The 72,089-nt window shown below is 34.4% G+C and overlaps 1 protein-coding gene and 2 pseudogenes across 1 annotated transcript; 2 read left to right on the plus strand and 1 right to left on the minus strand.

Annotated features, from left to right (window-relative positions):
* Nucleotides 1-16,561: 16,561 nt before the first annotated feature.
* Nucleotides 16,562-20,142, plus strand: LOC121253556 (annotated as a pseudogene).
* Nucleotides 20,143-45,960: 25,818 nt separating this feature from the next.
* LOC121251863 lies at nt 45,961-53,332 on the plus strand (annotated as a pseudogene).
* A 719-nt stretch (nt 53,333-54,051) lies between these two features.
* LOC121251860 (GDP-fucose transporter 1) lies at nt 54,052-55,942 on the minus strand. Its single transcript, XM_041151250.1, has one exon. The coding sequence runs from the start codon at nt 55,360-55,362 to the stop codon at nt 54,310-54,312; it is 1,053 nt and encodes a 350-aa protein (XP_041007184.1). The 5' UTR covers nt 55,363-55,942; the 3' UTR covers nt 54,052-54,309.
* Nucleotides 55,943-72,089: the final 16,147 nt, after the last annotated feature.

Genomic DNA, 72,089 nt, shown 5'->3' on the forward strand with positions numbered 1-72,089 from the left:
AAGGACCAAAAGACCTCACTGTTCTCAGACCCGTTTGAAACAGGATAAGTTGTTCTCCAACGACAACGATGATACGGCCAAGAATCAGAACATCTTGAAGTTGACTTATACGTTAAGAATCGCTTACCGGATGAACGACGGTCACCATGACAACCAAGCCATTCACCACTACAACCAAGCCCGATCAAATTATGCTCCGTGTGAGCAGCAAGCTATGGGGAATGGCTTCTAAGTCAAGCCTCGTAAGCAAAAAGGCAAGAACGAGTGAGGCATAATAAGTAAAAGGGCAAGAGTGAGAGCAAAGGGTTCGAGACCCCAACAATGGAGGATTGGCGGTTCCACCCTGTGGTGCCCAGGCTGCCACAACCAGCAGCAGCCTAAGAGCTGCCAGAAGACCAGTTGCCCACTAGGGTATGAAGGTTTTTTAGGAGTCATGAAAGATAGAAGAAAATGCAAAGGAACTTCGGAAGAAAAGAGAAGGAAAACAAAGGAACTGAGGAACTCAAAAGCAGCGGAACAAGAGTCACAGAGTAAAGGAGAAAAAGACGGAGTGAGTATAATGGGTTTCCTAACATGGATAAAAGTCCTTATATAAAAGGGGTTGACGTTTGGCCTCCCAAGGCGCCATAACTCCACGTATCACCACGTGTCCTTCTAGAGAACAAGAACCCCTTGATTATCGCAACTGATGTAGGGCATATCTACTGATCCGATGTGCAAAATTAATGGTTGTGAAAAACGAAGCCATGATGTAGAAATTGAAGGGGCACCATTTAATGTGGAAGCGTAACAGATGTTGTGTTGCCATGTATGCAAAATACGAGTAGTCATGCGGCAAGGTGGGCTGGGAACTTGACATGACATAAGGTCAAAGAAAATAAGAAGAATTCTATTCGGACCCATCCAGAGATAATTAACAAGGTAACTATAAGGGATTTATTCTCACTGCTTAAAGCCCACTGGGCCTCAAGCCATTACCCAGCCCAAGGGCGATGAATAATCAACAAGACAAATCAGTATTACAATCCGTGGCCACTTTCAAAACCCAGAGACTTGCACAGAGTGCAACAAAAATGTGGAGGGAGGAAGCCAGTATTAGAGACACGAACAAAAGGCAAAGCAGCTAGCGAGGTCGAAAGGTTGAACCGAATACCAACGAGGTGGGTCGAGAAACTTCGAAAGCACGGCCAGGCATGGCCACCCAAATAACAATTAAAGCGATGGCCGTATTCTAATAAACGACTATTCATAGAGGATAAGCAAGTGCAGTGTGACCGGCCAGCGAGGTAGGTATGAGCTTTACAGACCCCTTCACCATAATTCCTTAGGCCGGCCACCAAAAAAAAAAAAAAGTGGAAAAGAAGAAGAGGCAAAGGCGAGACATGAAGAACAACATATGTGTATTAGTCAGTATATATATATATATATACAAGCCGCTGGGCGACAAAGTGTGGATTCATATGTAAAAAAAAAAAGAGTATTACGAAACAATAAAATCTTTAAGTCTCGGCGCTAGGGGCACCAGTCTCAACGGCAGCAGAAGCAGAGTTGGCTGGCTTTACAAATACCAACGTAGGAACAATCGGACCAAGGAAAACATCGGGCATCTTTTTCCTTCTCAGGTCACGGTTGGTTTGAAAGGATGTCTCGCTGGTGGGGATATTGGCAAGCACAAGCCTCTGAAGGTACTTGTTAAAGGATCTTGAACGCAACTCCGAACTCTCCAGTAGGAATGCCCTCATTGATCTGCGGCCTTCAAAGAACCCACGTCCCCACGCTTCATCACGAAGGCTTGGGAACCACTTTAGCTGCCTTTGTAGGTAGAGGGTGACGTCCTAAAGACTTTCGTTTAGCTGCTCCAACCATTCATTTTCCTCCCGCGCTTGGGATAAGTCATCTCGAAGATTTTGGTTGAGCCGCTCCAATTGGGCTTTCTCCTCATCCCACTTCTGCTTGTGCTTCCACCGACGGCATTCCAGCTTCTTTGCTCTTTTGCGCCCATCCGATAGGTCAAGTCTTATCCTCTCAAGTTCGCGCTTCAACTGTTCCCTTTCCTCCTTTTCGTCCTGAGCACGGTCCAAGTTCTCTTGAACGGCTGCCTCATGATCATCCACAATGAAAGTAGCAAGCTGAGAAGTACCCTGAGAACATAAAGGAAAGACTAAGAAAAAGGGAAAGGAAAAGAGAAAAGAGAAAAGAGTAAAAGGCGAGAAAGAAATGGTTGAACCTTATGGAAGAAACCCGACAAGTACTCAACAACCCGACCAATGGCCTTCTCTCGGCTCCCCTCCATGACTAATTGGGACAAATAAGGCAGAGCTTATGCAAGGTCTAGGAATTCGGGAAATCACACAAAAACTTTCGGGAAGAGCAGACGGATCCCTGCTCAAACCCCAGGGCGAGGACCAATTGCGACATCCAGAAGAGAGTCACCCCCAGCTGGATACTCAGCCTGGGTGAGTGGTTTATCAGGCAGACCCTCGCCGACTATATCACCTATGGAACCACCACCCTTGGGGAACTCAGCTTGGACGAGTGGGTCGATGACTGGACTCCTCAAACCATCGCCAGCTAAGATATGTAGAAGGGAATCTCCCTCTCTAGAGGTGGAAGAATCTGCAGCGAGACTCTTCGAACCCCTGAGGACTTCAACGTCTGGAAGGGACTTACCTCCTGAATGATCCTCTATCTCTACGCGGTTGCTAGAAGTGGCTTCCGCCCCTTCATCAGCAGCCTCAAGAGAATGACTCCCGACGGCCGAATGAGATGAAGAAGGAAGAGAGATCCATGAAGAAGAATGATGTCCCTCATCAGGAGTGGTGGACGCAAACATACTTTGGAGGAGGATGTCCATCTCGACCTTGCCCCTGGGCGCCTCAGCAGCGACCATCAGTAAAGGCACAGCGGGAAGACTACTCGCTAGCTCACCCGCCACAACCGGTGCTGGAATCGCCACAGTAATGAGATGGTTGGCTTCCAAGGTAGCCAATCACGCAATAAGTGGTCCTTGACCCTGGAAAGAGGCCTATCATTGGCCCAAACACTCTCTCAGCAGATTTTCTTCCGAAGCGAAGAAACTTGGTGCTGCGCGACAATCGGCCTATCAGCAGAGGGAAGATGTCCCAGGGGAGGCAGAGAGCTCCTCGGAAAGGAGGATATCGAGGAAAACGCTCTTGGGATGTTTTTGCACCCATTCTCATACAATCACAATGTGCTACGTTTCATAAGGGGTGGTTGTTGTATGCACAATCTTGTCTTCCGGGACTTTTCTCCAATCTGTCTGTATAGGAAACTACCGACAGTTCACCTAGCCTACCAGAAACTCTCATTCTCGGCCACATACGAAAAAGAACTTGGGAGACCAATCCTTCACTTTGCAGTACCATGACTCCAAATTGACTAGAGCATCGGCTGCTTTGAAACTACATACATTTCCTTTTTGCCGTAGCACCTCGTGGGTAAGAAGAAACTCACGACTAGTAAGGTCCGCTTCGTTGGGGAAGATTCCAATAAATCCCGCTACCAGATAATGTTGTAGCACATTAACAATCTCTAGACATTCAGGTGCAGTTGGAAAGGGCCAAGTCAAGATGGTCTAGAAAGTCACGAAAGGGGCGAGAGAATGGCAGTCTCAAGTTGCATGTAAGCATGGAAGGGTGCAAGGCCACCTTAGTGGAATGGCCCTCTACATTGACAGCGCCTTCATCAGGGCCACGAACTTCGAAGGAAACGGAGTCTGGTGGTTGGTAGGTAAGGGCTGAGGAGGCCAGCGTTGGTTTGTTGGTAGTTGAGCGCCATCTACAGCCCAAAAACAATTGGCTCGGCCCTACCCGAGACTTTGGGTTGAACAAATATTTTAGATGCCATCACCACCAGCGCACGAAGTAGCAAAGAAGATTGGTCGGAGATAAGAAAATTTGAGAGACCTAAAAGGCGGGACAATCACAACACATTGAGCGGAAACCAAGTCCCTTTCCCACGTTTAATAAATAGAGGGTGATGGTTAGACTCTCATGCACCATGGCGATAGGGGTACTCACCGTTTCTGATTCTAGGAATGTGGTTTACAAAGCGATGCAAACATGAAAAGACTGCCTAGCATCCCTTCATTAATGAACTTGAAAAGATGTTATGAAAATGTGAGCCCATCAAGGAAGATAGGAACACTATCAGAGACGCCAATCAGCATAAGCCTCCTGGGAAAGCTTCTCTATACACAACCTGCATGAGAGATGGTGTTGTAAAAGATGAGACTCATCGATCAAAGGCTTCCTCGAGTAGTGTCCAGTTCTCGAGTGCCCACCTGCACAGCAGGCTTGATATACGAGGAGCCCTTGATCTACTAACAGAAAGGGAATGAACGGACCAGAAGAGAAATAGACTAAGAGAATGAAGACGGATAACCACGCCACATTAATAGCTCTACCACTCGGACAACACGCTATATTAATGATGTTGTTGCAGAGTCACGTCACATTTAAAGACTCTGACACAAGGAACAGTACGAGAGGCACGGACGTCAAGATAGTAGGCCCTATCTACTGCTCAAGTTTATAGTATAAATAGCAGATCTCATGTACAAGAATATCTCTCTTATTCCTAGATTCTCTCACTTATTTGTTACCTTGCAATAATATTTACTAACTTTGATATCAAATGTTACTCAGTCCCTAGGTTACCCTCTCAAAGCTGTTGTCTTTTCTATCTTGTACAAGACTCATTTTCAAATACTTGAATTATCAAAATTTAACCAAAAAATGTGAAAAGACGACATTAACAACATGAATAATTTCTCAAACTCAATTTCTTTCTTGCTTTAAGTCGAACCTCATAATCTCAAATTTCGTATCGTAATCCGTAACTCTTCTCTCTTCATTACTTTTTGTCCTCGTTTTTCAGTTCTTTTGACCAACTAAAATCATTTAATTAATCAATCACGTCACTTTGTTTCTAGAAATTTTAAACACTGAAGGACGTCATGGATACTATCGATTACACTAATTACTTTTCTAACTAGATATGAGCATTAGTATTAGTATTAGAATTGCAAAGTAAAATGTCCCTTTTTACTTTTTTTCTATCCATAATAATTTTATATTCCACGTTGAATTAGCCACATCACTAGTTATAATAATATAAAATATTATTTTTTTTTAAAATTTTTTATCTATACATTAATGTATATCTTTTATATTTTTTTGATCTCGTTTTTTATTTTACTTTTTATAGTTTTCAATAATCTACACATCAAAATACATAAAACCTATTATGAGAAGAGAGAAGAGAGTTTGAGTGTAATGAAAAGATCCGATAGGAAAAATAACATAAATTAATCAATTGGAGGGGCAACAGTAATCATACATATATGGCGATTTACTATAACATTTAAGGTAAATGCAAACCGTTTGTCTCTTCCAATAAAGACAACTTTAATAGATTATTAGTCAAATTTTATATTACAATGGCATTTGGCTAAGCAAATACCGTTACCTTTTATAAATCATACGCATTGGAATTAGTTTTTGAGTAATGCTAGATATTGGGGTGTACAAGGTTAGTGCACTCCTTTTAACAAAAAAAATTTACTATTAAAAAATAATTTTTTATATGAATCCCAATTTATCTTTTTTTTTTAAACAATATAAAAACTTACCTACTCTAAACTTATAAATATCATTTCTCATAACTTTTTTACTTGGATTCTCTTTTTCTGCACTTAAAAAGAAATCTTTGGAGAGCATTGGGATTACCACTTTACTACTGTTTTACTACCATTTTTTCTTTTCTTTTGCTATTTGAATCTGAATTAAAAAATTCTAGAACATGATCTTCTAGTATAATCTAAAGAAAATAAATTCAATAAATCAAAGTAATCATATAAATTAATTAAAAATGAATTCAATTTTATAAAAAGGGAGTCATAGAGCAAAGAATGTCAATTTTTATAAAATTAAATTTATTTTTAATTAAATTATATGATTATATTAATTGATTGGATTTATTTTCTTCTAGATTATGCAAGAATGTCGTATTCTAAAATTTTTAATCTAGATTAAAAAAGTAAAGAAAAAAATAGCTAAGTAATAAAATAATATTAAAAAAAGTATAAGGTTATCATTACCCAATTAAATGAACAAGTTGCACAAAAATAATAAAGATGTTAAACCGGATTATGTACATCATATAAGACCGTAAACGAAATGAGAGAATACTTTACAAAATCCAAAAAGTATCCAAATTTATATTTTTCAAGTAACAAGTGCATAATTTACGAAAGAATAATTCTATTATTTGTCTTTACACCTCGCATTATGCATAATGTTTTTTTCTTTTTATTTTTTTCTCTTAACAAGTATGTGATATAGAGATAATGAGTAGAAAAATTCAATTAATTAAATAAAAATAAAAAAATAAAAATAAAAGTACGTGTGGTGTATGATGATGTGTATCGAAGTCCTTTACAAAATTCATATGACAACAAGTATTATTTATTTTTATATAAAACTTGACAAGATTATAATTATTTATATTTCTTTCAATTTATAATTCTTTTTAATCAAAATCATCGTTTGGTCCCATGGATTTGTTCCTGACCATGCCGTACTTCAAAAACCCTCAAACAAATAAACGAAAAAGCCATAATTTAGCCCAACTTTAGGGTATGTTTGGTAATATTTTTTTATTTCATCTTATCTTTTTTCATCTCTTTTCATTTTATCTTATTCTCAAACATTATTCAAATATCAACATTTTCAAACTAATCATTATAACTTTCTCAAATTTTGAAAAAAAAAAAAATCAACTCTTTCAAATTTCAAAACGAATATATTATTAAAAAATTATATTCTAACAATATTTTAACTTTATAATATTTTTATTTAATTTTTTTTTCTCTTTTTCCAAAACGTTATAAAACATTTTAAATCAAATCATTTTACTACTATTTCCAAACTATTTTACTATTATTTAAAGATTTCTCATCTCATTTCATTCTCAAGCATCCCCTTAGTCTTATTATAAAGAAATATTTTAATTATAAAGAGATTTTACAAAAATAAATTCACAACCAAACATAATTTGATGTGGCACGTTAAATTGTAAAGATATTTTTATTGCAAAGTAGATAATGTATCATATGGGGCAATATCAACTTGTGAGTGTTACGTTTGTGAAATTTTTTGTGAATGTAACACTTCATATTAGTATAAAAATGCTTGGGTGCCCTCCAAATGTGCCCCAAAAATTTCTCTTAGTGTATCTATTTTTTTTTTTAATATTTATAAAAGTTATTACTAGTGAATTTGTTTGTATGTATATTTTTTAATTTTAGAAAATCAAAAAATCAAAATACACTAAGACTGGGGTGTGTTTAGTTATTGAAATCAACTTAACTCATCTCAAATCAATCATCGATGAAACTCATTACTTTTTCAACTTTCCATAAAAAAGATAAATCCATATCAACCTACTTCATACATTCAAATACATATCTCAACCTATTTATATTCAAATATATCTCAATAAGATCTATAAAATATTATTATTTATAGACTAATTCAAATCATCTAAGATTAACTCAATATCCAACACAGCGGTAAAGGTTCTAAAAAAAATCGGATATATTTAAAGGGAATTCTAGCAACACCCTAGTACATAATTTTCAAAGTCAAAGAAGTTTGCCAACATACAAAAATTCTATTTGCAACCGGGGTGGGGAACTCTCGCGCCATCGCGTCCGATGTGGCAAAATTGAAACTAGCCAATCCCCCCGATATGTTTCAAATGAAGACAAGTAGTAAGTTCGTTTTGGTCTTCGTCTTCTCCATCTCCACGAAGTGTTCTCTTCGTCTTTTTCGAGAGAACTCAAGAGGAAATTTGAAATTAAAACAGAGCTTGAGATTGAAAGTAGAGGAAGCCATAATGGTAGAGATTTGTACCTCGGTCCACGAAGAGTAAGCATCTTTACAAAGACCAAAACTCTTAAAAAGAGAGAAAAAAATCTAAAAATACTTTTTTTCGTCTCGGATTCATAGATATTACTCTTTTCTAAGCTCCTGTATTTAATATCAAGGATCAACTGCATAAAGAAGAAAAAGTTGCAGGTCAAAAAATGCAAAACTATCTCTTTTCTTTCCAAAGACTTGGCCTTTTTTAGGTCTCTCTCTTTCTCATGCGGACTTCAAGCACACTTTAAATCTAGTTCACGATTAGGGGTGTAATCGGTCCGGTCCGGTCTGGTTTTGAACAAAATTTAAGACCGAACCAGTATGTACTGGTTTTGTATTTTCTAAAACCGATTACGCACCGGTTACCCTCCTAAACCGGTACTTCTGGTTTTACCGGTTTCCGGTCCGGTTTTCCAGTTTTTTAAAAATGTAAATTTCATAGTTTGTCATTAAAAATTTATTTATAAAATAAAAAAACTGATTTAAAAAAATATGTTTTACAAACTGTTATTACAAAAAATCTGTTTTAACTTTAAATAAAAAAATCTGCTTTACTAAAAATTACTTCAATAAAAAATCTGTTTTACTACAAAAAATCTGTTTTACTATAAAAAATCTGTTTTACTAAAAAATCTGATTCACTCCAAAAAATTGCTTTACTAAAAAACTGGAAAAAAATCTGAAAAAAAACTGGAAAAAAACTGTTTTACAAACTTATAAATATAATTACTACAAAAATTGAAAAAAAAAAAATCTGCAATAAACTACCTTATCTACAATAAGTCCTTGCATGCTAAAGGAAATAACTTAGTACTTACACATATTTTTTAGTTAGAGCAATCATAAGAAATTCAAGAATGGACATCAACAAGCCTATTAGTATAGTTATATATTAGTATTAGTTATAAACTTTTAGTGATTTAATATAGCTATATTAGTATAAGTATAACTATAGTCTATAGTGATTTAGTATAACTATATTAGTATAAGTATAACTATAGTCTATAGTGATTTAGTATCACTATAGTCTATAGTGATTTAGTATAACTATATTAGTATAAGTATAACTATAGTCTATATTAAACTATTAGTATTAGACTATTAATTAAATAGTTATAGACTTATATATTAGTAAAGCTAAATAATATATTAGACTATATAATAGTATTAATATTAGACTATTAGTATAGTTATAAGTTATATATTAGTATTAGTTATAAACTATATATTTAATATTAGTATTAGTTATAAACTTTTAGTAAAATCTTTTAGTATTAATTATAAGTATAACTATAGTCTATATAGTCTATATTAGACTATTAGTATTATTTATAAACTTATATATTAGTATTAACATTTAATGTAATAATTTATAAATTATAATATGAAATTATTTCATATATGAATATATATAATTATATATATTATATATAAAAATTTCACATATAAATTTATAATTTTATATATTAATATATATATATATAAAATATATTGTATAAAACTTAATAACTTATATATAAAAATATTTTTTTTTGTATATTTTTTTATGAACCGGTCCGGTCCGGTTCCAAAAATCTTAAAACCGGAACTGGACCGGAACCGGCCAGTTTTAGGATTTTTGGAACCGGTCCCGGACTGGACCGGTTCAAAACCGGTAAAACCGATCCGGTCCGGTCCGGTCCGGACCGGTTTTTCGGTTTAAAATTACACCCCTATTCACGACCCACAAATTGAAAAATAAAAGAAGAAGAAAAGAAGCAACAGCCAAACATGAATTTAATAGTGTTTATTGGGGGAAGTATGATATAAATTACGGGTAGAGGTCACGGCAAAACCACAAGATGTCCAAACGGCATTTTGACCTTTGAGTGAGCCTTTTACACAGTCATCGTCACTACTGAGGGGAGTTGCAGCCTCAGAGACTTTTTGGTTTCGATTTCGACCCACACACGAAGACGCTCTCTGCTTTTGATTTCAAATACTCACGACGACGCATATCCCTCCTGCTTGTTTCATCCTTTTTTTTATTTTTTAAATATCGGCTGACGTGGCATAATCGATATCGCAGAGTTCCCACCCATGGTTGTCCCTAGAAGAATTGGCTAACATATGCGGTGGCCATAGCTGTTGACTTAAGGGTCCAGCGCATTGACTAATGCTAGTTTGCAAAAGGTCGTGACAAGTGTCCTAGTGTCCACGCCGGACATACCATATATTCAAAGTCTCAAATCGCACTCATTCTCTGTAAAGGAAAGGTTTGGATTAAAAAAAATCTTTTAACTCATTGTATCTTATTTAATTATTATAATTTTTTTAAATTTATATATAAAATATAATAAGTAATTCAACTTTTTTAAATATTAAAATAATAATAAAATAATATATTAATAATATTTTATTCAATTTTTAACTTTTATCTCAACTTATTTTAGAGCATCTGCATCTGAATGTCTAAATCATCAAATTCTCTAAATTTTAGTAAAAATATGAACTTTTTCATAAATAATTTGAATTTGAATAATAACTGAAAATTAATAAATAAAAAATAGCTGGATTGGTTGTTTATGATTGCGTCCCACAACACATGCGTTTGTCTCTAGCACCACCAGATGTCAAAATATTTGGTTCTAGGCCACCCAAACTCACAAAATAGGGTTTTTTTCTTCAACATACTAGTATCTACTGGAGTTTTTCCATGAACAAGGTAAAGAGGGACATAGATCTTGGCATTTGACCTCCATCCCCCCTCCCGTTACTTTTTTTTTCCCCTAATAATGCAAAGACTCCTTTCCAAAATTTAGTCACTAAAATAAATTTGTACACAACTTCTGGATTCAATAACAAAATGAATTAACAAAATTGCATAGTTTCAACAGCCAATAGAGAGAAAAAGAAGCAGGTAAAGGGGTAGATTTCACATAGCCATGAAAGTGAGACAAGGAGCTTTGATACCAATTGATGAAACATTTAAAATAAAATCAAGTCGGTCTATTATCATAGCATGTTTTAACTGAATAGAAGAAAACATACCTCCTTCATGGTTAGAAAATGAGCTAGCCATCACTTTTGTATACCCCAAATAATATGGTATTTGTGTGTTGAGAATACTTTTATTCTTTGCCTTCTGTGACACAAATGGCTCTCATGGAGTCTAATGGGCCAATTCTATTTATGTAACACTCTCTTCTCGTAGAGATAGAGATGTCACGTGTTTTCATAGAAATATCCCGCCAAGAGATCTCATTTTTCTAATAAAATAAAAATTTACATTTATTTCATAAAAAGATTTATTTAATAAAAGCATGTCTCCAAACAATATTAAATAAAATAAATTGAATAAACTTTATGTCATAAAAAATAGTTTATTCTATAAAGTCTGGAATTTAATCAATTGCTCCATCTAAGCCTGGTCCGCCTGCTTGTTCTCATCATCATGCTTACCTGGGGTGGTTTAAAAACATAAAAGAAACTAAAATGAATCGATGACACCGTAAGAACCCATCGTAACGTAAACACACTTAACATAAGATTTTTTTCTATAAAATATTTTATGCTGTGAACTTAAAATCATGATTGTTCATGCTGATACTTATACTATGCATATGAATGATTTATCTAAATTAACTGACTGATCTGAATTATTTAGCTGTCAACACACTTAACTTTGTGTGCAAGGTTGTGCACTAACTTCTTTTGCTGCAATAAAAGAGGCCGATTGTACAGTACTCTGGCGTTCTACAATGGACAATACTTGAGTCCTTAGTTTGCACGCCCATCCTGTTTTTCCTAATAATCTAAGTCTTCTCATTTTAAATTCTAAAAAGAGTTAAATCTTTCGTGGACCTAAAGCATCATAAATCTATATAATATTAATTAAGCCCAACTAAATAATTAAAATAAGAGGTGGCTCACTTAAATATAACCCAATTAAAACAAGGCCCATGTGAGTCAGCCATCCCAAAAAGGATTATGGTCATTTTTGGTAAAAATATTAAAAAGTTGCTTTTACAGTAGGGTTACACGAAAAGCTTTTATCGGCAATTTTTGTAAATATTAAAAAACTAAAGTATAACTTACAGGCTAAAAAGTCGGAGAAGTTTGTATTCGCACCTCATTTTAATTTTTATCTTTAACTTATCTCACTTTTTATTTTGTAGAGAAACAAAGCCTCCTCTGGAGGTACGAAGAAAACTGAGAAGCGTAGGAATATGTGGGCGTAGAGAAGAGGTTTACAGAGAGAGAGAGAGAGATAAGTTTAGAGAGAGAGTGAACTGTCAACCTGAAAAAACCAGCGTGACGCGAGGTGGTAGGGTGCGCCTTGTCGGCTGTTTCTGTGGCTGCCCAGAGGTGATCTGACGTTCCTTGTGGTGGTCGACGATGGAGTAGCTGTATGTGTAGGGAATGTTGGCTTGAGGTGCAACCTGGCAGGGTTGAGGCAAGGAAAGACTACGGTGTTGTGTTTTCAATTTTGCAAAGGAGAAGGGATATAGATAGACGGGAGGAATGGTTGGACGTGTTCAACTCGAAATCGATCATCGGAGGATAAACCTTGGTCAGAGGCTAAGGTTCTAATAAGTGGAAGAAGTCTATACGAAGATCGGTAGTTTACTTCGATAGGGACTCCGTCAACGGGATAGGATTTGAATGAGGAACATTCCAATCCGAATTTTAGTACATTTATCAATTAATAATAATACTATTCGAAAATAAAATTTTTAATAAATAAAAAATCGCTAGACTAAAATCAAATTATTTTATTTATATATTTATTATTATTATTATTTGGTGATACCTATGTTAAAATATATATATATATATATATATATATATATATACACACACACTAGATGAAAGTAACATGCAATGCACGTTTGTTTAGTTTATATTTAATTTTTTTTGTTAAGAACTAATTTTTAATTAATAAGAACGTAATGTTTTTGGTTAATTAAATAATGATGTAATGTTTATGTAATTTATAAATAATTACACGCTGTGATATATTATAAAAGAAGAGCATTAATAGAAGCTATAACATGGTTTTATAAATAAACATCGCTCATAGTTTTATGAAAGTTGTTTGAGATAATTTTGATTCTAGGATGACAATCCAGCATTTTCCTCATCTTGCATTGCCTCAATTGAGAGGACATTAAAATGCCTATGTTTTTTCTTTTTCAGTTTCTCTGGATCTACATAAACTTGAATCTTCCAATTTTTTTTTGATAATTTCTCCATAACGCTTTTAATATGTTCCTACAAAATAAATTTTGAATAGCTTTACATAATTAATAAAAACCCAATTTCTTTTTTAATTAACTCATTATAACCAAACTCAATTTTTGAATAAAAATTTTAAAAGATACCTTTCCAGCATGTTCCATCAACTTAACTACTGAACAACTAAATGCCTCTTCTGCTACTTTACCAAACATAGTAGCAGCTAGCTTTCTAGTATTATCGTCCAGTTCAACATATGCACTAGCACTTTAAATGCATTGAATATATTATTTTCAATTTGAATAGTGTTAAATTCAAAATTAAATTAGATATCAATTACAAATAAAAATTGCAAGATACATACCGTGGTTTGCAGATCCCATGAGTTTGTTTTCAGCCCAACCCTCTCTTCCCCAAACGGCGCCGCTTTGGCTTTTTTTGTGTCTTTTTATTTTATTGGGCATGTATTTTTCGGATAGGGCTTGTTTTTAGTGGGTTTTCTCTATTTTGGGCCCAACCCGTTTGTCTTTGTGACGCCCAGCCCATGGGCATGTTTTCAGCCCAACCCTCTCTTCCTCAAACGTCGCCGTTTTGGCAACCCTTAGGGTTTTCTTCTTCTTTTCTTCTTCTCCTGCGCGCCACTGCCTTCCTTCTTCTTCCTCTTCTCAGTTTCCTCTATTTTTCTCCATTACACACCTTATCCGTGAGCCTCTTTGCTCGCCTCTCTCCGCCATTTCTCCTCCATGCCCAACGCTCCGCGGTGAGAACCATCATCTGCCCTCACCTCCATTTCTCCCCCATCCCATGATCTGTTTTTTGGCCGCAACCCGTGCCCTATTTTAATCCCAAACCATGAGCATAGATGAGCCTCCATGCTCGCCACTCTCTCTCTCTGTCGTTCCCTTAGTATTTCAGGTTCAAGCTTGTGAAAAACGCCCTTGTATTTCCATTTCTTTTTCCCTCTACTCGTGCGTTGAGAAGATTTTTCGGTTTCATCTTTCTTCATCTGCAAATCTGGTTGTGCCGCAGCTCTCCTCCTCCTTTTTCGTCTGGTAATAGCTGGCATTGTAATTGTCAATTGGAGAATTGTAATGTTAATTTGACGAGATTAATGTCTAATAGAGTAAATACAATGAATGACAGAATGTATGTGCATGCAAATGTATCGATAGGAATTGATAACAGATAAAAGTTTTGATGGACTTAAATACTTGGTTTAGGTTATTGTTAGAGGGAAGTAACTTCCATACGCCCGTTACATTCACAGTACATGGACGAATTTAGACAAACGATGTGCGTAAAACAACTAATAAATAATTGTTTTGAAATTATCAATCAAAATGCAGTATTTAATGAAGTTTAATTCAAATATGATGGTTGATCCATAGTAACTTCCATACACTCGTTACATTCACAATACTCGGACGGATTTAGATGAATGATGTTAACTTTATCGGAAAAACAACAAAAACTGTTAAAACAAGATTTGATGTTTGATAGCCACTTTATATATACAAAGATATATGGAGTAAGAGTTATGGCTTCCTCAAATGCTCACTAAATAGCCCAACCCATCATGAGCTCACATTGTAACTATGCTAGTCCACACATAAAAATACAACAACAAGCCTCTAGACGGTATTCCTTACAAATATGGAAGCTCCCACTCAAAGTCAAGCTTCTGCAACAATATTCATGAAATCTGCAGTATATGTCTACAATCTCATTGATTCAGCAAATCGATCACATTTATGTTAATTGTATCATTTGTTACATTGTATCGAAGAAGAAGATCACGTGGATCTCTCAAAATTGCATCTTTCTATTTTTCAGTGACTTGTACCATCTACATTATGAATACACAGTATACTTACTGGTTTGGTGTGTTAGCCAAAACCATGTCTCTACAATTTTGTTCTAAGTTTCACCTCGGAATTAAGAGCTTTGCTATTCAAAAATCCCGCACACCACAATTTTTTTTTTTTATTCTTCTTAAAACAATTAAATTATTCTACTCATCATCCATATACCACACATTTGGTAAAAGAAAAAAAAATTAAAAAAATAACAAAAAAGGTGACGTGTGGTGTGTGAGACTTGTGAATAAATTTTTTCTGGAATTAGAGAGCTTTTAAAACTTTTGCTAATAATTTGGAAATTCTTATAGTGTCAGACTAAAAGTAAAGGATAATGATAGTCTTACCACTCTTCTACTGCTCTTTTTATTATTTTGTTTTAAGTATTTTTTTAACATCCTTAATCATTAAGAAAAAATTAAAAAAATATACAATTTTACTAATAGTCACTTTCTTAACCACAAAGTAAAAAAAAAATTAAAAAAATAATAATAAAAAAATAATTATAAATGGGTGGCAGAAAGTAGTAAGCATATCATTATCTAAAAGTAAAACTAATATCGTCAAGGAATAATGATAACCTTACCACTCTTCTACTATCCTTCCACTACTCTTTTTAATTTTTTTTTTTTACTTAATGATTAAGAAAGTAACTATAAAATTGTATATTTTTTTTAAATTTTTTCTTAATGATTAAAGGTATTTAAAAAATACATAAAAGAAACAAAAAACAAATACACTAATAGTAGTAAAGTGGTGGTAAAAGGATTGTAAATCTACCATTATCCATATTGAAGAGGAATCTCTTACACCATTTCTAAACTCCGTTTAAATATAACTCCTTAATCTGTCTACTTTACAATCACGCATTTCAAATTATAAAAACTTATAATATACCCATTTTTCTAGTTAATTAAAATGATAACATTATCCCAAATTCTATAAATAAAGGACCACCCAAAGGGATGGGCCAACCCAAGCACGAGTTAAAATAAAATAATCAACATTGATAGTATTATTGTGATAGTAGTTCTAAATTATTTGATATAATCTTACGAGATGATTAAAGGATAATGAAAAACGATATTTAGCAATATTACATTTGGCAATTCATTTTATCAAATTGAATAATTTTTAATTTTTGAGGTATTTGTATTCTCTTGTATAAAAGTCATGAATAATGCTAGAGCTTTCGCTGCGGGCTCCCGTTGAGAGCTACCGTTGGGGTTCTAGTATGTGTTTTTATGTATTTTTTTAGTTATTTTTTTTATATAGATTTTTTTAATAATTTTTAATATTTAAAAAATAAAAAAATTCATAATATTATTAAAAAATACTTTCTTAATCACAAAGTAAAATAAAAGAATATTTTTTTTATGATTTTTTAGTTTACTTCATGATTAAAGAAATATTTTTTAATAATTTGTTTTTACTTTCTAATTAAGGAAGGGTTTTTAATAATATTTTAAATTTATTTTATTTTTTAAAAATATTTAAAGTATTAAAAAAATTTATATAAAAAATAACTTAAAAATAAAACACATGAAAATACACGCTTCCTCCACTGCCTCGGACCGCCCTTATTTACCGAAAATTCCCCCCCAAAATAAACCCACCTCCACCACCACCACCACCATTTCCACGATCTTCGCCACCGAGAACAGCAGCGTTAATGAAAACTCAACTCAGCCAGACCCATGTCTTGTTTCACTGGAAAACTGCTCCAACATGTCGGAGCTCAAGGTTATCCATGCCCAAATGCTCAGGACCGGCCTTTTCTTCGACGAATACAACGCCAGCAAAGTCGTTGCCTTTTGTGCTCTCCAAGACTCCGGAAGCCTCCGTTATGCCCGTCTGGCCTTTACCCAAATCCCCAAACCCACAACCTGTACGTGTAATTCCATTATCCGAGACTACACCAACAAGAACTCGCCCCGCCAGGCACTTCTATTTTACCAAGAAATGCTAACTAGAGGTCTGGCCCCTGATAGATTCACGTTCCCTTCTTTGTTCAAATCGTGTCAGGATTTGCTTGAGGGCGAACAGTTGCATTGTCATTCTACGAAGCTCGGTTTCGCTTCGGATTCTTATATTCAGAACACGTTGATGTATACGTACTCCTAATGCGGGTGCTTGGTTTCAGCTCGCAAGGTGTTTGAAAAAATGGTGGAGAAGAGTGTGGTGTCTTGGGTGACCATGATTAAAGGGTATGCGCTATGCGATCAACCAGATGAAGCTGTTAGGATTTTTGAGAGGATGGAATATGAGGGTGTGAAACCTAATGAGGTTACTCTGGTTAATCTGTTGAGTGCATGTGCTAGAGCGAGGGTTTTGGGAATGACGAGACGGGTGCACGAATACATTGATGAGAATGGTTTTGGTTACCACGAGGTCCTAATCACGGCTCTTTTGGATATTGCAAGTGTGGTTGTCTGTCTCTTGCTCGGGAATTATTTGGCAACATGCCCATAAAAAACTTGGTTTCTTGGAACATGGTCATCAATGGACATGTTGAGGATAGTGATTTCGAGGAGGCCTTATCACTCTTTAAAGAGATGCAACTGAGGGCCTCAAGGGCGATAAAGTGACTATGGTTAGCTTATTGATCGCTTGTACCCATTTGGGTGCTCTTGAGCTTGGTAAATGGCTGCATGCCTATATTGAAAAGGAGGTGGATGTTGCCTTAGGAACAGCACTTGTTGACATGTATGCGAAATATGGGAGCATAGCCATTGCAATTAGTGTATTCCAAGAACTGCCTGAGAAAGATGTTATGACTTGGACAGCCTTGATTGTCGGTCTTGCAATGTGTGGTCAAGGAGAGAAGGCATTGGTGTATTTCTCTGAGATGCAGATTGCAGGGGTGAAACCAGATGCAATTACCTTTGTAGGGGTCTTGGCAGCCTGTAGTCATACTGGATTTGTGGATGAAGGGATTTCAATGTCTAGACATTTGGCATTCAGCCTAGCATTGAACGCTACGGTTGTATGGTTCACACTTCACATATTAGGCGGAGCTGGCCGATTCTAATTTCGATATTGTATATATGTTATAAAAATATATATATTTATTAATATATTAATCATATATATTAATATAATTATAAAGTTATATAACTAGTATTTATATAATTAAATTCAATAATATTGTTACGAGTAAATAATGAGAGGTTTTGATAATGAATTGAGATGAAATAAGTTGAGATGAAAGTTGAAAGTTGAATTATTTATTAAATTTTTGTGTAAAAATTTAAAAAATTTATAATAATGAGATGAAATAATTTTCTTATATTTATTCATTTAAAATAGCCTATCCATTGCATATCTCCGTACAAGATCCCTTCGCCCCACTTACGGCTTTTTTATTTTTATTTTTATTTTTGAAAAGAACTTCGTCTGCTCTTATGTACTACAGTAGCTAGGGTGCTTGCTGCTTGTTCAAACGTTCTAGAACTTGGACATTTATGCTAAGAGTGGCATTACATCTATCGAAAAAATGTTTTGATGAGTGTATTTTTTTATGTATTTTTTAATCATCATAAATATTTTTAAAAGAATTAAAAATTCATAATATCATTAAAAAATACTTATTTACTTACTAAGTAAAAAAATAAAAAAAAAATTGTCTTGGGACACACTTTCGAGACCCAACTTTAGTAAATTTAGCATTTCTGTTATGGTAATGAAAAATATTGTTATTTATTTTAAAGTTTTATTATTTTATTAACCTTGTATTATATTTCAAAAAATTGTATTATTTTTTAAAGGGTGCGGCTACTATACCCCCCATTTTGACCGCTGGGCATACTGCCTAGCGTAAAAAATTTTTTTTTCTTTTTTTTTCACATTTTTTTAACATATTTAAATACATTTAAAAAATAAAAAAATACATCAATATACTTAAAATTACTTCCTTAATTATTAAGTAAAAAAAAATTTTGATTAGCGATTAAATAAAAGTATCAAGTTGTAAAAATAAAGTAAACTGTCAAGTTAGAAAGGTAAGATAGACTATCTCTTTTTTAAATATTTGAGTGTATCATGCATGTCCCATCCTTGGACTGGCAGAGAGGCAGAATGGGTATTAGATATCCAACCTTTTTTCATTTTTCCAAAGAGAAATCCAATGTTATCAGGTACGTACGTGCACATTTTCTTTGTCCACTCTGCTTTATATACGAGGCAACAGAGTCAGAGAAGAAAATGTCAAAATAACACTGAACTAATTACTTATAGTGCATTGGTAATGACCTAGCCATTTATTAATGTCTAAATTAAAAGCAAATGTGAGAAAAAATAGCTGTATTGGACTAGTTAAATTTTTCAAATTTGACATTTATGCTACAGTATATCTTAGCTTCTCTCCATGTCTGGTAAGGTACTATATACAGATCAAAATGTTATTTTATTATTTCTCTACCTGCCGCTTAATCTTTCCCTCGGTTTTGCTCTGTCTTCATCCCCAAAATCTTCTATTTCATTTTTCTTTTCTTTCTTTCTCCCGAAACTCCATTATCTTCTTCAACCCGCAAGCCATATTCTTCTTCTGCCCCATTCTTGTTGAGAGACGTCGCTCTTCCCTAGCCCGCAAGCGTCCCCTTCTCTCCAGTGATCGCCTTCTCCAGCGTTTGTCTTCGTCTTCGTTCTCTCTAACATAAGTCTCTCTTCCTCGCTCTTCTCTCTCTCTTCTTTGTGCATTCTCTGTGCCGTTGTTATGGATCGCTCCTCTCCCTCTTCTTCGATTCTCATTTTATCTTCATCGAGTGATTAAATCACTTCCTCTTTTACGTTGCAAGGACAAATAATTGTTAAATCGGCTTGGCTCCACGAATCGTCCAAAAGGTTCTTCAATTTCCTCCACGAATCGGCTTGACTCTACCCTATGCAGCATCTGCCACTACAAATCTGTCACTACCGTTGTGCAATTTGGGTAAATGCTTAGTTATTTATTTATTTATTTATTTGAGGATGATATGGTATGGTGTATTTATGTTGTATTAAATTTGCCACAGATTTGCTTGGTATTTTATTGGGCAACTATTGATATTGCGTTTGATTCTCTGAAATGCTATGGTGTATTGCATTTGATATTGGGTATTGATTCTCTACCATTTCTGTTTTGACATATTGTTTGTCTATTGTTTGTTGATTTTGGCATATTGTTTGTCCGTGAGGGTAATATTTGCTGCCAGTTTGATGGTTCAAAAAAAATTATCAAATATTATTAAAATATATAATACTTTATTATTATTTAAACTTTAAGATAACTAGTCTAATGTAGACTAATCTAACTAGAAGTCTATGTTATGACCAAAAGATAACATTTTAGTTAAATTTTGACCATGATTAGACCATTACTCTAAACTGTGCTATTTTGACCAGAAAACTTGATTAGACCATTATCAATACTCTAAACTGTGAACTTCATACCAGGTTTTGGCTCCTTAACTCGTTCATCATCATCCGATACTTCATTAGTTTCCTTGGCCTCTGCCTCTTTATTTACGTCCGACGAAGTTTCTGAAAATGAAAATGTATGTTTCGTATTAGAATTTATATTATAACACTGGATGTTTACTAATTGGGTTAAAAGTCTAATATTTTTTGTTAGGTGACAGCTCTTATTAGTCGTGTGTGATGTACCTCCAAAATTCTTTTCACTTTCAGCACCTATTGGCAATGGCACATATGATGATTCACTTGCTAGTTGGGGAGTCTTTTCAGATCTTGTTGACTCATCTAGATTACTCGATGGTGGCATCGATGGATGTTGTAATGAGGTACGGTGTTTAAATAAATTTAATGCATATAAGAAGAAAAAACTAAAAACGATTAAAAGGAGTATACCTGGTAGGTATGTTGAACTCGTGTGGACTCCTCTAGATTACTTGACGGAGGGTAGGACATCATTGGTCCAAAAGGTGGCATTGACAGAAACTGTAGTTAAGCATAGTGTTAGAACATCCTAAATGCATATAAGGGAAAAAAAAAACCTAAAAACGTTTAAAAATAATCTACCTGGCTATCCCAAGCGCATGTATATGGATTTGAATATGCATTTTGAGGCAAGATAAATGGTGGGTAGTACGAGTTTCCTGAACCATAATATTCCTATAATACACAAATAAAAAATACATTTAACTATGTATAAAAAATACATTTAACTAAATGGCAATATCGGACACATCGATATTTTCAAATGATTAATATGTTTCATACCTGAGTCAGTGAAATCGATGTAGAAGGCGTATGTGCCGTTTGATCTTCATCTTTGTCCATCCCGCTATTTCAACTTAGTTTTTAGGACAAAATTACTAAACAAAAAGACATAAATCATTCCACAATTGAGTACACTAAAAGCATAGTGGTTAAACATAGATCTTTAATTTAAATCTAAAATTTAAATACTTCAATTTAAAAGCATGGTAGTTTAATACTTTAAAAACATAAATCATTTCATAATTGAGTACGCTATTTCTCTCTTTTTCTCTTGTTTATTTTTTTTATTTATCAAATATTACAAACTTAAACTTCATTTTATAAATCCTAAAAATGAGGAGATAGGTGGTTTGGTAGATCCTGCATTTTGCATTCAATAACAAAAATTATGTTTATCGATACTTTCTGTCGAGTGCAATTCTATAAATCTCTCCACTTCATTCATGTTAACCGCCTCTTGAGCGATTCGTCACCATTTTGGATTAGTTTGACTTCTTTTTTTTTTTTTAAGTGATTAGTTTGACTATGTATTTATTTGTTTATTTTTATTATTATTATTATTATTTCTTTTTGTAGTTTGACTATTAAATGGATGGGTCTGCCACATTAAAAAAAAAAAAAAAAAAAAAAAAAAAATCAATCTAGATAAATGGCACCGTGCTCCAGAGAGAGACTGAAATCACGTGATTCACATCCATTCTTCGTATAATTCCTTATAATTTAGTTAAAATGTATATTTTTTAATTTATTTTTTAAATTTTATTCATCTTTTAAAAATTTTCTATATCTTTTCACGTTTCCTTTTTATATTTTATTAAAATAATATTTTTCTATTTTTTCTTTATTATTTATTTCTCTCGCTTCTATTTACAAATTTAACTATCTAATATTTTTTTCTTATATTTTGAACTATTATTCTAGTGAATATTTTAAACAAAAATTTTAATTTTTTTTGTGGATATGATAATATTTTTAAAATTAATTTTTTTTTTATATTTTTGTCATTAATTAAATTATTTTTAAAATTATTATTTAAAACTAAAATTATTAGAGAAAGTATAGATAATTGGAAAAAAAATTTATTTTATGTATTAAAATAAAATATTGATAAAAATGATATAGAAGATGAATAGTAAATCTATATATTTAGAAAATTACTATTCATCCTTTAAATTTTTTATTAAAATAGAGATTCAGATATAGGTTATATTTTGATTAACATCGTCAAATAAATCTTAAATTATAAGAAAAGTGGTGCTTTACGGCATCTAATGTGAATGCTCTCATCCGCAAAGAATGACATCCGCAAACTCAATTTTAGGGAATGTCACATCCGCAAAAAGTTTGCACGTGAAGGGTGAAAGTTCTCGAATCAAGGGAAGAAAGTGAAGAAGCTGGACCCCAACCCCACTCGTGGAAGAGGTTGAGTTTCAAGGTTCAGACTTGTATCAGCACTTTGAGCAACACCCTTCGTTAATTCGATAGCCTCGTATTTTTTTCCACTTCCGTTAAATCATTTAATGTTTGGTTTTGATAGTGAAATAAGATAAAATAATTTTAAATAAATTAAATAAAATATTATTAAAATATTTTTTTTAATATTATTATTATTTTAAAATTTAAAAAAATTAAATTATTTATTATATTTTATATAGAAATTTAAAAAAATTATAATAATAAAATTAGACGAAATAAACAGGACGAGAGTATTTACGCAAGAGGTCTAACGACTATTAGTTGATGAGTGCTAGGTAGTTATTTTTATTTTATTTTTTAATTCTAAGCTCTCTCTCTCGTCGAATTTCCACTATAAATTGTCGCGCTTCTTCTTCCAACCTTGTCTCGGTAGTGTTTGGTTCTCAAGGAAAAAAAAAAAAAAAACCTTTTCTCGGAAGAACTTTCTTTGATCCTTTTCCAATTCAATTCCCATGCCCTGCCTCATGCTCTGGTGTTTTGCGCAAATCGGATTCATCCCACACACTTGATTCGCAAATCGGATTCATCCGTGTTTTTTGCGCGTGTAGTCTGTATAGTTCCGGTCTCTCTCGCTTCTTCTTTCGGTCATTCGTCACCGGAATCTTCAACCGGATTAAGCCGGAGATTCGCGACGGGCAATATTTGCAAACCCTCAGAAGTCCCTGTGGTCTTGTCTGGGCAGCCAAATACTTTTTAAGGCCAGAACCATCGAAGTCTCGGCCTTGTCTCGGTAGTTTCTTTTATCGTTTTCCAATTCAATTCTTGAATCCTCTCGGTCTCTCTCTCTCAAGCATGCTCTGGTTTTCCTCTTCCTCTAACCTTTTGCAAAGCTCTGCAACGTTATCAATAATTATATATATTTTACCATTGATAAGTACGATCTCATTTTTTGTTTTGTAGTTGTTTGTTTTGTCGCGGATCCAATGGTGAGACATTTCTCGAGAAACACCAAACTCATGAACGATTCTGACGAACTACTGGAGGTTAATGTGACAGTGGATAGCATATTTCAAAGGGATGACGGATTTCTAGAAGTCCCACCCGGGGAGCACAGGTACATCTGCTACGCCGATTGGCGTATAGAATTTAATGGTGGGCGTCTAGTACAAGTGTCTTTTTCCATCGGAGACCGGCAGACGGAACCTATATTGACATCGCAGATAAGGGATCATGAGAAAATCAGATTCTTCAAACGCATGGACGGAACCATAGCCCACGATCTTATCAAGGGAAGTATGATCCAGATGAACGGGTAATTCCCTTTATTTTATAACTTGTTCAGATGGGACACCTAATAAAATTATCGGAGACGGAATTTTGATTGAGAGAGATGCTTTATTTTTCTCCATTTTCCTTTAATTGCTATACTTGCTCTGTTGTTATGTTTTGAGTTACAGGATAGTTATATCGATGAAAGGCGTGGTGAAAAAGGTCAAGTCATCGCTGATGTAGCATGTGTTATATGGCTCAGTTCTGGAGGAGTATTACTTGGGTGTTCAGTTCTGAGTTAGAGTGCAAGGGAGAAGAAAAGTTAAGGTGGGTTGGCGAAGAGAGCAAAAGTCGGTGAAACTTATCGGTGGAAGAAACAAGTGATGCGGTGCCGATTAGTGCCAAGAATCATACGGTGCCGTATTATTAGAATAAATAATTATACGGTATTTATACATTCACGACTATAATTACCATTCATCTTTTCCTTTTGTGTTATTTCCGTTGAAAATGAGATATAAGAACGCAAGAAGGACGCAGGGAAATGGGGTATGGAAAATCTCATCTTGTTAATGTTCTGGATTATCTTGGAGGTTGAGCTACCTCGAATAGCCCATATCTTTCAATGAAAGTTTCATATTTCTATGTAATTGCATATATTGTTACTCTCCTCAATATTTTTACATATTTAGCATCCATTGTTACTCTGTTTTCTGGGATGGTATTTTGGATTCATAACATCGTGACGACGACAAGCGATGTTTATTAGCATCCTATCCTATCCTAAATCCGTAACTGTTTTCTCTTCATTACTTTTTGTCCTAGTTTTTCAGTTCTTTTGACCATCTCTAATCATTTAATTACATTAATTAAAAATAATTCAATTTTATAAAAATGGACTCAAAGAATAACAGCAGAACAATTTTTGTAAAATTGAATTTATTTTTAATTAAATTATATAAATATGTTAGTTGATTAAATTTATTTTTAATCCAGATTCAAAAAGCAACAAGAAAAAAATAGCAAAATAATAAAGTAATTATAAAGGAAGTGTAAGGTTATCTTTATTGAACAAGTTGCACAAAAATAATAAAAATGTTATACCGGATTATATATATCATCATATAAGACCTTAAAGAAAATGAGACAATACTTTACAAAATCCAAAAAGTATCCAAATTTATATTTGTCAAGTAACAAGCCAATAATTTTATAAGAGGAATGCTTAGGTCCTCGAATTTGGAACCTAAAAAGTTCACCGAATGAGATTTTTCTTTTTCCGAATGATTAAAAAAATATTTTTTAATAATATTGTAAATTTTTTATTTTTTTTAAAAAATGTTTATGATGTTTAAAAAAATGCACGAAAAAGAAGAAGAAAAAAAAATTACACTATTTGGTAAACTTTTTAGATCCCAAATTCGGGACCCATAGCAGTACTCATTTTATAAAGAATAATTCTAACTACTAATTGTTTTTACACTATACACTATACATAATTTTTTTTTTTTCTTAGCAAATATGTGGTTTAGAGATTATGTGGAGAAAAATTCAATTAATTTAATAAAAATAAAAAATAAATAAAAGTATGTATTGTGTAAGATGATGTACAGCAAAATCCTTTACGAAATTCATATGACAACAATTATTATTTATTTTCAAAACCATAGTTTGGTCCCCATGGATTTGTTCCTGACCATGCCGTACTTCAAAAACCCTCAAACAAATAAACGAAAAAGCCATAATATTGGAGTATTATGCAGCCCAACTTTAGGGATGTTTTGTAATATTTTTCATTTCATTTAATCTTATCTCATTTTTTTTTATCTCATTCTAAAACATCATTTAAATACAAATATTTTCAAACTAATTATTATAGTTTTCCCAAATTTTCAAACAAAATAAAAAAAAAAATTAACTTTTTCAAATCTCAAAACAAATATAGTATTAAAAAATTGTATTCTAACAATATTTTAATTTTATAATATTTTTATTCAATTTTTTTCTTTTTTCAAAACCCTATAAAATATTATAACTCAAACCATTTTACTACTATTTTCAAACTATGTCATTATTATTTAGAGATTTCTCATGCCATTTCATTCCCCAATCATCCCCTAATCTTAGTATAAATAAAAATTTTAATCATAAAGTGATTTAGCAAAAGTAAATTTACAAATAAACATGATTTGATGTGATACGTTATATTGTAAAAATATTTTTATTGTAAAGTAGATAGTGTATCATATGAGACAATATTTATTTGTGAATTTACGTTTGTGAAATGTTTTGTGAATGTAACACTTCTTATTAGTATAAAAATGCTTGGGTGCCCTCCAAATATGCCCCAAAAGTGTCTCCTAGTTAGGGGTGTAGGCGGACCGGACTGGATCGAAAAAACCGATCGGACTGACTGTTACGGTCCGGACAGAAGCTTGGACCGGTCAATCTCCGTCCAAGTATTTCTCAAATATTCTTAGATATTTCTTTTTCAAATTTCACTCAAATACAAAATATTTAATCATTATCTTAAGACAAAACTCAATACAAGTTTTTCAAACATACAAACAAAACCCAAAAAATAATATAACTTTTTTAAACTTTAAAACAAAAATAATACCAAAAATTTATATTCAAACAATTATTTAACTTTATAATATTTTTATTCAATTTTTTCTCTTTCCTTTTCTAAAACCTAATAAAATATTTTAATTCAAATTATTTCATTACTATTCACATATATTCTAAGATATTCTTAATTGTCTAAACAAGGCCTTAAATATGCTCTAGACATGCACCTAGGTTGTAGTAAGCCGACGAAGAAGAGTCTCAATGCTTAATTGGATCTATGACGACAATGCATGTCGTGAAGGATCACCCAAATGTCGAAGACAACAATGGAGAGTCGGCATCATCCCTTAGCTTCAGTATCTCTGTCGTCGTCGGTGGGACGAAGGCATGGGTTAGAGGCGTTTGGATGGAAAAAAAGTTGGGTTGCTACTTGCCTTATACGGGCAGGTAGCTAACCCTCCCAGCCCTTGCACCTGCCTAGTTGGGGACCAAGTTTTCAGCCCTGCCACTTGGCCCCTCCCATCCGGGCGGGCGGGCGGATTGGCCTATGCCCATTTGGCCATTCCATGCAGTGAGAGAGAGTGAGACCGAGAGATTGGCGACGGTGACATAGAGATTGCGCAGAAATGTGGTTGTTCGAAGATAAATATACGAGTCGTCTAATGCTACGGTCCTAAATTATAAAGGTTCGATAGTACATTTATTGTGAAACTAACCAAAAGAGAGATATATGTCGGCTATATGTTCGGAAATGGTAGAATATCGGTCAAAGACGACATTGTCTAGCCACTCTCGATCTCCTCCAAGTGGTCTAGATTAGAGCTTGTTTATTTATTTTAGGCCACGCATGTTCTTATAGTATGCGTCGAGAGAGGGTCAAATTAGAGCTTGTTCGATACGTTTGGATATGGTAGAATATTGGTCAAAGACGACATTTTCTAGCCACTCTCGATCTCCTCCTAAGTCTAGATTAGAGCTTGTTTATGTCTACTAGAAAATAATATTGCGTAATATTTTCTAGTAGTCATACTTCGGATCGAATGGATGTCATTTGACTCATTTTCATATAATGTGAACATAAGGATTCTGATCATGCACAACAATTATTACATCTTACAACTTTATTTAGAGTTACAGATATTTATTAATAATGTGAAACGTCGTCGATAGCTAGGCATGATGTATAATATTAATGAATTAGATCATCCATGAGTTTCAAGCTTTATGACAACGGACAATATTTTTAAAATCCATTTTAATCAGCTGACTTACATATCTATTTTCATGTCTTTTTTTTTTTTTTCGCATGAGAGAAAGTAGAAAACTGCATTAATATCAGAGAAATCATAAAAATTCCTTATTTTTATTTTTAAGATTTACTTCCTTATTTTTATTTTTAAGATTTACTTTCTATGGAAGCTGAAGAGGAGGTTTTAGACAATTCTTTTAGGCTACGTTTAAATGTTGAATTGAGTTGAGTTGAATTGAGATGATAAAAAAATATTATTAGAATATTATTTTTTAATATTATTATTATTTTAAGATTTAAAAAAATTAAATTATTTATTATATTTTATATTAAAATTTAAAAAAATTATAATAATAAATTGAAATGAGTTTAAAATTTAGACTAACCAGCCTCTTGCTTTCTTAGATAGGAGCATAGGGTGGCCGTCGGTATATAAATGTCCCCAAATTCGTAGTCCAAACCGAGCCTTCTAGTCATAGGGTTAAGCGAAAATTCGACTGGCAGAGAATTTTAGGATTCTATAATTTTTTAAATAGAATGGGTCTATACTCACTGCTGGTTTTTTTTTTTTTTTTTTTTATTACATTATTTTTTTAATATTTTTAAAAAAAGAAAAAAATTTATAATATTATTAAATAATATTTTCTTAATCTTTAAATTAAAAAAAATTAAAAAAAAAATAGAGAGCGGGACCCTTGCTTTTTTCTTTTAAATATTTGAATGTATCATGATGTCCCATCCTTGGACGGGCAGAGAGGCAGAATCGGTATTAGATATAGGGGCGACTCAATATTCAATATATTTTGTGGCCATTATTAAGTACATGATATTTTAATTTAAAACTGATAATAATATTTAAATATTAAATAATAAAATTTTATTGAAAATTTATGAGATGCAAAATAAATATTAATATTATTTTCATAAATAATATCTGCACAATCTTCTAGATGAAAAAAAATAAACTCAGAAACCAACCAGTTTGGAGTTGATGGGAGAGAGAGATTGAAATTACGTAGATTGGTCAGAGACTGATGGGTAAGTTAAAATGAACACAATCTTCTAGATGCATGCCCTTCAGTCTTTCACTCCGTTTTAATAGATTAATGTCATTTGTTATTTTAAAATGTATAAATGTTACATAATTGTTTTAAAAATAAATAAAATTTATTATTAAAAAATTATTATTTTTTATATAAATCTAAAATTTGTTCAATTTTTTTAAAATAATTATACGATATTACTCACAAACCAACGACTGCATCAATCCTTTCTCATTTGAAAAAATCTTATTACAAGTAAGTTCGTGCACCAATTCGTACATTAATATTGATATATAATACATATGTTTAATGAAATGATGTGAATTAAAAATAAAAATAATTTTTATAATATAAGAGATTTTTTTCTTCTTTTAAATTTTTTTTTTATTTTTTTTAAATTAAAAAAATCAACGATACATCATATGATGCACGAACTCACATGTATCTAACAAAATTCTTCTCATTTTATTATTATAAATAGTTATTCCGATTCTCTTGCTTTCTCTGTAAACGGAAATTGTAATATTGTATCCCTCTCACTCCGTTTTCTTTCTTCCTCTGCTTGTTATTTTTTCTCTCCGGTCTCTCTTGCTTGTTTGTTTAATTTGTTGATTCAATGGTGAAACCTTTCTCGAGAAACACCAAACTCGTGAACGATTCCGGCGAACCACTGAGGGTTGCTAAGAAAGTGAACTATGGCGGGTTTCCAGAAGAAGTACTTCTAACAATCCCACCGGATGAGCACGGGTACATGTGCTACGCCGATTTGGGGATTGAATACAATGGTGGACGTTCAGTAACAGTGCTTTTTTACATCGGAGAGCAGCCGACGAGATCTATATTGACATCGCAGATAAGGGATCATGAGAAAATCAGATTCTTCAGACGCGAGGATGGAACCATCGCCCACGATCTTATCAAGGGAAGTATGATCCGGATGAACGGGTAATTCCCTTTATTTTATAACTTGTTCAGATGGGACACCTAATAAAATTATCGGAGATGGAATTTTGATTGAGAGAGATGCTTTATTTTTCTTCTCTGTTATGTTTTGAGTTACAGGATAGTTATATCGATGAAAGGCGTGGTGAAAAAGATCAAGTCATCGCTGATGTAGATTGGTTTCTAATACCCGTCAGTATGATTGAGCATGTGTTATGGCTCAGTTCTCCAGGAGTATTGCTTGGTGTTTAGTTCTGAGTTAGAGTGGAAGGGAGAAGATCTTCTACAAGTTAGGTGGGTTAGTGAAGAGAGCAAAAGTCGATGGAAACTTATCGGTGGAAGAAACAATTGATCCGGCGCCGTTTAGTGCCAAGAATCACACGGTGCCGTTTTATTGGAATAAATGAAGTGTCGCTTTATGATCGGTGGAAGACACGTGCGTGTTAGTCCGTCGTGGCCTGAAGGGGAGTTTGTTACAAGTTGTTATTGTTATTTTCGTTTAAAACAGACTATTTTGCCTACCAATTTTTACCGCTTTACTGGACTGTTTAGAAATTTTTTTTTTAATTTTTTTACTTAATAATTAAAAAAATAATTTTAAGTGTATTAATGTTTTTTTTAAATTTTTTAATATATTTAAATATATTAAAAAAATGTAAATAAAAAAATAAAATAAAATTATAAAAATAACTAGTGGTCAAAGTGAGCGGACTACTTTAAACGGTAGAGTAGTCTAACTCTTTTCGTTTGGTATTATTTAGGTTGAAAATTAGATATAAGAATACAGGGGATGAAGGAAAAGAGGGTATGAAATATTTCGTTTGAGTCTAGCTTGTTTTTACAAATGAGATGAGATGAGATAAAATTAAAGATAAAAAGTTGAATAAGATATTTGTTAAAATAAATTTTTTAATATTAATTCTTGTTTTGAGATTTAAAAAAATTAAATTATTTATTTTATTTTGTATTAAAATTTAAAAAAATTATAATAATTAAATGAGATAAGCTAAAAACAAACTAGATGTTCTGAATTATCTTGAAAGTTACGCAAATCTGGAATGGTACCTATCTTTCAATGAAGTTTGAAGTTTCATATTTCTACGTAGGGAAAATCTTCTTTGCCGTCCTAGTTGACCACTGGTCAATTTTTGTTTTTGTTTTATCTAGTGGTTAAAAAAATAATTTTAAGTGTATTGATATATTTATTTTTTATTTTTTTAAAATATTTAAATATATTACAAAAATGTAAAAAAAAAAAAAAAAAAATCCTGGTCGGTACCTCCAGCGGTAAACGCTGAGCGATACAGTAGTCTTGCACTTTTTTTTTGTACTAGCATCGATTGTTATTCTGTTCAATATTTTTACATATTAGCATACATTAATACTCTGTTTTTTGGGTTGGTATTTTGGATTCATAACAACGTGACGACGACAAGTGAGATCTTTAGCTTCGCTATGGACAAGTGAGTTATTACTGTGTGTTTGTACCAACTTCTTCGGAAGAGTGATAGACATGAAGTGTTTCGAGTATTTGTTGGTTAGAGTCAATCTGACCGCTAGGCCAATGTAGGTTTTTATTTTTATTTATTATTTCATATTTTTTCAACATATTTAAATATTTTTAAAAAATAAAAAATATATATCGATATACTAAAAATTACTTTCTTAATCATTAAGTAAAAAATAAATTAAATATACAAATGGTCAAAATGAGAGGCAAAGTCAGGGAATAAACTAACATTTTTCTTTTACTTAACAGTACTCTTATGACACTAGGATATAGTCTTTTCTTATTAGTTAGTTTGGTATTCTTTTGCCCACCAGTTGATCTTCAAAACCACTAGATCCGACATTCATCGGAGTGGAGCGTAGCCCGCACGCGCGGGAGGAAGTTTCGGATCTAGTATGCACGTGGGCATCACGCGTGATCGAGGAGCCTTTTGCTGTTGCCACGCTTAGTTTCTTCAGAATCCCTGACTTCTGGACTTCCAAGATTGACTGTCGACATTCCTTCCAGAGTGACCAGTGTAATGCACGCGCCACTATCGACGATATGTGCACTGTTCATCCATTTCATTTTTCAGTATTTTTGTTTTCCTTTTTTTTGTTGTTCTGTTTTTTCATTTTGACCCAAGTGGGGTGTTGAGCCTTTGGATCAGACGCAACCTGAGGCAAGAGTTGTTCGAGAGAGGTGGGCGATGCTACGACAGGTGGTCGTACGGCCAGTGCTCATGTGTAGGTACTACTTGCGTAGTGGAGGCTGTTTGTCTGTGCGTGAGCTGGGTTCTCGTGCCGTCGGGGCTCGAGTTGCCGATACTTGCAGTAGGTGTGACGTCCGGATTCACGCCGGTGCTTGTGGCTCGGTAGTTGGTTATATGTTTTTATTTGTATTTTTTTTATTATTTTAGTCAATAATAAAATAGAAATATGCTATTGGATTTGGTGTCCAGAGCAGTATTCCGTACCCTTCCTCCTTGGGAGGACAGAGGGGGCCGTGAAGTTCTGTTTTATAAAGCACTTTTTTGTTAGGAGAGAGTTTTTTAGAAGTTAAGACAATGTCCGCCACAAAAGAATTTATGTATGAAAAAGTCTCAAAGTTGATGCGTAGTTTGGCTTATATAAATTTTTTATGTATTGATAGGTTACAATTATATCTTCGATTCATTAATGAAACAAGTCTATTTCCATTCAAAAAAATAAAAAAATATTTGTTATTCTTTTGTTATTTCTGACTGTTTATTGCAAGAGGTATTCTTCTGCCGCAAGTAATGATTATTTCAACTCTGTTTAGTCGAACCTCCTAATCTCAAATTTCCTATCCTAAATCCGTAACTGTTTTCTCTTCGTTACTTTTTGTCCTAGTTTTTCAGTTCTTTTGACCATCTCTAATCATTTAATTAATCAATCACGTCACTTTGTTTCTGGAAATCTTAAGCACTGAGGGACCAATGGTCATGAATACTATCATTACACTAATTACTTTTCTACCTAGATGTGAGCTTTAGTATTAGTATTGGTGTAGTTAAATTTTTGGGTAAAATTTGGATAAAATGTCACTTTTTATCTTTTTGTCTATCCATAATAATTTTATATTTCATATTGAATTGGCCATATCACTAGTTATAATAATAAAATATTATTCTTTTTTTAAATTTTTTTTCTATACATTAATCTATATCTTTTATATTTTTTTATCTCGTTTTTTATTTTACTTTTCGTAATTTCAATAATCTACACATCAAAATACATAAAACCTATCAAGATTGGAGAGAAGAGAGTTTGAGTGTGACGAAAAGATACGACAGAGAAAATAATATAAATGAATCAATTGGAAGGGCAACAGTAATCATACATATACGGTGATTTACTATAGCGTTCAAGGCAAATGCAAATCTGTTTCTCTCTTCCAATGCAGACAATTTTAAGAGATTATTAGACAAATTTTATATTGCAATGCCATTTGGTTAGGCTAATAGCATTGCGCTGAGAGTTACCTTTTATAAATCATATGCATTGGAATTAGCCTTTGAGTAATGCTAGATATTAGGGTGTAAAAAGTTAACGCACTCTTTTTAAAAAAAAATTGGATCAATTATTAAAAAATAACTTTTTATGTGAATATCAATTTATCACTTTTTCTTTTAAATAAAAAAAAATATGAAGACTTAAGGCTGTGTTTGACAAGTGAGAGTACTTGAGGTACTTTCACTACTATTCTTTACTTTATTATTACTTTTTACCTATTTTTTTACTATTCATTACCTTTCACCTACTTTTTAATATTTTATTATTAATTTTTTATTAATTTTTCACTACTATTTACAAACATTCTCAACACTTCTCAGGTATTCTCACTATCCAAATATAGCCTTAAACTATCTAAACTTACAAATATCATTTATTGTGTGTTTGGCAAGTGAGAGTATCTCAAGTACTCTCACTACTATTTTTTATTTTATTATTACTTTTTACTTACTTTTTTTACTATTCATTACTTTTCACATACTTTTTATCACTATTTAATATTTTATTATTTTTTTTCATTATTTTTTTACTACTATTCACAAATATTCTCCACTCTCTTTTTCTGCACTCAAAAATGAATCTTAGGAGAGCATCAGGATTAGTAGCCTCCAGAAGGTTAATAAAATGAGATAATGATACCATTACACTTTCTTTATTATTGCTTTATAATCTAATTATTTTTTTTTCTTTTTGCTATTTGAATATGGATTAAAAGATTTTAGAACATGATCCTTGCATAATTTAGAAGAAAATAAATTCAATTAATTAAAGTAATCATATAAACTAATTAAGAATAAATTCAATTTTATATAAATGGACTCAAAGAGTAAAAGAATATCAATTTTTATAAAATTAAATTTATTTTTAATTAAATTACATAATTACGTCAGTTGGTTGAATTTATTTTCTTCTAAATTATGCAAGAATATCGTATTATGAGATTTTTAATCTTGATTTAAAGAGCAAAAAGAAAAAAAATAGTAAGATAATAAAGTAATAATAAAGGAAGTGTAAAGTTATCATTATCCAATAAAATGAATAAATTGCACACAAATAATAAAGATGTTGAACCGGATTATATATATCATATAAGACCTTAAAGAAAATGAGACAATACTTTACAAAATCCAAAAAGTATCCAAATTTATATTTTTGAAGTAACAAGCGCATAATTTTATAAAGAATAATTTTACTAATTATCTTTACACTACATGTTATATATAATTTTTTTCCTTTTTATTTTTTTCTCTTAGCAACTATATAGTGTAGAGATAATAAGTAGAATAACTTAATTAATTTAGTAGGAATAAAACAAAATAAAAAAAATAAAAACATGTGTTGTGTAAGATGATGTGTAGTAAAATCCTTTACGAAATTCATATGACAACAATTATTATTTATTTTCATGTAAAACTTGACAAGATTATAATTATATATATTTCTTCCAATTTATAATCCTTTTTATTCAAAATCATCGTTTGGTCCCCATAGATTTGTTCCTGACCGTGCCGTACTTCAAAAACCCTCAAACAAATAAACGAAAAAGCCATAATAATGGAGTATTATGAAGTCCAACTTTAGGGGATGTTTTGTAATATTTTTCATTTCATTTTATCTTATTTTATTTTTTTATTTTATTTTATTTTTAAACATTATTTAAATATAAATACTTTCAAACTAATCATTATAACTTTATTAAATTGTCAAAAAAAAAAACTAACTTTTTCAAATCTCAAAATAAATATAATATTAAAAAATAAAAAAAACTATTTACAACCGGTCTTGCACAATCTTATACAATCGGCACTCCTTTTAATGAGAAATTACCTCCAAACAGATTTAAATTATTCTAAGATTCAAAATGTGCAAAAAAATCTCCAAGTCAACTCCTTCACGGCTTCTAGTTTTCGTACATTAAGCAATCACTGCGAAAAACCAAAGCCCATCGCGCCTCTCTTGGTGCATGCTAGCTCTTCTTACTCGACCCAGCGCCATGGATCTACCCGAGCTTTTGTCGAGGACGTGAAGCCTCTGATAGTCAAGGTTATGTGTAACAAGATACAGTCTTCCGATTCTCTGCAGAACTTTGGCTGCTTTTCATTTTTTTTTTGTTCGTTTGCTTCTTTTCGCTTATTTGGGGTCGTGCTGCAGCAGACATTTTAATTGACCCAAACTCCATAACTTAATGCCACGATACACCCAATACCTTTTGTATGATGTGTGCATATAATAACACTTTCTTGCCAAGATATTTATGTCGACAACCCTTTTGTACCAACTAGATATAAGTAATTTCATCCACAATCTGGGCGGCAGATTTCTACGATGTCACTCTCCATCAAGTGAGGATTCTAAAGAACCAGAAGCAAATCCCAAATCACACTCGAGAAAAGAGGTCAAGAACCATCGATAGCGCTATGACTGGCGCCTGAAACCACCCATGGAAAATCCAGAGAACCCTCTGAAAAGTAGAAAGTTAAACCAATTAACTCCTAAATAAGTTTGAATGGTGCCGTTATAGGAAGAAAGAGACACAAACCTATCTTGCCAATTGCAGAAACGATATAGAGTGGTGGTGCTGCCGTGTGTGGAGCAGTGTAGCATTTGGCAGTGGCTTGGGCTGTGCAGATTCAAATGGAGGTGGTGTTGGTTAACAAATTTCTCATCTCATTTCATTTCCGAAGCATCCCTAGTCTTAGTATAAAGAAATATTTTTAAATTACAAAGAGATTTCACAAAAATAAATATACAAATAAACGTGATTTGATGTGATACGTTAGATTATAAAAATAATTTTATTGCAAAGTGTATCATATGAGCAATATCAAGTTGTGAATTTACATTTATGAAATGTTTTGTGAATGTAACACTTCTTATTAGTATAAAAATACTTGGGTGCCCTCCAAATGTGTCCCAAAAGTGTCTCCTAGTGTATCTTTGTTTCTTTTTGTTTTTTTTTTTAATATTTATAAAAGTTACCACTAGTGAATTTGTTTGTATATATATGTTTTAATATTAGAAACTCAAAAAATCAAAATACACTGAGATTAGGATGTGTTTAGTTATTGAAATCAATTCAACTCATCTCAAATCAATTATTGATAAAATCTATTACTTTTTTAACTTTTTATAAAAAAGTTAAATACATCTCAACCTACTTCATATATTCAAACACGTATTTTAATTTATTTACATTCAAATTTATCTCAATAAAATCTATAAAATATTATTATTTATAAGTTAATTCAAATCGTCTATGATGTAACTCAACTTCCAAACACAGCGTAAAGGTTCTAAGAAAAGTCAATATATTTAAAGGGAATTCTAACAACACCCTACTACTTTATATATATATATATATATATATATATATATATATATATATAATTTTCAACGTCAAAGAAGTCTATCTCAAAAAAAAAAAAAAAGAAAAATGTCAAAGAAGTCTGTCAACATATGCGGTGGCCATAGCTGGTGACTTAGAGCATTAGTAATCACCTAATTATTATTAAGTCTAAAATTTAACTAGAATCTTAACTTTTGATTATAAGATTAACTTTTGACTAGTTGAGTCTACATTGGACTAACTATCTGAAAGTGAAAATAATAATATAATATTATATATTTTAATATTATTTTACAATTTTTTTTATATTTTACAAATACATTTCATATATTAATTAATAATTTATATTTTACTTAAAATTATTGTTTCTTCAACCTATTTCTTATGCAATGTGCCTAAACTTACAAGTGTAATAAAAAGGAAATCAAAAGACAAAAGGAATTGAGCAAAACTCTATTTTCATTCATGAAAAGGAATCAAAAATACAAATACAGACCTGCAACAAGCCAAAACTGAGTCCACAGTCCACAAATAAATACCAACACATTCCTTTTAGGCACCAACACGGTCCACAGTCCAACATTAGTGTCCTCAACACAGTCCATAGTCCAACAAGATTCCAGCACATTCACAAGATTCCAGCTTTAGTTGCCTTGATTTTTAATAACAATTATCAAAGAAATGCAATTCCAACTCCAATAGTTATAAGTGCATAATAAAAAATGCAAAGCATAACTCATGGATTTCATAATGTTAACCATTTGAATATAATGTTAATCTACCTCACAAACTGTAAAGATGATGGATTTCACAATGATCCTATACAAAAGGCAAGAAACAATTCTGAGTTGCAAAAGACAGCACATATTTCCTCATGGCAACTTATGCTACAAGACCAAATCCTAGAATAGTAAATTTCCAAGAAGCAATATTATGTTTTTTTTTTTTAAATTAGACTAAGAAAGAAAGGTACATATACTTGTGAAGCATTTGTTGGCAGATTGGGTGCAGTTATATATACACTGCAGGCCTAAAAGCTTACCTCGATGAGACTGAAATGGTTTTGACTGGGTTTGGGTTAGAGACATATACTTGTTTGAGTCAATGGGGGGTGGCTTTGGGTCCTTTTTTGGACTTCAATGCTTGACAACTCTATGGTCTTTAGCAAAGATACAAGGGCAGATATGAGAGAAGAAATCATGTCATTATGGGGGGTAGTATGGTTCAGCAATATACTTCCCAGATTCTAGCTTTCATGAGGCAAAACTGGGATTTAATCCCTCCTATGCTTGGAGGGATATATGGGAAGCAAGATTATGTTTGATGAAGGGCTGCCAATGGCGTGTAGGAGATGGAAGAAAGATTAAAATATTGCCAGATTGTTGGATTCCTGGTCATAACTCATTAAAAGAAGTGTGACAAGAGGATTGTAAAACTAGATGATGAGCATACCAGATGCTTGAGTTTTCTTTCTTTTCAAAGTACGAGAGAACCGCTTGATTGTTGCCGCCATCTGGATAATAAACAAACAGCTAAAACAAGAGAAGTGGTGCCCACCGTGATCCAGTGGTAACCATGGAAGAAAAAATTTACAAAAAACAAAAGGATTTACATTAAAGGATAAGTGGGTTACAAGAATGTAAATCAAAAGGGTAAATGGACAAAACGAATAACCCTCTTCGACACCAGAGAATTATTACATCGACAAGAATGCCGGGCTCTTTTCTTTTTTGTTTTTGTTTTTGTTTTTATGAAAATACTATATAAAACAAATAACAATGAAGTCTTCCAAGAAAAAAATTTGATCTTCACCGCACAAGTATACTCTCTCATTCTAGTCTTCTTCTCCTTTCCCAAGGGGCTCGAAACATCGCAACAAATTCCTTATGTTAAACAAAAAGTGAATGAGCACAGACCCAGTACAAAAATCAAACTGTACTGAGTGAGCAAAGGAAAGCAAAAGACGAGCGTTGTATGCATAAAAAAATCTTCCAGCAAACAATACCCAAATCGCGAAAACACACGGCAAAATCAAAAGTTCTAAGCCATCGAAACAAAGTGTTCATCAAAACTCATGTAAAGCAAAACACACGGCAAAATCAAAATCACAAATCAGTTTGTAAAAAAATACCCAAATCGTGATCTTCTTGTGACGGATTTGTGGAGGAATGTGCAACCTTCTGGACAATGATTCACTGGCAAGGAAAGGGGTTAACAGATGAATGGTCATTGCAAAGCAAAAATCACGGTAATTCAATCACTTAGTGAAGAGGAAATGAGAGAAAATAGAAAAAGAAGAGGGAGAGGAAAGCCTACACAGATAAGAGGGAGATAAGAGCTGGAAAGAGAGATTACCGTTTGGGCTGGAAGACGAGGGTGTGGACGATCGACGGAGAGAAGAGGGCGTGGACAATCGAAGCAGTAGCAGGTCTCTGTCTCTTGAGTTTCGGACTTTTTAGGATGAAGAGAAGGAAAATGAGGGAAATCGGAGAAGAAAGAGAAAGAACGAGGGAAAGAGAGGGGAGATAGATGAAATAATAAAATAAGCATTTCAAGGGTGAACAGTGACTCGTTAAGTTTAGAGAGGTTCTAAGATTTACTGTAGCTCAATTGTTGAACTTTTAAGTTTTAGCTAGTCCAATGTGAAAGCTTTTTGATAGATATAGTCAAATTATAAACTTACATTGGTATTTGGTTAGGCCATTGCCAATGCTCTTAAGGGTCTAGCCCATTGACTGATGCTTGTTCGCATAGGGTTGTGACTAGTGACTAGTGTGACAAGTGTCCTTGCGTCCACGCAGGACAGATTATGGGCTGGATATTATAAGAATTTATGAAAATTTTGCGAATAATGTTAAAATTTATGAATTAAGAATTTGAGATGATTTTAGAAAAATTTGTGGATCTATGTTATGTTTGGATGTATACGTGAGATGAGATGTTTTAACTTTTTTGAGACGGGAAATATGGAGGGTTCCCATAGTAAATGGGAACTTTTTGGATGGATGTATACGTGAGATGTTTTAACTTTTTGGATGTATACGTGGATGAGATATTTGTGTAATTATGAATATATATTTTAATGATTATATTTATTTCGAATTTATAGATAAAAATTATCAAAATTAATTTAGTAATGGAGAAAATTTTGAAAAAATAATCTCCCATAGTAACGTACATTACACTATTTAAATAGAAAATTTGTTTTATTTATATTTTAATGTATAAATCTTTCCAAAAATAAAGAAAAAAGACCATAAATTACAAAATAATGTCCAAAAATTCGTTTGGACTTTATAATAATGTATAAATAAATTTTGTACGTAGTAAAGGATAATTGAAGGGAAATTATGCTAGTAATTATGAAATTTCTGTTCAAAATTTTCCAGCGTAATTAGTTTCGAACATATTTGAAAAATAATGTATAATAATAATTTCTTTTTACAAAAATATTCATATATACAAAAATTTCTTCTTAATTATATTATAATGTAGATAATAATTCCAAAAATAAATTCCACAATTTCTTTTATTTATGAACAAATGATATCATAAACAGCTAATTCATTTGTTTTTTTACATATGAAAACAAATATTTATAGTTTGTGAATTGTCATAAAATATTACTAGATTTCAAATTTTTTCTTTAATATCAATAAGCATTGCATGTTTTGTCCCAAAAACTATACATAATAATTTTTCAGTTGGTTGATATTAAATACACAGTTTACAAACATGCTTACATGTCTTTAACAAATTTATGAAATCTTTTTGCCCCCAAAATTTAAAATACAATTAGAAATTATAATATGTTTCAAAATTTAGTGTTCCAAACAAAAATACACATTCCATCGGCCTACATACGAAACGTAAATTCATGGTAAACCACAATACAAAGAGACACAAATGAGACTTGTCAATATCATATTCATTGGCCAATCCGATGTGCCTACATCGGTAACGCAATCGCATTCCTCATTGCCACCATTACTTGGGCTGATTCACTGGACATGTCGACCACATGAGATGACTCACCCGCATCAGCATCCGCAACCATATTTTGCATTGAGGACCAATGATTTAATAGACCCTGAATGAACTCATAATCAAGCGTCACCATTTTAATCATGTTGTGTAATGTACAATATACAGTAACAATCATGCCTTTCCTGGCGAGGTGATAACGAGGCATGACATACAAAATTTGAAATCGCTTTTTCAACAAAGCGAATGCGCGTTCAATAAAGTTCGTAGAGAGGCATGACGATAGTTGAAATAATCTTTATATATCCGAAAGCGATGCATACTATAAATATCTGATTGGTGATATATTGCTCTTGGATAAGGCGGCATAAACATTTATACGCAGGAAAAAGCTGCATCGACAAGATAATAATAATCTAACCACATTTTTAAATCAACCAAAATCAGTGATTTTATGAAATAAATACACTTACAAAATTTTAAATGACAACGTTTTCTATTTATTCTTGTAAATAAAATTTACCTTCTTGTGGCCATAAGAATTGATTTTGACTTCTACTCAATACATCCATGAAAATGCGTGCATCGGGGGCTGTTCCCTCCCACCTAGTATACACATATATAAACTTCATATCGAACTCACAGGCGCACAAGACATTTTGTGTAATCCGGCCATATCGACTTCTAAATGCATTACTTAGATGAGCAGGTGCAGCAGCTGAAATCATTGTGCTATCCATCGCCCTAAGATATTTCTTCAAAATCATTATCATATAACGCATCTCAATCATAACAATTATATATATTTTTATTAAACAAAAAAATGGAATACAAAGTTTAAAAGTCAGGAAGTCATTACCTCAAACCATGGATAATTTTGGGAATTTCCTGCAATGCAAGGATGCACCCCAGTTGTGTGTGTTGGCCTAATCACAGTCCTACCTAACTCATGCAGCGCTCGCTTAACTATCTTTACATGGCGGTTAATAGTCTCACTTGAATGTTGGAAGCGATCCGTAACGACACGTTGACCTTGTGCATGACCAATAAGAAGGCAGAATATGACCAATGATTCCACCATCGAGGTCCTCTCTGTAGGCTCCATAATCATTGTTTCTCATAACACATCACATACATAACGAAATGCGATAACTTTCATGCGAAACATTTCACGACAGGTCCAAGGTTTCCCATTCAAAACTCCCTGAATATATTGATCCCCCTGAATACCTATATTGTGTTGGGGCATTGTGATTCGACCTCCACCATTTCGCATTGTCATCCACATCATATAAACTATTTTCATCTAATCCATGGCATCTTCATCTCCATCTCTTAGCCAAGGGATATCATGTCCGGAAAGTCATCATCGGCCATTCTGAATAACCTTTTTGCGCGTGTTAACAAAATTAATACACTAGCATAATATGTAAATGTATGCAAAATGAAAATGTCATCACTGCATAAATTTATCATAATATCACTGACAAAAAATTTACTATAATCATCTGCAAGCATAAAACTTCAATGAAATAGTTGTTATACAATGCTCATCCAAAGTAGCAGTAGCTAATCAGCTCATGTTTAAATAAACTTCAAAGAAATGATAACCATAAATCAAGTACGATAAATGTCAGAGATAAAGTTAGACAACTAAACAATAAAAAATAATTAAACCGCATATCGTCTGATAAAACGACGATCAATAAAAAGAAGAGCTATAAACACCACGCCCACTCACTCTTGCGACCCACAAAAATCGCCACAATCTCTGCAATGCCGAATTCTCTGTTAATTTCTCAAAGGCCTTGTTCAATTGCTCAAAAGCCAGGCGAGGTTCAAATTCGTCAAGCAACTGAAAGCAACGCACCTGCATATCGCACGACGCATCAATCTCCATGTTGTTCGATCTGCTGCACTTTGAGGCCCTCCACTCCTCAACAGCCAGTCGCCTGGCCTCAAAACTTTTCTCAATTGCCTCCAAGGTTCTGCTAAATTACTCATCAATGGCAGGGGACTGGGAATGCCCTCCCCTCTGGCGTCGATGAGATCCACTATCGTATGAGGCGGAGAATGGTCTGCTTGATTCGTGGATCCGTCCATAGGAGCAGGCTGTAATGGGCCCCCTTCATCATCTGGCACTGGTCGGCCATAGTTTCGCAGCTCCTCGTCAAGCAGGTCCTTCTCCTCGCTAGTTGGGGCCGGATCAGTCGATGCCCGATGGAGTGTCTTCGTCGCAACGCCACAGCCAAAGATCGCACACAACTCTTCATACTTTGGGCATCCATTAGTCTTGAAATGCTTGAATGAGTTTCTTACCTAACAATAAAAATATCATTAAATACAATCAGTGTATGTTACAAAAATTTGAAGTTATAGGAATAAATTTTTTTTAAATGATTCGTACTCTAATTGCGTTTGCTCAGTGTTCCTCGCTTACCACTGGGGCCTTCCTGTCTAGATCCCAACCCAACCCTATTTGCTTCATCAGATTCGTAAATTCTCTTTGCCTTCTTTTCCGGCGTGCAATTTTCCCTTTTACTTACTCAAGAGTTAAAATTCTTCGACCCATAGTTAGACAATCATTCAACAAGCCGAACATGGTCGCTGTGGGTGATCCTCCCACCCCTCAGTCTATTCATAATGGTATATTCGTACAAGATATCAACAAGGACATCCTCATCCCCTCATCCCACAACAGCCGATCACGCATGTTTTCATTCGGGTCATCCATATGGAGCTAAAAGATGTTAAAAAATAAACAGAATTCCACATGCATTTAAATAGAATGACCCAAATTTGCGTACAAAATGTGTATTAGAAGCCATAATTTTATATATGATAGATAACATGTTTGAAGGGTAAAGATAAGAAATCATGTTTAATATTTTCTCAGTCATTCACAGTAAGGCTACAAAGGCAGGAAAAAGACAAATCCTAACATTTCAGTACAAAGATACACGTTGTACGCAATAAATGAAAAAATGTTACCTGTCGAAATGATGACGTTGATGATGAGCATAAGCGGTAAGGCTACAACATGAAACCATGTAATAAGTTAGCAACTCAGAAAACATGGAAGATTGACAATATACTATAATGGTCCATGTGTATATTAGGCTTAATAAATTTTAGTTATTTATTCTTGTAATTCTAATACAAAATCAAATTGTCAAATAGTATAAGAAATAAAAATCATATAAAAACACACAACTACAACTTAAGAAAACATCTACAACATTAAAAAATAATTGAATGTCTATAAAAGAAAAATGCCAAATTTGAAGAAAAAAGGACTGTTAAAATATGTTTTACCATTTTGGGCTAATTACATATTGTTCTTAGTTTTCATGTATATTCAGGTTATGACTTCTGTATTTTCTAATTTTCTTGTTTGGTTTCTGAAATGGTTTTCTAATTTTATGGATTTAAACTTGGTCAAAATGATGAAACTAGAGTGATTTACCACATCAAAGGATCTCTAACATAACAAGTGCAACTTCACAAAGCTTAATGTCCTAAGGCCCATTGCTACAAGACCAACTACAGCAAAGCCCAAGAAGAAAGAGTGCAACTCTGCTGCTACTACAAGGGGCCACTCTGTCGACACTGCAGCAAAGGAATGTGCAGCTACTGCACTGCAAAAGCTGGACCAGCAGACGCCATATTGAAGCATGAGTAACCCCTGCAGCCTGCTTTAAGTACTAAGATGATTGTGCTACTGCTTTGCTACTTATCTATATTTTGTAAAACAGATTGTATGCTAGAGATAGATGCTTAATTGTCTTTTTCTTTCTTTTGATCTTTGTATTCATTTAAGTTGTATATAGAATATATAAAGGGATAGTGTGTACAGCAGCAGATGAATTGAATGGAAGTGTCAAAACATACAGCTGACTTCCAAGTTGCAATTCTAACACAACTCCAATTGCAACCCTAGCTCCTAAACTGCTGTTAGTTGCATACTACTACGAAGCACTACAAACAGCGACCGACTTCCCTTGGATTTCATCAATGTGTTATCAATTGGAAGTGCTAGAAAGCACCAAAGCTATTTCTATTCAACCGCACACAAAGCTTATAAATTCATCCTGAACAATGAACTTGCTTCCACGGAAATAACACAAAAGCTGAATAAAAGAATGTAACTGAACATGAAACGATATGTTTGTTCAATAGGATAGGCATGCACCAAGGAACAAAAAAGACTTTGAGATTAAATTCTATGACAAAATTGATGTATAAGCTAAAGTCCGACAAATGAAACGAAGTGGAGTTGTGTTTGAAGAACATGATGATTCATTCTTTTCCATTCTCTTTCAAACGGGTTTCTTTTCACATGCATCAGAAGCCAGAAGGCGAAGGTAGGACTGAAGGAAAGATCATAAAAAGAAGGCATCCCCCTCCCTCTTTCCTGGTTCTCTCCCCTCTTAGCTGTCCTTTAGTCCCAACCACAATCTTAGTAGGAAAGTCAATGTGGAGCCCCTGGCATTTTAGAGCAGGTCACATGCCTAGAATGACCAAACTCTTCTTGCAATGCAGCATTCACTTCTGGGTTGGTTTCTGATACTGCTACCAAAAACAGAGAACAACAAACCCAAACTAGTATTCCCTCGAACTTCCATGTTTCAAACTTCTCTTTCAAAATAAGATTCAAACCAATCGCATGAAAACAATTTGGTTGTTCATTTTGGGATAAGGAAACAACACAAACAAGGACAGTTGATGGATTCCATGCTATTAATCCATACAGATCCAGATCCAGCATTACAAGTCAACCATTAATCCATATAGATCCAGCATTACAAGCCAACCATTAATACACCTCCATATCAGTATTATAACACTAAATAATGTACCCTATGAAAGCTCTCTACTACCTTCCAGTTAATATTCTAATGAGCACAGATTTGAAAACATTTTCAAGATCAAATTATATGGCTAGATTTGGCATTCTGTATATATATATATATATATATATATATATATATATATATAAGATCAGCTTATTAAAGTCTAAAGAGCAAAAATAGCAAGAACAAAATGACATTATATGTGCACTAACAAATATTGTGATAAAAAGACAAACAAATTTGAGCAAAAATCATAAATCGAGATCAAGTAATAGGGGCCAAGAAGATTACCTGGTAGGACCGAGTCCTAGGACCTGCGGTGGTCTAGATATGGCGGCAACGACGGGCGGACTTGGGAAAAGTGGTGCCTCACTTGATGCACTTTCGTGCATCCCATGCGGGGCGGGGTGCAGGAAAGGGATGGCCCCGTCCCGTAGGGGTTGGGTAGCACCCTACCTAATTCACTATTGATGACTCGCAACAATCACCTAATATGAAATTACATTTATAAGGAGGAATGACCCAAAAGAATAGTACGTGGCTACGCGACATTGGATGCTGAAAGCCTGGAACTCGATACGGTATTGGATAAAATAATGCGGGGAAATGTGAACTTCCAAAACCGCATACCCAACACCGTACCCAGAAGCAATGGCTGCTCCTTCGTCCCTCCACTGCCTCGGACCGCTCTTCTTTACGGAAAATTCCCCCCCAAAGAAACCCACCTCCACCACCACCATTTCCACGATCGTCGCCACCGAGAACAGCAGCGTTAATGAAAACTCAACTCAGCCACACCCATGTCTTGTTTCACTGGAAAAGTGCTCCAACATGTCGGAGCTCAAGGTTATCCATGCCCAAATGCTCAGGACCGGCCTTTTCTTCGACGAATACAACGCCAGCAAAGTCGTTGCCTTTTGTGCTCTCCAAGACTCCGGAAGCCTCCGTTATGCCCGTTTGGCCTTTACCCAAATCCCCAATACCACAACCTATACGTGTAATTCCATTATCCGAGGCTACACCAACAAGAACTCGCCCCGCCAGGCACTTCTGTTTTACCAAGAAATGCTAACTAGAGGTTTGGCCCCTGATAGATTCACGTTCCCTTCATTGTTCAAATCGTGTCAGGATTTGCGTGAGGGCGAACAGTTTCATTGTCATTCTACGAAGCTCGGTTTCGCTTCGGATTCTTATATTCAGAACACGTTGATGTATACGTATTCCCAATGCGGGTACTTGGTTTCAGCTCGCAAGATGTTTGAAAAAATGGTGGAGAAGAGTGTGGTGTCTTGGGCGACCATGCTTAAGGCGTATGCGCTATGCGATCAACCAGATGAAGCTGTTAGGATTTTTGAGAGGATGGAATTTGAGGGTGTGAAACCTAATGAGGTTACTCTGTATTAAGGCTATAGACACATCACAACAAGAAGGAACCAAGCATGACCCGAAGGAATGATTCTGGGAAAAAGAATAGAATATTTCTTGTAACCGTTTTAGGAATAGAATATTTCTTGTAACCGTTTTAGCACAGGTGTCTCTTTGTCATTAGAGATTGGATTATGTACTGATCTGATTGTGTCTATAAAAAGGACACACACTGTGTAATGTAGTGGGAGGAAAAAGCATAATATTCGCAACATCATATGCCTCTGTTTTCCCTTTGTGGCATTTACACATACAGTTAGCATGCATTCTCATTTTCAAAGTTTCATCATGGTATCAAGAGCCTGAAGACTCACGTCTGCTCAACCATGTCTACAACCCTTCCCATCGTTCCCTCCTCCATCACCACCGCTGTCTCCCACTCTGTTACTCTCAAACTCACTCTTCAAAATTATCTACTCTGGAAACTTCAAATAGTTCCATTCCTAAAAGGCCACCAAGTTTTCGGATATGTAGATGGAAGCATTACCGCTCCTCCACGCACCATTGACAACAAACCCAATCCTGCGCACTCCCAGTGGTTCGTTCAAGATCAACTTGTCATCTCGGCTCTCACTTCTTCTATCTCTGAGTCACTTCTTCCTCAAGTTCTTGATTGCTCTACTTCTCAAGATGTATGGTCCACTCTCCAAAATCTCTTTGCTTCCCAATCTTCAGCTCATGTCATGCATACAAAATACCAACTGGCCACGTTAAAGAAAGGGTCTGATTCCATGCCTGAGTACTTTAACAAAGCCAAAAATCTTGCCTCCTCGCTTGGTGCTGCAGGCTATCCTCTCCCTGACTCGGAATTTGTCATTTATCTCCTTGCTGGTCTCAGTTCTGAATACGAAGCCCTAGTAACTTCTCTTACTACCAGACCTGATCCTATTTCCATCCCACAAATTTACAGCTATCTCTTAAATCAAGAATCTCGCCTCACTCATCAAACACAATCCCTCCTCTCTGGATCCCCGTTATCTGCAAACTTTACCAGTACTCGACCTCCAGATTCGTCCAATGCCTCGTCTCGTGGCCGCTTCTCCTCTAATCGAGGAGGACGTCGTGGTCGCAACTTCAATCGTGGGGGTTACTCTGGCCCTCGAAACACCTCTTCATCCACTCACAACTTCTCTCCTCGACCCACTTGTCAGTTGTGTAACAAACCTGGTCATCTTGTGATTAATTGTTATCATCGGTTTGATCATTCGTACCAAGCAGCCGCTCCCCCTTCCTTGGCGGCTAATCTCACAATGTTTCCCCCATCCACGCCAACAAACGCGTGGTTCCCTGACACAGCAGCCACGCATCATTTCACTCCCGAGCACACCAACCTCAACCTTGGTTCGTCTCCTTATCAGGGCACTGACCAGATCAGCATCGACGATGGCTCTTCCTTGCCCATTCACAACATTGGCTCTGCTCAACTGAGCTCCACTACTGGCAACTATCTCTTAACTCAGCTTCTTCATGTTCCTTCTTTATGTAAAAATTTACTCTCTGTTCGGCAATTTTGCCAAGATAATCATGCTTACTTTGAATTCCACTCTGATTTCTTTGTTGTGAAGGATTCTCATACCCAGGCAATACTTCTTCGGGGTCCTGTTGAGAACAATTTGTACGTCCTGCCCTCCTCCACAGCATCAACATCCACTGCACCCGCGTCACCACCTCAAGCTCTTATCACTTTCCGCAACTCAGCTCACCTTTGGCATCTTCGTCTAGGACACCCCTCCTCACGGACCACCGCCTTAACCATCTCCAAGTATCATTTACCGAGTGTCAATAATGGACTGCCCAATTGCTCTGCATGTGTTCAAGCCAAGGCCCACGCTCTTCCTCATCCTACCTCTCCATCTCAATCTCCGAAACCTTTTAATTTGATTTTTCTTGATGTATGGGGTCCAGCCCCTGTGTTATCTTCTAATGGTTGTCACTATTACCTTTCTATAGTTGATGATCATACCAAATATATATGGCTATTTACCCTTCAATCTAAATCCAATGTGCCTCCAATTGTTCTTGCTTTCGTCCAATATGTTAAAAATTTTTTTTCCACTAATATTCTTTCCGTTCAAACTGATTGGGGTGGCGAATTTCGTCCTCTCAAACCCATTTTCCAACAATTAGGAATTACACATCGCATTTCTTGTCCATACTCTCATCAACAAAATGGCACCGTTGAACGTCGTCATCGACATATTGTTGAGACGGGTCTTTCCCTGTTATCCCATGCATCAATGCCTCAAAAATATTGGGCTGAAGCCTTTCTCACTGCCTCATTTCTTATCAATCGCATGCCTACACCCCTTCTAGCCAATCAATCCCCTTTTGAACTGCTAATGGGTCATGCCCCTGACTACTTGTCTCTTCGTGTTTTTGGTTCACTGTGCTGGCCCAATTTGCGGCCTTATAACAAACATAAGCTTGACTACCGTTCAAAACCTTGTGTGTTTCTGGGTTACAGCCCAGATCACAAAGGTTATATTTGCCTTCACTTAGAAATTGGCCGCAGATATATCTCAAGAGATGTTAAATTCTTTGAGGATCAATTCCCGTTTGCCAAACCTTCTGACCCAAACAATCATCCAACCCAAGGGCCTCTCATCTCGTTGGCCCACCTACCCATCACACCCTCACCGTCCCTCTATGAACCCACAAGCCCATTACCGCAGCCCATAAACTCGTTAATCCCAACTCCCCCTTCGTCCCCATCATCTAGGTCATCACCACATTCAACTCCTTCTCTACCCAGTCAATCTCCAGAATCTTCCTCCACTTCAAATCTGTCAACCGCCCCGTCTGTACCTCAGCCCCTTATCAAGTCTCCTCAACCCACACACCCCATGGTCACACGGTCCAAATCGAACATCCAATGCCCTCGCATACACTCTGACGGCACCATCCCATGGCCACCCAAACCCACTCTTTCTCTTACCACTTCTTCGGTTCCACCTTCCACACAGTCTTCTTCCATTCCTGAGGAACCCACCTCGTTTACCGAAGCCTCAAAATATCCTGACTGGCGCTCTGCCATGCATCTCGAATTTCAGGCCTTATTACAAAACCAGACTTGGGAACTTGTCCCCTTTTCTCCTCACTACAACATTCTTGGCTCGAAATGGATCCTCAAAACAAAACGAAGAGCTGATGGCTCCCTAGAGCGTCGAAAGGCTCGCCTTGTGGCCAAGGGCTTTCATCAACAACCTGGCCTCGACTACTCAGAAACCTTCAGTCCCGTTGTCAAACCCGTAACCATTCGCCTTCTACTCTCACTTGCTGTTTCGGCTCACTGGACCCTTCATCAGCTGGACGTACAAAATGCGTTTCTCCACGGAGACCTTGAAGAAACGGTGTTCATGCAACAACCACCTGGGTTTGTCCATCCAGATCATCCACATCATGTTTGTAAGCTCCGAAAATCACTTTATGGTTTAAAACAAGCCCCTAGGGCTTGGTTTGCAAAGTTAAGTGATAAATTAATTTCCTTTGGTTTTCAAGCTTCTCGTTCTGACTCATCCTTGTTCATTTTCAAAAATTCAATCGATTGCTTGTATATACTAATCTATGTTGATGACATAATCGTGACTGGCTCAAACACTGTGCTGATTTCAGAGTTCATTCGGTCTTTGAGTTTACACTTTCCCGTCAAACACTTGGGAAATTTACACTATTTCCTGGGTATAGAAGTCAGTTATAACTCATCTGGTCTCACTCTCTCTCAGACTAAATACACTCATGATTTTCTTGTTAAAACAAACATGCATAACTCGAAATCTGTGTGTACACCGATGTCCTCTTCCATCAAACTCTCTGCCTTTGATGGCAACACATTTGAGGATCCATCTTTGTACAGAAGTGTTGTAGGTAGCCTCCAGTACTTGGCTTTTACACGTCCTGACATCTCATTTGCTGTCAATCGTGTCTGCCAATACATGCACTGTCCTCGCCAGCCCCACTGGCAGGCTGTCAAACGCATTTTACGCTACCTTAACCACACTAAGTCTCATGGTCTCTACTTTCAGTCTTCCTCCACTCCCACCATATCTGCCTTTTGTGATGCTGATTGGGCTAGATGCCCTGATGACCGCCGATCCACTGGTGGTTTTTGCGTGTATTTTGGGTCTCACCTTGTCTCTTGGGGGTCGAAAAAGCAGCCAACAATAGCTCGGTCCTCTACTGAGGCCGAGTACAAGTCAGTTGCTAACACAACTTGTGAGATTCTATGGCTACAATCTTTACTCAAGGAACTTGGAATTTTTTTACAAAATCCACCTCTCCTCTGGTGCGACAACCTAGGCGCCACCTATTTATCAGCCAACCCTGTATTACATTCTCGAACCAAGCATGTGGAACTAGACTTTCATTTTGTGAGGGAAAAGGTTGCTGCCAAAACACTCCAGGTATCTTTCATCTCCACCAAGGATCAAATTGCAGACATTTTCACCAAACCACTCTCTACAGCCAGATTTCAACATCTACGGTCAAGCCTCAACATCACAGCTATAACGCTTGACTCGCGGGCGGGTATTAAGGCTATAGACACATCACAACAAGAAGGAACCAAGCATGACCCGAAGGAATGATTCTGGGAAAAAGAATAGAATATTTCTTGTAACCGTTTTAGGAATAGAATATTTCTTGTAACCGTTTTAGCACAGGTGTCTCTTTGTCATTAGAGATTGGATTATGTACTGATCTGATTGTGTCTATAAAAAGGACACACACTGTGTAATGTAGTGGGAGGAAAAAGCGTAATATTCGCAACATCATATGCCTCTGTTTTCCCTTTGTGGCATTTACACATACAGTTAGCACGCATTCTCATTTTCAAAGTTTCATCACTCTGGTTAATCTGTTGAGTGCATGTGCTAGAGCGAGAGATTTGGGAATGACGAGACGGGTGCACGAATACATTGATGAGAATGGTTTTGGGTACCTTGAGGTCCTAATCACGGCTCTTATGGATGTTTATTGCTAGTGTGGTTGTCTGTCTCTTGCAGTCTTGCTCGGGAATTATTTGACAACATGCCCATAAAAAACTTGGTTTCTTGGAACACAGTCATCAATGGACATGTTGAGGATAGTGATTTCGAGGATGCCTTATTACTCTTTAAAGAGAAGCAACTCGAGGGCCTCAGGGGGGATAAAGTGACTATGGTTAGCTTATTGATCGCTTGTACCCATTTGTGTGCTCTTGAGCTTGGTAAATGGTTGCATGCCTATATTGAAAAGGAGGGCATAGAGGTGGATGTTGCCTTAGGAACAGCACTTGTTGACATGTATGCAAAGTGTGGGAGCATAGCCGTTGCAATGTGTGTATTCCAAGAACTGCCTGAGAAAGATGTTATGACTTGGACAACCTTGATTGTAGGTCTTGCAATGTGTGGTCAAGGAGAGAAGGCATTGATGTATTTCTCTGAGATGCAGATTGCAGGGGTGAAACCAGATGCAATTACCTTTGTAGGGGTCTTGGCAGCCTGTAGTCATACTGGATTTGTGGATGAAGGGATTTCAATTTTTAACTCAATGTCTAAGACATTTGGCATTCAGCCTAGCATTGAACACTACGGTTGTATGGTTGACATATTAGGCTGAGCTGGCGGCATAGCTGAAGCAGAGGAGCTGATACAGAACATGTCAATGGCACCAGATCATTTTGTTTTGGGAGGACTTCTTGGTGCCTGCAGAATCCATGGCAACCTTGAGGCTGCAGAAAGGGCAGCTCAAAAGCTTATCGAGCTTGACCCAAACCATGGAGGAACATATGTGCTTTTATAAAAAATATATAGCTCGTCAAGGAAGTGGGAGGAAGCTAAAAAGGTCAGGGAACTCATGGCAGAAAGAAACATAAAGAAGCTGCCAGGTTGCAGTTTGATTGAAGTTGATGGTGTAGTTCATGAATTTGTAAAAGGTGACTCAACACATCCGCAATCTTCACTGATCTATGAAACGTTGGAGGACATGATTAACCGATTAAAGGAAGAGGGTTATGTTCCTTATAAATCAGAAGCGTTGTTTGATATGGATGAAGAAGAAAAGGAGACTGCACTTAGCCACCATAGTGAGAAGCTGCCAATTGCATTTGGGCTTTTAAGTACCGTCCCTGGGACATCGATTCGAGGCGTGAAAAACCTTCGCGTGTGCCGTGATTGCCACACTACAACCAAACTCATTTCCAGGGTTTACGAAAGAGAAATACTAGTGCGGGATAGGAATCGGTTTCACCATTTAAATGGTGGAGTTTGTTCGTGCAGGGATTTCTGGTGACGCAAGACTCATCCAATACTCGAGAGCTTTCACAAATTTTCTGCACTCTGTACCACATTCACATAGAGAAGTTTCTTTCTCGACCCTTGTATCCCATTTATCTTTGTGCATTAGTTATATGTTCATATTCATGTCTGTGCCCAAGCTTGTCTATTTGAAATATAACTGGTCATAGTGACGGAAAATCTTGGGAATTTTGTCCCAGATTATGTTATAGCCTGAATAACCTTATGATGAGGCCGTGGTAAGCAGCTCACGCTGCCTGCGGAACTTACCCCTCAAACTTCTCCAGTTAATACCATCCACGAATTCCCTCGAACTTCCATCCAACTTGTAATCACTCCACAAGCTACTGAGTTTAACAATTACCCTTCAAATTATCAAAAACTTGTAAAAGAACCCTAGAGAAACTATGCAAATGGCAAGCAAGAAAATAAATTTGGAAACTAGTTTTCCACTCGTATTAGTTCTCAGGCATCACCAATACGATGAAATGAACTCTTCACAGTTAAAATTCAACAGCAAGATTCCCCAACACTTTGCCGTTACAGACAATTTTCTCAGGGACACAGTAAGATTTCATCCTTATTATAGAAGGGAAAGACTCGAACTACCCTATTATGTTCTTGGAGATAACTACATGGTATTCGTTATAACATGAACAGAACATGTTTTTTTACGTCTGAGAATAATCTGATGTAATGATGTTTCCCTTACAGAGAGAAGAAACAACCAAAGGTTCCACAATCAACAAGCTTACTCAGCTGCTTTGAGTGATACGACTACAAGGTGCATGAAAGTTCCTCAGTTCAGTTGGGCAAAACATGACTTTTGTATTCAATAAATAAAAGCTTAATAACACAAGAAGAGGGAAGGGGTGACCGTAGAAAGAAAGAAGTACATGCAAACATTACGCCGTAAAATCAATAAGAAAGGACCATATAATAGTAAAAGATAACAAAAATCACAATCATTTGTCCCTGTTGAAACATGCTCGGAAAGCTTACAGAAAGAACAATTCTAATGACCATAATAAAGTGATCGCATACAGAAAGTTTCTTAAATCATGGAAAAAAGAATATACTTGACATCGAACTTCAAGCACCCATTTATCCTCTTCTTCAATGGACAAAACAGAAAAAAAAAGGAAAAAGAAAAAGAAACATAGAGCATAGAAATCCTCATACAGAAGCAAGTTTACCAGACAGGCCCTTTACTTGATTCTCATCTCTAAAATCATCACCGTCATTCTCACTATCAGTTTGCTTCGATGCTGTTGACTCACGCTGTGCTGGAGCACCGCCAGCTCCAGTAACTGACTGCTGATAAAGAACTCCACCGGCAAGTGTGAAGAGGAGGCATAGCAAACCAAAAGGGCTGGCATGCTTATCCCAAATTAGCACATTGATGGCAACCGTAAGAAACTTATTAACAACACCAGTCACCGTAAAAGCTGTAGCAGAGATTGCCTTCCTTGCAGCAAACCCAAAGAAACTGATGGCCAGTCCAAAAACGCAAGACAATGATACGGCAAGGAATGCAATGGGTTCAAACCAATTCCCAGAATTAGATCCCAATGTGGCAAACACGTCGACATACTCCCCCGTAAGAAACCAAAACACTGGAGCAATCATCAATGATAACAAATTGTTATAAAACACAAATCCCCAAGTGTTCAGCCCAAGATTTGTCACCATATGTTTGATATAAACCATCTCAGTAGTAATTGTCACCAAATAAGCAAATGCCCATGAGTATGCAGTCAAAGTAAAAGCCGAATCCGTGGCCACATACCCAACAGCTCCCCCCAGTATGATCAATAAAGACACAAAGGTGAGCTTTGATGGGCACGGCTGTCTCCTAAATGTTGTATCTGCTAAAGCAACCAAAAGGGGTGTCAAGGATCTAAACACTATAAATGTATCGACATTCGCGTGACGAAGAAGATTAGTGTTCGTAAAGATTGCCAGATAGAAAACCATAGCAGCGGGTAAAAACTTCTTGGCAATCTCAAATGTAAATTGATCGTGGTGCAGAAATCCTAGTTTCCCTAAAACCCAAACTCCAAGAGCAGAAATTAGATACTGCAACGCAGTCAAAAGGCCAGGATAGTTGAATTTGGTTATGGCAAACTTGTTTATCACAGCAAGCAAGCTCGAACAAAGCGCATACCCAAGTACGAGACTGCTCGTGGCATAGTACTGCTTCGTGGCATCGAATCGAATAGAAGACATTATTAATTCGACTACAATCTGAACCAAATTAAGTGCTAAATCTAGAAGATCTTCAACAATTTAAAGAGCCATAGAACAAGATTGCACTCTGAGAGAGCTAACTAAATAAAAATTGAAGGTAAATGAAGTGGTAAACCAGTTCATAGCAAAATCTGAGAGGTGGGGTAAATGAAATCAAGACGATCTGATACAATGGGAGCAAATTCATATGAGAAAAACCTGACAAATTCAACTGAATTTCACAACCCTTTTAGATTAAGATCAGCAACAACAGAACCAAAGCAGAGATTAAAGAATGAAAATGAATCCCAAAAGAGAGGTGAGGTACACATCACCGACAGAGACAGGATCATCGATCTTGAACAAAATGGAGAGAGATTGACAATCGGAGAGACACCTATTGCTCGAGTGAAAGACAGAGAAAAGCTTTGCAAGAGGAAATGGGTGAAGTGAGAGAGAGAGAGAGAGAGAGAGACGGGGGTGATGAAGAGGGTTTTGTAGTCCCATCCAATGGAGCAGCTGGAAGGAATTCTATGGCGTTGATTTGGAAGTTAATTTGGGATGACGGTCGGCTAATTGGATGTTAAACGACTTCGTTTTCAGAGCATTCACTCGAGCCTGTAAAATATATAAGGTTGTAAAATTGGGCTAAAACGTATGGGCTAAACAGTAGAATATTTTACTCTCTCTCTCTCTCCGACAAATTAACTCCAACAAATAGCACTTGAAATAAGTTAAGATACATTCTTTAGCTAAAATTTAAAAGAGATATACCCAATCCAATGCCAATCTAAGGTTAAAAGTGTTTCTTATGTAATACATCTAATAACATTTAATATTGTTTAAGTTCATGAAGAGTGCAGATCTCAGAATTAAATTTTATAGAGTCCATACATTTTGTTTATCTCCCTTTTTTACAAACAAATGAATAAAAGTTGTAAAGCATTGATGGTATAAGGTAAGAATTAAATCTCTCTCAACCAAAAAATAGAAAAAAAATGATTGTCCATTTTTTTTTTAAATTTTTTAAAAGAGTAACACTGATGTCCTCATCTTTTTATATTGGAAGAGAGATAAACACAAATTTATGTGATAACGTTAAATATTTAAAATAAAATCTTGTCTATCTATTATCATAGTAGGCCTAAATTGAATAGAAAAAAACATACATCCTTATGGTTAGAAAATGAGCTAACCATCACTTTTTTGGATTCCCCAAGAATCTGGCGTTTGTATGATGAGGAGACTTATACCCTCTTCTTTGTGTGACAGAAAATGGCTTTCATGAAATCTAATGGGCTAACTCTATTTATATGTGTGTGTGTGTGTGTGTGAGAGAGAGAGAGAAGTTTAGATAGTGAGTTGAGTTCAGATGAGATGAGATTTTCAAGTTAAATAAAATATTATTATGAGGCATAACATAAAACAAGTACCTACAATCACGATATCCAGACAAACAATATGCAAGTATAGCACATATCAACACAAAGGTAATTGCTAGATTCTCAAATGAAGCCCAATAAGACTCTTTTATAGTGTCTCAGTTTAAAACACAAAAGATTTCATAATTAACACAAAATATATGCACAATGAAATGTTGCAACCAAGTGCTAACAATAAATATAAAAATACATCTCCCACTAACTTAATAAAATAGAAGACTCCAACAACCTCATATGAGTCACATGTTCTCGAAACACTCTTGGAGCCAAACCCTTTGTGGATTAGCCAACATAAGCTTTGTGGGCATGTACGCCACAAAAATATGAGATTTCTCAACTTGCTTCTGAATAAAAAAATATTTTATATCAATATGCTTAGAATGAGAAGAGCTTCTAGTGTTCTGAAAGAAAGAAACGGCTGCAGATTTATCACAAAATATTTTCATTAGCTTCTCAATGGTATTCACAATAGCAAACCATAAGATAAAATTCCGTAACCATATAGCTTGACATGTAACCTGATAACGAGTCATATACTCTGCTTCCATAATTGAAGAGGTAGTAAGTGTCTGTTTAATACTTTTCCATGAAATAGCTCTTTCTTCCATCATAAAAATATATCTAGAAATAGATATCCTGTCATATGGGCATCCTGCATAATCAGCATCGAAATATCCAACAACATCAAAAATGTTGGATCGCTGATATGTTAGTATATATTTGTTAGTGCCCTGCAAATACTTCAATATTCTCTTTACAGTTTTCCAGTGATTCAAACTTGGATTGCTTAGGTATCTACCAAGAACACCCATAACATAAAGCAATATCTGGTCTTGTAGATACATGAGCATATATCAAACTACCAACAATTGATGCATATGAAGTTGCTTGCATTTGAATCCTCTCATCATCATTATGGAAAGATTAAGATTTACTAAGTGTATCACATTTCACAATAGGTGCTTTTTCAAAAGAGCATGATTGCATATTTTTTTTGGATCGAAAATAGACTTCATTTTATTCAATGAAACTGAAGTTATAGCTGTGTTTGACAAATATAGGGAAAAACCTAGATTACAAACCAAACTATTCATCTATTTGGGGCTCTCCCGTACACAAATTTCTTTGTGACGGGTATTGTCTTAACTTCTATAAATTCTCTAACGACAAATCTTCTGAGATTTCAATCTTGGTTTGTCTGAGAATAAAATTCTATAAAAATAGAGATAACCATCACCCAATCTCCAAAGGAGGAGAATCCTTATCCTTCAAAGGAGGAGAGGGATTCTCTTGCTATGGAAATAGGTCCAATAGCTTTATTTATTTATTTATTATTATTATTATTTTACCTAAAACAACCAATAGAATAGAAAATACATGGGAAATACTGAAAAATAGAACTACAACAAAACAAAAACTTAATACATTGAAACTGAAAAAACGTTGAGCAAGGAGGTTGTTGTGCGTGAAGGGCATGCGCCACGCTGGGAGTGTGCCGGACCGTCGATCCTGAAGCTACAGAGATCGTTGACCCCAAAAACGCTACACATGGCGGCAGCAGAGCCCTCTGTGTGGTGGCGCATGGAGGCCATGCATGCATTTTTACCTATGCATGTGGATCACTCGCCGCTCATTTTGATTGGAAAACCCCATAGTGGGGTGCGTGGTAGTCGCTAGACCTCAAAAAGATATTTTTCCATACTTTGATCGGAAAAAATAAAAACAAAGGAACATAGACTAGAATAGAAACAAACTGCAAAGACAAAGGTTTTGGGCTAGGAGGAGGGAGAGGGGAGGAGCCGAAGCTCTCACCCCCCTCTCTGGCTGGTTTCGATTTGGATGGGTTTTTAGAGAGAAGTCGGAGGTTCTCTCTCTAAAAGGGTTTTTCGGGTCCTTGAACTTAGGATTGCATATTAAATCTATGCAAAACACGATCAATATAGGTTTTTAAAGATAATCTAAGAACACCATTAGCTCTATCACTGAAAAATCAGTATACCTAATACATAGGACACCTCATCAAGATCTTTCATATCAAAATGAGAAGATAACATGATACATACAGTCTCAACCAAAAGCTCAATGCCATTTTTCTGCGAGTAATATATCATCCATGTAAAGCACATGAAAGATATATTTGCTCCAATGACCTTCAGCTATATGCATTGATCAACCATATTTTCTTCAAAACCACAAGACATAACAATCTCATCAAACATCAAGTACCATTGTCTTGACGCCTGTTTACGCTTGTAAGTTGACTTCTTTAGTTTGCACACTATATGTTCCTTATCATTCACCTGAAAGCCATCTAGTTGCTCCATTAAGAAAAGTTGTTTTGACATCTATTTGATGTAGCTCCAAGTCAAAATGAGTTACAAGTGCCATGATAATCCGAAATGAGTCTTTGGTTGGCATCGGTGAGAACATATCATAATAGTCAATGCCCTCTTTTTGGCTAAAGCCTTTAGCAATCATTCTAGTCTTGTACTTCTCCACTTGTCCACTAGAATTATGTTTGGTCTTGAAGACCCATTTGAAACCTATTGGTTTGCAGACATTCGGTAACTTAACGAAATTCCATACAACATTTTGACACATGGATCTTAGCTCATCATGCTTAGCCTCTACCCAATGTGAAGATTGCGGACTATCAATGACTTCCTGAAAAGAAGCTTGATCAACAAATATTCCAACACTAAACTCATGCTGTTGCAAATAGATCATATAATCATCAAAGATTGCAAATCCACATGTCTTATGTGATCTCCTCAAATGAACATCATTAGTTGTCCCTTCAAAGACATCAGATCCATTGTCAATAATGGGTTTTTGACCAATGGCAAGAGGTTGCCCTACTTGCAAAGGTAAAATTATAGGTGATGAGATAATAGGCATCGAGACAACAACACACTCTTCCTTCAATGCAATCTCTCGTGGCATTGAATGTTCACAATTAATATCATCATCAAAGTAAATAGCTCGTTCAACTCAATGATTGTGATACCCCGTATTTACCTGTATTTTAACTAAGTAAATTATTACATTTATTAAGATTATGAGTTTTCTTATTTTAAATTTTAGATGATTTATGTGATATTATTTTGAGATTTTCAATTGTTAATTCAATGTGTTTTCTTGTTAATAATTATTGTTCATTTTTTAAATTTCTCTTTATTTTAAATTAGTTTATTGTTGGATTTAATTATTTTATTTTTATTTAATCACTATGTTTAAATTATTTTATTTAACTTGTTGTTTTGAAATCTTTTTTGTTGAATCATTTTTGTGACCCAAGATGTGAGGATTGAACCTCATTTCTTTCACTCACTTTTTTTTGTTCCACTTTTTCTTTTCTTTTTCCCCTCATTTTCTTCTCTCCTCTCTCTCTCTTCTTTCCCACGCACAACCTCTCTCTCCCCATCCATTTCATCGTCCTCCAGCCACTGCCGCCGTGTGCCTCACTGCTCCTCCCGTTCTCTTCCTCACCGGCTGGCGACCACCCCCTTCATTCCCAGCCCCTCTCACGCCACCGTTAACCTCCACGCACAACTTGAAGCCGCAGCCACCATTTGGTCCAGCGCCATCGTCGCGCCACCTACGGCTACTATCTCTTCACCACATCATTCTTGACCTCCCAGCAACTTTACCCACCCATCCTCAGTTCCGATCCGCCACCGGTGAAGCTCCACCATCCACATTTCGTTTTGAACATTTTGGCCTCCAAACACGTCCCACGCTGTCACCCACGGCTAACCAACACCACCACTAACTTCACCGACATCTCTAAGCCCTTCCCTATCAATCTCAAGTTTTCGTTTGTTCTCGTTCAAAAACTAGCATCTTGAGACCCACGACCACAGTACATTTTACACTATTACGTTGTTGTGCCGCCACTTCTTGCACCTCCATGATCCTCTGAAAATTATAATAAAGCGTTATAAGTATTTTTTTCAATGAATTTTGTGATTTAAATATATTTTTGCACTAACTCATTTTTATTGTGATTTGGTTAGTTGTGCTGGACTGAGTTCGAGGAATAAGGGAGTCGGATGGAGTGGAGGATGGAGTTTGTGTTATTGGACTATATTGTGATTTGTCAGTTGTTGGATAATATGTTGTATCATGTCACTGTATATTTATATGCATGTTCATGTTTGTAACTAAAAACTGGATTTTCGCATAATTGCATACATGTTCATGTGTATATTTGAAAATTATTTTGTTATATGAGAAATGATTTTGAATATGTTTATAATTGATTGGAATGACTGGTTTGAGAGAAATGAAAAGAGACTGTAAGGATGGTGGTAAGCAGGGACGGTGGTATAGTCCCGCCTGTGATTCTCACCTATGGTGCACGCGGTAGGGATGGTGGTATAGTCCCGCCTGTAATTCCCGTCTACGGTGCATGAGGTAGGGATGTTGGTAAGCAGGGATGGTGGTAGAGTCCTGCCTGTGATTCCCGCCTACAGTGCTCTGGTAAGTACTTCTTGTGTGAGAAAGGAACTGTAGGGATGGTGGTAAGCAGAAATGTTGGTATAATCCCGCCTACAGTGTCCGATGAATGTTTATGTTGTCGGTTTATGATGTAATGGTTACGAGTGCATTTTCTGAAAAAATGACGGATATTATTTATGGCGTGTTTTTGGTCAAATGAGGTTTTTAGCGAGCGTTGGAAGATAATTATTTACGGGAAACATGAGGTTTTTGGGGTCACATTTATGTTTCGTTATGTACTCATATGTGTTGGCTACATTAATGCATTTCTATCTCTTAGGTTGTTTGGTTGATTACTTGCTGAGATTCATAATCTCACGGTATTCGATACCTTGCGGTACCGTTTTATGGTATCGTAGATTTTGATGCAGATGAGGACGACGAGCCTTAGGTTTTGGCTCCGCTGGAGGAGTGATTTGGGATTGTTCTTGTGTATCAAGATTCATTTCATTATTCGTTTATGTATTTGCCATTTGTATTATATTTTGGGATAACTGTATAACTTTTAAAGGTAATTTATTTTAGATATTTGTATTTAAATTTCTGGTACTTAGTTGGTAAACTTTTAATTAACCGCTGCGACCTTTGATGTGCACTTTTGCATGTTGCACACACTTGAGCACTTTTCGTTGGGATGCGTAACCCGTATTGTCATCATCCTGATGTTACGATTCTCGAGTTTTAGTATATGAGAGTCGGGACGTCACAATGATTCTAGTTGCACCAGTAGGAAAATAGAACTTGGAGCCTCTTGAGCCAATACAATATCCCACAAAATACCCAGTAGTGGTTTTAACATCAAGTTTCTTTAGCTATGGATTGTAAGGTCTTACTTCTGCCCTGCAATGCCAAACATGAAAATGATGCAAACTAGGTTTCTTTCCTAAAGATAATTCATAATGAGTTTTAGGGACTGACTTTAAGGTATTTGGTTCAAAATGTATGCAGTAGTTTTCAAAACCTCTCCTTACAAGAACTCAGGTAAGGACGAGTGACTAAGCATATATCGCAACATATCCATCAAAGTATGATTTCTTCTTTCTGCAACCCCATTTTGCTCAGGACCACTAGACATAGTATATTGTGCCTTAATCCCACATGCTTGAAAGAATTTAACAAATAGTTTTGCATTTTGCCTAGTTTTGTAATATATTTCGTAATATTCTCAACTTTTATTAGATCTCATAACTTTAATACATTTGTATTTATAAAGATTGATAATAACCTTAAAAGCTTTAAAGGCTCCTAATGATTCAAACTTTTCATTAATGAACTGAATATGACCATAACGAGAATGATTATCAATAAAGGTGATAAAGTACTTATAATTCCCTAGGATAGGAGGAGTAATGGGACCACATATATTAGTGTGTATCAAATCTCTAATATTTATCTCTTTTGCCAATATTTTGCCGTTTCACTTTAGTAGTTAGCTTTCCTTTAATACAATCAATATAAGTGCATGTCGAAATCAAAAAAATCTAAATTAACAAGGACACCATCTTTGACCAACCTTTCCATTCAACGTTTGGAAATGTGACCCAATCATTTGTGCCATAGCATGGAAGATGTTTTATTGACTCTACTCTGTTTGGGGCCAATTGCAACATTTACAACATATGTATTAGAAGAACAATGAGTCAAAATGGGTATTAAGTCAATTTTATATAAATCATCATACAAAACACCTGAACCAACCACAATAGAATTATAATGTATGTAACCTTTCTATATGCAAATACAAAAGTGTAACCACGTTGATCTAAAAGAGAAATAGAAATAAGATTCCTCCTAATTGTAGTACAAAAGCAGTGTCTTTTAGCTCTAAAAATTCTCCAAAGGCCAAAAGAGGTCTAATTCTTTCAATGTATTCAACTTTAATCCTCACGTCGTTTCTCATATTCTCCATCAACTTTCCATCACTCAGCTTTTTGATGTTTCATAATTCCTGAAAACAATTTGTAATGTGAATTGTTGCACCAATATCAAACCACTAAGTATGAGAGGGAACATTAATCATATTAGACTCAAAACATATTAGTGTTATATGCGTACCTTTTTTCTCTAACCAAGCTTTAAGTCTCCTGTAATCTGCCTTTTTGTGTCCACACATGTTACAAAAGTTACATTTTCCTTTAAAACCTTCTATCTTAGGATTAGAAAAAGTATCCAAGCTAGCTTGTCGAGTGAGCTTTCCAACATTTTTCACCTTATATGACTTACTTTTGTTTTTGTACTTATTTCTTTTTTCTTGAAATTTCGAGCACCTTGTGTTATAACATATGCAACCTAAGACCTCCCATTGTTTATACTTTTTTCCCTTGAGAGACTGTAGCAGTCATCTTACTCAAACTCCATTTATCTCTTTAAACATTATACGTGATTTTGAGAGCATCAAATTAAGATCACAAAGATTCAAACACTTGCCACACTAGAAAACTATTTGATAGCTCAACTTTCATTCCTCTCAGCTTATTAAAGAAATGAGTATGCTTTATAATATGCTCACGAACTCCACTAATGTCATCATAAGTCATGGTAGTAAGCAACTTCGCGAAGGTTTGCTTCTTTGCTTTATCAAATTTGTGAATTTCTTCCCAACATCATCGAGAAAATCTTTGGCATTATTAGTTTGGTAAATTCTCTGCCTAATATACTTGTTGATGGTGTGCCTCATGATCATAAGACAAGTTATTTTTTAATGCTCCCAACACTCATAGTGAGTTTTCTCCTCAATAGAGCTTTCATTAATTGGCTTAGAGGGTATCTTAATTCTTAAGGCTAAATCCGTATTCATAATTGCTAAGCTAATAGTGGGGACTCTTGCCAATCCTCATAATTAGTCTCCGTTAGTGTTTTGATGGCTGATAATTGAAGAGACAATCAAGGATTCCCAAAATTGAGGACATCACAAAGAAAAATAGTTATGCATGTGAAAATGCAATCTAGATTATCCCCATTCTTCAAAATATTAAAATATGTATATCAAATGCTTGCTAGTGTCCTAGTACATAATGGACACCTAAACACAAATTTCATCTCCAATTTATGCTAAGGTTTGTAATACACAATGGACTCTTAAATATGAATTTCACCTCAACTTTATGCTAGGGCACGTAAATTCACACAAGGGTACTCTAGCTCGATTAACATGTTTGCTCGTTTGAACTAGACTCGAACTCAAATAAAACTCAAATATCATTGTTCGAACTCAGTTCGTTAACCATTAGTGTTTTTCAAATGTGACTCAAGCTCAACTAAAAATAAAGAAACAACTCAAGCTTGAATTCAATTTTTTTTTTGAAATTTCTAAATCTTATCTTTTGATTAATAATTTTTTTTAAATTTTTATATAAAAAAAAAAACTCAAACCATTTAACCATTCAACCAAATAATTTTGATTCAAAATTCTTATGGTATAACTTTTTTATAAAAATAACTTAGTTATGAATTAAAAAAACAAGACACAATATAAGTGTAATAAACTAAACTATTTAATACATATAGATAATATAATAAACCAGTAGATATAGTTGTATGATATATTATTATACAAGTTATCCTATACACATTTTTTGAACATAACATATATATATTAAATTTGGTAAACTATAAATAAATTAATAATATATAATTAAGTATATAAAATATAACTAACATGTAATATATAACACATACATATATAAAAAATATTGCGAGTTTCAAAACGAGCTCAAACGAGTCAAGTTGAGCTTATACGAAATTTGTTCACGAGTCTAAACCTAGTCGAGCCGAGTTTATATGAGTTTACTCGTTTAATATTCAAACCTATATTAGTGTTTATGATCATCTCATTTATTAAATGAATCGAATTCGAGACGAGTATACAAGAGTCGAGCTCGAGTTGTTCATGAGCTGCTTTGTTCATTTGCAGCCCTAAAAACAACCAAAAAAATCCTTTACATCTTTTCAAAATGTGGCAGCTTTTGCATTGATATAAAGTATTATATAATTTTGGTAGCCTACTTCCTTTGCAGAATGAATAAAAGGCTAATATAAGTATTTGGCAAAAATATATGCACTAGTATTTAAAAATGAAGAAAAACTAAAAGATGCCTTCACGTGAACAATATATATATATATATATATATATATATATATATATAACCTTCACTTGCAAAAGCAAAAGGCAACTTCTGAATACTCAAAATTAAAAGAAGAAAAAATAAAAAGTAAGAAAGAGGGGTTCATGCCATGTTTGTTCGCTTGCTCCATGACAACCATGCTAGTGTTTTCCATAGCACTCCATATTGGTAACTGGCTAGTTTGGGTGTTTCTGGTTGCATCCCACTCCCACTCCCACCACAACCTAGTACATGTGTTTCTCTCTATCGCCACCAAATGTCGAAGTATTTGGTTCTAAACCACACCCAACTCACAAAATGGGTTTTTTTTCTTCAACATACTAGCATCAATTGGAGTTTCTCCATGAACAAGGTAAAAAGGGACACAAACCTTGGCGTTTGACCTCCATCTCCCCTCTTGCTACCTTTTTATTGTTTAATGCCAAGACTGTTAAATATTTTAACACGAAGCATTAATATTAAGATTTTTGATTTTCTATGATCTATAATATTAAATAATAATAGTTAGAAAACGTACCCCCCTCAATTTTAGTTTGATAGAAAACATACCCTAACAATTTTACCTCCGAGTATCTCCCGATGGCTAGAGGCACAATTATGTAGTAAGTGAGAACCCTTAGTCATCTCTATGCTTAAATAGATTTCTAGCCATCATGAAATCTAGAGATATTTGTATTCTATTATAACTTATTAATTAAGAGATATATTTGAACTAATATAAACCCATAGAGACATGGGTATGTGGGATATTGAGTTTTAACAAAATTCTAACATTCTCTCACTTTGCCCATACACCCACAAAACTTAATTTTTCATTTGAGTTTATTACAAGAAATTAAGTATACTGTGCAAGTTTATTTTTAGAAAATATTCCCAGCTCAAAATATATTATATGAGTTCCATAATATTAATATCAAATCAGCTACCAATGTAAGTCATAGCTGTCCTATGTTATATAACACAATTCCTTCCATATACTATAACACTTGTAACTTAATTTAACATAATCTTTAATTGGGACAATTAAAGCTAAAACTGTAATGCCTTAAGCATTCATGTCCATTGTTGTTATTATCTTGTCATTATTCATTCACACCATTCATTATACATATAAAGTGGAAATATATGACAATAGAAACAACCATAATAGAAATCTCTCAATATCCAATAAAAAAATACTTAGTATATCAATGATCTTGTTAACATGTTCAAATCACAGGTATTGGTATAAGACCATTCTTTTCAACATGTTCCTTAAACTACAATATTGATATATTATATGGACATTATTTATTTATGTACATTCTCCTTCACTTGTATTTAAAAATTCATTAAATACTCATTATTTGGAGAAAAATACTTTGAGAAATTCTTGTAAAACACTATTACCAACTTGGCTACAAAGTTGACAATTTCAAGTTCTAAAATAAATTTCCTCAATCATACTATACACTGTGATCTCAAAGCATGGCATAAACTCAACTTCTATTGCACATAAAGTAGTAAGAGATTTTCTATCTACTAGATAGCAAAACACATAACCATAACTATATTTTCTATCATAAGAGCAATCCCACAAAATAGAGTTTGAATATTCAGTTAATTTAAGAGTATCAATTCTTCTAAAGAAAACAATATAGTTTTTAATTTCTTATAAAAATTATGACACTTTTTTTCATAGCTTTTTGGTTTGGAATTCTTGAGTTACTTTCACAACAACCAAGGATGTCAACTAAAAAACTGATATTTGACTTTGTACAAGTTTGTGCAATCATGAAATTCCTTGTAATCAATTTGTGCAGAATTTTTGTAACAACCTAATCAATTTTAGAATACTACAAATATTGAGTATGTCATATTTTGTTTTTAAAACATTTATTGGCCAACAATTATTTATGTAAAGTCTCTCAAAACTCTATGCAACTTTATTGAGACAATCCTAACAGTCATGTTTTTTATATTAAAATCCAATCCCAATTACGAAAGATATCTCATTCATAAATTTCATTTTTAAAATTCTTTAGAGACAACTTTAATTTCAATCTACAAACCATGATTAATACTTGTCAAAATGTCATATATATATATATGCATGATCACAAATACGAACGTACTCACACTGACCTTCGAGTATATACATCAACAATAAATATTTTCTTTAAATCCAAAAATAATATTGGTATTATCAAACTTCAAATACTAATTTCAAAAAATATTTTGCCATTTCTAAGTAGCCTTTTTTATCGTTTCTTGTAGACTCAAAACTTTCACTCTAGAATTGTTTTCACATCTATTTGATTTAACTCTAAATTTTAATAAGTTACTAATATCATAGTTATCCTGAATGAGACATTTCAGGTTTATTAGATATATATATTTCTAGACAATGCTTATTTCCGCCTGAAATCTATTATTACAAGTCTAACTTTATATCATTCAATAATGCTTTTAAAGTTAGGGTCTCGTTTCCAACACCCATTTACAATATTCAATTTTTTTTTTATACTTTTAAGATAATTTGACTAGATTACAAACTTTATGTTTATTCATGCATTTCAATCACTCTTTAACGTATTGATATTTTATAGAATCACTTTTTTCTACAATTTGTGAAAAACATAAATGAATCTTTATTTATCAAATTCTAAACTTTGAAAATATACCACGTAATCTAACCAAAAAATAAAAAAAGAAGATCACATAAGGTTACCTGTTTTGATGTCTCCATAGCCAATTCTTCTATGGTGTTTCTCTTATGAGGTGGATGATCATTTGATTGTTGTTCCATATTATCATTGAGATGATCAGAAAAAGGAACTACAAGCTTTTTCGAAGATACAAGCATGTATATTTTCAACAATCATATTTCTAGTTTCTATGTTCCCACTGCTTTTGTCAACCTTGAGGAATTTGATATTTCAATTTCCTCAATACCAAGATCATGATTAGAAATAATGAAACCTATATTTTTAATCTCCCTGAATAATCAACAATGATAATATACTCAATATGTTAATAATTATTATAGGGCTAAACTTTCTTTCATTTCGGTTATAAAATCTTATTTTAGCTTTACTATCCATATAGTTATATGCTTTAAATAAGTCTACAGCTCAAAAAATAAGTCACTAAGACCACTTTACTAAAAACACGATGTAAGTTATACACCATTATTTTTAAGAGCTTTCCTACATTTTCTTTCAAGAAGTTGAGAAAACAGGTCAGAGTTATGACCTGACTCATAATACTTTTCATGACACTCATTATTTTAATCAAATTCGATAATTTTCATCTTTCTATATAGTTTGCATTTCCTCTCCCTGAGGAGTACCTTAATAGTTGCAAAAGGCTTGGGACTTCTCATGTAGCATATAAGTATTTCCATACCATGAAAATCATATATGAAAGTAATGAAATACTTTTATCTATCAAACATTATAAGAGAAAATGTCTATATGTTTCTATATGTATTTTCTCAAGAAACTCCCTATTTCAAGTGGCATTTTTCTTAATATGTTTCATTTGCTTTCATTTTGTACAAATTAACACACATCTTGAGATTAGAACATCTAAATGTGAAAAATATTTTATTTACTAATCTTTACAACTTTTCTTTGGAGATAGTCTCCAAAATTTTATGTCACAAACAAAGTTTTTGTTTAATTAAGCTTTAAACTTCTATGTCGCAAATTGTAAAAGTTTTTATAAATTATATTTTATATGGTTCTAATACATGCTTATCAGTGTAGAATATTTTTAATAAAAACGTTATGAAGGCATGATGAATAAAAATTTCGTTGGAAGGAAAAATGAAACAAACATAGATGACATTTTGAAACAAATCAAAACATAAACATTTGTGCTTGAGTTCAACAACTAAAAATAAGTATCAACATTTATAAAATTTGATTTGAAACTTATATAGACAAAAGAAAGATGAACATTTTCCCTTGAGTTTAATCAAAAAAAATAAGTATAAACATTTATAAGATCTAATTTGAAATTTATACAGAAAAATGTTTAACCTTCCCTTTGAGTCAAGTTTTATGCTTAGGAGACCTAAACATTCATGTGTCATTGTTTCTTTCAAAATTTAATTGGCACAATTCTTACATTTTCGTGACCATCATTTAATTCCTTTCCCAAAAGATACAATTGCTCTCTAGTACATATTAACAAAATAAGTATGTATCAATCTAATAATTATGCTACCAATTCGTTCATATTTCATTATTTTGATATAATAATAATACATCTGGAATAAACCATTCTGTACAACATAAGAAGATTTTATCGTTTCCAATCCTAAAGTTCAAAATTTGACATGTAGCAATTAGTTTCATCTTCTTAAATATTTTGTCTTTCTGACCTTACCAATATTCTCAATAATAATTGATTCTAGAATTAAAATAGATAAACTAAGACCTAGAACTAAAATCATTCCCAAATAAGGTCTTAGTGTAAATTTGAGATGCTTATATTTATATAAACTAGAGTCATTCTATACTAGAAAGCTTGTATTGATATTCATATACTTATTGTAAGAAAAATATTTTGATCACATTAACACTTTGAGTTGACACTCATTAACAATAATAAAATTTAAACCATTATCGATGACTTAATAGTATTATCGAGATCCTTTATTTGGGAGTAAACCCCAGCACACAAAATGTTCCCTCTAGTTTTAGTTCAGAATTTAAACTATTATTTAAACCATTATAGATGGATTAATATTGTCATCAAGATTCCTTATTTGGGAGTGAATCCTTATACACAAAATGTTCCCTACAATCTTAAATGATATGGATGAATTAGCTGTATCACTAGAATTCTCGTTTGAGAATAAACTTTGACATATAAAATGTTCACTCTAGTTTTAAATTCTGTAGATGAACTAACTGTATGACCAAAATTCTCATTTGGTAGTAAAGTCTAGCATACATTCTCTCCAATCTTAAATTATGTAGATAAACTAGATGTATCAACATAATTCTTTTGTGGGAGTAAACCCTGACATACAAATTTTCACTCCACATCATTGATTATAACACAGATCCAATGATTTTCCATTATTACATATGATATAATGAAGTTAATTAGTTGTTATCCAAAACCAAGTAAGATTTTGGACCTTTGGGCAACTAACCATCACTCAATTTTAAATTAACAATTATATATATATGGCCAATCATACAATAAAATTCATAAAAAAACAATAACTAAGAATTTTATAACTAATAGGCATGCAAATTCAATTCCAAATAACTCATACATTTATATGGTAATTTACCGTACATTAAAATTCATAAGAAACAATGATTAATAATTTTATAAGCAATAGCCATAATTCAATTCTAAATACCTTTTACATTTATTAAATAATAAAGGACATGTATTGAGAAATGAGAAAGAAAGAATTATATTTTTTATTTTTCTTTCTATTTTTCTATTTTTTTTTGTTCAGGCTGGGCCACAATTCTGGCCCACTATGTTAGCCTACAGCCTGAATAACATATTTTTTTTAACTACGTTGCCAAGCTGGGCCTAGCTTATAGGCCTGCTATTCTAGCCCAAGTAGCATTAATTCCTTTTGATGTTCTTGGACTAGGCCAAACCTACGATCTACTATAATCGACCCAAATTGTAGTGGGTTTGAAAACTCTACCTGTTCAGCAACCCATGACCCTATTGTTTTTCGTCTTCAGACTCACGTAGCCGTCGCACCAGATAAGAGTTTGCAACTCTAATTTGGCACAACTGTGGATGTCTTCGCCGGCGAGGAGATGCTAGCAAGACATCTCCAATCTCATCTCGCTCGTAACATCCACCTTTCTTCTCCTTTCTCCTTCGTTTTTTTTCATTCCTATGTTGTCGTTGTGCTGGACTTTTCAATCCTTTATGACGCTGCCACAGAGACTTCGACGAGGAGGTTTTTGGCCTCCCAGAGTCAGACAATCATCACATTTTTTAATGAGCTAAACAAAAGAAATAGAGGCACAACCACCATCCGACAGGACTATATTGTCCACAGGCGATGCCTCCCATCCCAGGTTACTAGAGAGGATGTGCCGACCATCCTCACGCCGTCGCTACCAACCTACGGGAGCTCTTCCCTCACTATTTTCTCTTGAACCAAAACTCTATAAAAGAATTCTGTCAACTCTTTCATACCGAGAATACACATAATAATCAATATTAAATACGTAAATTTATAAATACATGAAATTTATATCCAAAATATATGTTGTACATGAATATGTAAAACTGAATCATAATTTATAAATTTACTTCAGTATTATATGTTATCAAAACCATAGAATATCTATAACTTGTAGCTTACCAATGTCAACTATTTTAACATGAAACATTAATATTAGGATTTTCAATTTTCTATGATCCACGATATTAAATAAGAATATTTAGAAAACGTACCTCTATCCATTTTAGTTTGATAGAGAATCTGAATTGAATATGAAAGAAGGACCACTCTAACAACTTTACCTTCCAGTGTCTCTCAATGGCTAGAGGCACAATTATATTGTAGGTGAGAACTCTTAACCCTCTCAGTGCTTAAATAAACTTCTGGCCATTATGAAATCTAGAGATTTTTGTGTCCCACTATAACTCATTAATTAAGATATATGTTTGAACTAATATA

This window comes from Juglans microcarpa x Juglans regia, chromosome 2S (genome assembly GCF_004785595.1).
Source record: "Juglans microcarpa x Juglans regia isolate MS1-56 chromosome 2S, Jm3101_v1.0, whole genome shotgun sequence".
Taxonomy (NCBI): domain Eukaryota; kingdom Viridiplantae; phylum Streptophyta; class Magnoliopsida; order Fagales; family Juglandaceae; genus Juglans; species Juglans microcarpa x Juglans regia.

Excerpts from the sequence above, each read along its gene's own strand:
- LOC121251860 (XM_041151250.1), bottom strand. The coding sequence starts at position 55,362 with ATGTCTTCTATTCGATTCGATGCCACGAAGCAGTACTATGCCACGAGC.